General features: G+C 36.6%; 1 protein-coding gene across 2 annotated transcripts; it reads left to right on the top strand.

Moving 5' to 3' along the window:
• Positions 1-8,681: 8,681 nt before the first annotated feature.
• On the top strand, positions 8,682-53,913 carry GXYLT1 (glucoside xylosyltransferase 1). 2 transcript variants are annotated; one of them, XM_028123160.2, is made up of 8 exons: positions 8,682-8,951; positions 17,079-17,171; positions 26,688-26,859; positions 29,951-30,076; positions 32,715-32,966; positions 41,424-41,547; positions 41,859-42,031; positions 48,105-53,913. In XM_028123160.2, the coding sequence occupies exons 1-8, from the start codon at positions 8,731-8,733 to the stop codon at positions 48,264-48,266; spliced, it is 1,323 nt and encodes a 440-aa protein (XP_027978961.1). In that variant the 5' UTR covers positions 8,682-8,730; the 3' UTR covers positions 48,267-53,913. The 2 variants fall into 2 exon arrangements, with proteins under 2 accessions (XP_027978961.1, XP_027978962.1); XM_028123161.2 differs by lacking the exon at positions 17,079-17,171.
• The last annotated feature ends 8,615 nt before the right edge of the window (positions 53,914-62,528 follow it).

Here is a 62,528-nt window from a genome sequence, read left to right as displayed (position 1 = left end):
AATTTAGAGTGCTGACTGGTGTGTTTTGAATCCCTGTTATAGAACCTAAGTGAACTTGAGTAAATTACTCAGGGTCACGGTCCCATCTATTAAACAGGGATAATGGTAATCAAATCTAACTGATCGGGTTGTTGGGAGGATTAAATGTCAATCCACATAAAACTCTTAACAATTACATGGCGCACACTGGCTGCTCAGTAAATGAGCCTTTACTACTATCTTTATAGGTAAAATCCCATTACAAAAATATTCTTTGTAACAAAAATTGTTTCCACACCCTCTCGGATGACCAAAAGGAATTGTGTTCTGTAGGATACACTGAATTTTCTACATCGGATGTTTGCTCTGATCCCAGACCAGCCAGCTTTCTGTAATTAAAGAACCTAATGGTATGCACTATGAGACAGGACATATGAACTGAGTCGGCTGGTTTGAAATTTTGTTTTCCTGTCATTAATCACAATTCACTTGCTTTCATTTCACCCTACCTCAAATACACTTCCAAACCAGGAAACAGACCCAAATTGCATAAATACACCTAATGTTAAAATATGCAAAAAGATTCAGAGCCTGGGCTTAGGGTACATTTGTAGTTCTGTTTCATCAATTTACACAGTGGTTTTAGCAGTGGGTTCTTTTAACCAAATTTCATACAAAAAGAATTTGAATGTTTTTCAGAGTTTATTACCTTATTTTGATACAATTAAGAGCAAAGATATAATTTGAGGCATACCAGAATACATATTCTTAAAACCTTTTGTATTACACAGTAGAAATAGTTGACTTAAAGGTTTTATTTTTGTTACATGCTTTCCTAAAATTATAGTGATAGTAGACAAAGTGAAAACATTAAGAGAATCTCAGCTTTTCTAAGTTGATAGCATATTACCTTTCTTTTAGACCAAAATCCTTATTGCCTAAAAAGAATGTAGTTTCTGCATGTTTATGCTAAATGGTCTAGAAGTTCTAGTTTCCACTGAGGCCCTTATTTTACTTATTTTTTTGATCTGCACATTACCTCTTCTGGAACTGGACCGTCGATAGGAATTTCTATACTTTGAACATTAAGTAAAAACAGAAAAGGGAGTATATAAGGAAAAGGATAAGCATAAAATAATATTTTCACTTACTGGCACTGCCACCCCCCCACCCCCACCCTTCAACCACAGGCACCTTCAGTTGTGTGGAAGATGAACAGAAAAATTGAAGTGCAGAAAAGTCAGTGATCAGGATCAAGAGACACTGAAGGTTACCGAATACAGGATTTGATAATTTTGTGAAAGCAGAAGGAAAAGAATCCCCTCACTGGCTATTGAGGGTGATAGAAAATAAGCCCCAGTAATATCAAAGGCAAGGAAGGCTAGGAATGGGGGAAAAAATGAGGGATGGGGTAGGAAAAAAAAGCAGAAATTAGAAAATGGGGTATTGGAACACAATCTGGATGATTGTAGAGAAGAATCACTAGGAAGGCAGAGAACAAATTGTAGTATGTCTGTCTCTGAGAAGGTTTAAAAATCGTGCTGTGATACATCCTCCTCCTAATGACTCAGTCATAAAGTTTTGGCTGTGTTTACTAAGACAGCAATATGTGTAAGAACTTCAGAACAATTTTCTTCAAAACCAGTTCAAGAAGCTGTCATAGAGAAGTTTTACCTTGAATTATATGAACACTACTTTCCTGAATGCAGATCCCCGCTCTCCTAGATAATTTAAATGTTTTTAATGTGGCCTTTGTATTTAGCCAGTGTAGATATTCCTGTCTTTATGGAATGGGCCAGTTCTGGAGTATATGAAATGCCATAGTAAGACTAGGTACTTCTATGGAAAAATCAAGTAGAACTCTGAGAAGTTTCAGTGCACTGGGACGTGTTTAATGTTCTGAATCATTGTGTGTGTGTCTGTTTTCTGTGTGTTTTCTTCAGTAGGAGTTGTAGACAGTAGTAGCTATTTTACTATTGTTACACATTCAGTATTTTCCTGATCTAGATTGTCTTTATATCAGTACTCAATTCAGTGAACATTTATTGAGTGTATTTTGTGTGCTTGACACTGAGCTAGGGGTTGGAGCTCACATGTTAAGAGGAGAGATCTGTAAATAAGTAATTACAGTGCCATCTCACTGCAACAATAAAAACGTGTAAGATAACAGAAGTAGCAGAGGGAGTGTGTGCCAAACCCCCCACCCCCTTTTTTTCTAGGAAACTCAGCTTGGACTAAGTATCCACTGCAAGTCCACACTGAAAATGTTAGGATCTCATCTTGATAGTTGCAGCTGATAATGTTCAGTGTCAGTAGTAGTTTTACTAGCTCTCATTTCATTACTCCTGCTTGAATTTTCAAAGTTTAAGACTTTAAGCCATGTGAGATTTTTCTCTATACTAATTTTTAAAAATCAGCTGAATGAGGTCTGCTATTCCTTTTTGTGAAGATAATGAAGAAACATTACCCAGAATCCAAATGAGAAATTTTATTCAGACCTATTTCAGGAAAAGCTTTAATTCACATGAGAAAATTTGCCTTTTTGTTACAGACAATGCAGATAATTTATTGATTGCCCTCTGTTTCTGAGAGAAATCTCAGATTAAAATTAGGCTTACTTTTAATAATTATGTAGGACTTAATTGCCTGCCATGTCTATATTCTTATTCTTGATCTATATTTTTTCTAGATTCTGATCTTAATGTTTTTCCTTGTGTTCTTAAAAAGTTCCTCAAATCTCTTCTGTAAAGCTAAACAGTAATACTATTTAGTAATACTATTTTAGTATTATAAAGTATTATAGTATTATAAAATATTATAAAACTTTGGTAATACTAACTTTTAAAAAGTTAGAAAATTTCTTCATTTCAGTGTGTGAGGCTAAGCCCCAATGAGAACTTTTTGGGACAAGGTTGTAGTGAAATGGGTGCCTTCCTAAGTGGCAGGTCTTGAGCTTATGTCTAGGTTTAGATCTGCTGGCTTACCTGGAAGTAGGGAGTTTGGATGAAAGCTACCATCTCATCTTCATATTTCCATTAACTCAGCAAGAGAATTCAGAAACTAAACTGGGTACCAAGACTCATTAATTTAGAGTTTTTCATGTGTATTATTTTCACTATCCTCTTAATTTATAGTAATAGCAACAACGAAATGAGCCTGTGTTTACTTTTAGAGTCAGCAGAATTGAGGTTGGGATACTGTGTAAAACCAGTTTGGGAGAAGACTCCTAAGGGACAAAATGGCAGTGAAAGCATTTTTAAAAAAGGAAAGTAGGCTGAGTTCTCAAAAGAGCAAAATGATCTTGGCCCAAGAGGTAGTTCTTTAATAAAAGAAGATAAGAAAGCCTGTTTCCAGTACAGGATAAGATAAAGAACAGTTTAACTCAGAGGAGAAAAGAATTTTTTTTTTTTACTTTATTAAAAATATAGAAAAGTAAAAAGAAACCAAACATAACATAGGGTTGCCTAGTGATGTAATTTCTTTATAGAAAGGAATACGGGTAACAGTAAGAATTCTGATTTTATTTTTGAACTGAGAACTGGACTTCTGAAGTGTGATGGTATCAGAATTCTTAATTATTTTCAGCCTTCAGCCTTTGGGGACCTGGGTCAGGCAGAAGATCTGTTACTTACTCTTGTAATCATGACCTCGATTGATGGCAGGTTTTAGAGAACTTGCGCATGTGTGTTTTAATTCTAATTTTCCTCATGACTAAATTTCCCTGCAAATCTAGCTTTTACTGACAGTATTTTATTAAAAAAAAAGATTAAAATCTATTGTATTAATGGGAATGGAGGGTTCCTGAAGACTGAATGGGGGATAAGTACAAGGATGGTCCATAAGATATTCCTTACTCCCCTCCCTACTCCACCCCCCTATACTCTCCCTTCCTTGTGGATGGAAATACCAGCTAAATTTGGGGATCATATAGAAGCTAAGGTGTCCCCATTCATTGGTCTTACACTGCCACTTTTTCAAATCATGTGGCCTACAGCTGAGTTTTTTGAGAATGAAGAGAATCATTTTCTCTTTCATCCTATCCCTGACTCTACTTTTTCCTCACATTTACTGGTCTGAATGAACACGTAAACTGAAATACTTTTTGTTCAAACTGACAGTATTCTTTTTTTTTTTTTAAGATTTTATTTATTTATTTGACAGAGACACGGCGAGACAGGGAACACAAGCGGGGGGTGGGGGGCGGGTGGGAGAGGGAGAAGCAGGCTTCCGGCTGAGCAGGGAGCCCGTTGTGGGGCTCGATCCCAGGACCCTGGGATCATGACCTGAGCCGAAGGCAGACGCTTAATGACTGAGCCACCCAGTGCCCCCAAACCGACAGTATTCTTTTCCAACTTCTTCCTCCAGTCCAACAAGGTTTCTAGGAAATGGACTGTGGAAAATGAAGAGATTTCACTAGAAGCCAACCGGAAGAGAGAATGGTTTTCACTTTTAGTCTGAATCTCTGATTCTCTGTGCTCTGCAACTAATCTGACTTGTATTTCCCTGATTGTAAATTTTGTTTTAATCCCAAGACCAGTCTAAGAGGTTTTCACATAACATAGGTTTTTTTTTTTTTTCCTTTTTGCTTTTACTTTTAATTTGCATCACTCAGTTTAGCATTTATTTGTTCAGAGGTAGTATGGTAAAATGGAAGAAAAATGTGTTGGATCCTTAAAGATTTCCATTTGAATTATGGATCGTCAAAATTAGTGATGGGGTTAACAAACCTCTGAGTTTCAAGTTCCTTGTTTTTTAAAAGAAAATAACATCTACATCATATGTGTGTTACAAGGATTGAATCAGATTATGCATAGACCTTTATAAAGTGAAGTTATATTAAAAAATTTTGAACTTTACTCTGAAAAGATAAAGAATTTATCTTTTCCCCCAGAGGATTTCTTCTTCTTTTTTTTTAAAAAGAAGTCCTAAAAGGTAAACGGAAGTAGGAAGGAAATGCTGAGCAGACCCTAAATTTGTTACAGAGTGACTTAGAGAGGATTTATGAAAAAAAAACAACCATTAATGGAATGTCTGGTATATATTCAAAATGTACCAGGAGCTATAAGAATAATCAAGATTAATCTTTTGAATAGAAGATTCTTGAAATTTGGATTTTCCTGAATCAGAGTTTTCTAGATCACGGAGGAGGTCTTTATAATTTAACAACAAATATTGCTTCTTTTAAATTTCTTTTTGTCCACCTAGATTAACCTTTTTGACAGAATGAAGGGAAGATCAACATTGATTAAAAATTTATATATAGCCAGTCTGTCACTAGAGAATTATGAGGGTGGTCTAGACATGAAAAAGTAAACTTAGGAGTACATACATAGGGGCACCTGGGTGGCTCAGTCGTTAAGCGTCTGCCTTCGGCTCAGGTCATGACCCCAGGGTCATGGGATCGAGCCCTGCATTTGGGCTCCCTGCTTGGCGGGAAGCCTGCCTCTCCCTCTCCCACTCCCCCTGCTTGTGTTCCCTCTCTCGCTGTGTCTCTCTCTGTCAAATAAGTAAATAAAATCTTTTAAAAAAAAGAGTACATACATACACACAGTAAATGACAGAAGTACCTATTATGATATCAAAAATATTTAAATCATTTTCAATAATTATTAATTAATTTTAAGAATATAAAAATGTTCAGGGGCACCTGGCTGGCTCAGTCAGAAGAGCATCTGACTGTTAATCTCGGGGTCATGAGTTTGAGCCCCATGTTGGATGCAGAGATTACTTAAATATAGAAATCTTTTAAAAAAGTATAAAAAAAGAATATAAAAATGTGTGAATCCTGGAAATGATCATAAGGGCATGTACATGGCTCCTTATACTCCAAGATAATCAGGTAACACTGTGGGTAATACAAAAATCATTTCTAATTTTGGAATGCCTTATATACTTTTTCAACACAATTTTCTCTTTAATTACAGGATTAAAAGGAACTAAAGGGATGTGATATAGTCTAGAACCCTGATGTCAAGTAAATGAATCATTCTTCTGGATGTGCTTGTCCCATAAATTGTTGCAGAATGAAAACTGCCATTCCAGTATTTTAACATCCTGTGGAGCATTAAATTATTCTTTGTTTTTACTACATTTAGTTTCTTTGTTGAAATAGAGAACAATTGTGGTAGGCATCTCTTTAAACATCTTTGATCTATTTGAGTACTAGCTCTTACTCCAGTTTCTTGGTACCATGTCCTTTATTTTTCTCTCTCAAAATCTATTTTCCATTCTTATAAATGCTTTTGCGATCCATCTTTGTACCTCGTTAAGTTTATCTTTATTTCTCTTAAGAATTGTAAAGTGTAGTAGAAGGATTAATTTAATATTGTCATTATTTTTACTTGCCTGTCTTCCCTTTGAGGGCAGTACACTCTAGCCCCTTGTCTGGCATGTAGAATATATTTAATAAATGTTTATTGAATGAATAAGTGTATGTTTTCATTATACTTACACATCTTGATAGCATGCTAGTTTTCATTTTTTTGTCTGGTAAGTCAAGAAATTTAATCCTTATAGAAGAAACTGAGGCTTAAATTTATTTAGTAACTTTCCCATGGTCACAGAGCCAGCAGTTTTTGGTAGGGATTGTGTAGGGATTCCAAATGGAGAACTACTGCGAAATTACAAAGCATTTCCCCACTTTGTTTCTCATGGCCAAACTCTTCAAAGCTCCAAATGCAGGGCACCTGGGTGGTTCAGTGGGTTGGGGTGTCTGCCCTCTGCTCTGGTCATGATCTCGGGGTCCTGGGGTGGAGCCCCGCATCAATCCCTGCTCAGTGGGGAGCCTGCTTCTCCCTCTCCCTCTGTAACTCCCCCTGCTTGTGTTCTCTCTCTCTCAAATAAATGAAATCCTTAAAAAAATAAAAGAGCTCCAGATGCAATTTGAAGTTTAACAGCATGATTTTTCTTCATGAAGTGTGTGTGTGTGTGTGTGTGTGTGTATGTGTGTTTAAAACCTTCTTCCCCTCACTTTGTGGCACTGTAACTGCTTTCTGGTTCCAATCTTAATCTTTGTCTCAGTCTCCACAGTGGGGCCAAAACCTGCTCTGTAAAAGGCAAATGTGATCATGTTACTTCCTAATTTAAACCCTTCACTGGTCACCACTGTCTGCTAGATTAAGTTCAAACTCCTTGGTATACTAAACAAGGCACTCAAATATCTGTCCCCTTTAACTTCTAGTCTTATCACTCATCATACCCTCCCTTGCATTCACTTAGCTGGTGGTATCAAACTTCTTACAGTTCCCCAAACACAAGAATCTGTTTCATTGATCCCTCAGCCTGCAATTCCTTCCCTTACCCCACCGAAGAATCTGTGCCTCTTTTACTACCAAGTGTCTCTTGACGATGCCCTCAGTATAACTGATCACTCTTTTTTGTGTTTGCCCACACCTTTACAGGCTTCTCTCCTAATGTTTGTATCGTGGTATTGCACTTATTTACAAGTCCCACTTATTTACTTACTTATTGTCCTTCATTTACTTATTTACACTTATTTATTAGTCCCATTTATTTATGTACTTATTTACTGTCTCACCCCATGCCCAACTAGGTCTCTTTATACCCCAAAGTACTCACATAGTTCTTGGCTCATAGTGGTGCTTTATAAATGTTTAATAAATGAATGGAATGGAAATACGGCTGATGAAGAGGGAGAAGAAATGGAAAGCTAAAGAGAAAGCCCTTTAGGGAGAATATTATTCTTATGGACATGCAAATGATGAGTTGTAAAGGAGGTCAAAAAGATGTAATAGGGAGGACCTCAGCTGAACATGCCCTTAACAAGCTGGTTCGGAGGCAAGATATGCATACTCAACAGCATTACGAGGTAATTAAGTATCTGGATGAAAATGGCTCACACAGTATTATAGAAACTTAGAGGCTGGGGAAGTCCCTGCTGAGGAGGACAGAACTGAAAACTGGCCTAATCAAATGCCTTCCAGAGCGCCTGGGTGGCTCAGTTGGTTAAGCGACTGCCTTCGGCTCAGGTCGTGATCCTGGAGTCCCGGGATCGAGTCCCGCATCGGGCTCCCTGCTCAGCAGGGAGTCTGCTTCTCCCTCTGACCTTATTTCCTCTTGTGCTCTCTAGCTCTCATTCTCTCTCTCTCAAATAATAGATTAAAAAAAAAATGCCTTCCAGGTGCAAGGCGTTTTTCGTGCGTTAAGCAGTTTAATCTTTCAACCACCCTATGATGATATTATCACCGTTTTAGAGATGAAGAAACATGCTCAGAGAATTTAGGTTGCTCCACGTCACAAACTACCATGTGGAAGAACCATAACTTGAATTTGGGTCAGCTGTCTTCAACACCCCGTTCATTTCGCCACACCCCTCCTCTGCAGTGCGGAGCCACCGGGAGCTACCTGCGCCGCGTTCCTTTGGCCTTCCCTTCCGACCCCCCGGCGCGCCAAGTTCTCTCGCGGTCACTGCGCCTGCGCGTCCGGCAGCTGCCCGCATTCCGGGGAGGGGCCCGGCGGCGGAGGCGGTGTCAGGGCCCCGGGCAGGGTAGTCGGCTAGCAGGCGAAGGCGGTTGGGCGGGGTGAGGCGAGGCGAGGAGGGAGAGAGGGAGGAGAGGAGGTCGGGAGGGAGAAGAGGAAGGAGGGGCGGGCTCGAGGCCGCGGCGGAGGAGGAACTTGTTGCGGCCGCGGCTGCGCTGTGCGGCTCTCTACGCTCCAGTTCGCCGGGCGGGCGCGGTGCGGCGGCTGTGGCGGTGGCGGTGGCGGCGGCGGCTGAGGCGCGGGGCCGGGGCGATGCGGCGTTACCTGCGCATCGTGGTGCTGTGCCTGGCCTGCGGCTTCTGCTCGCTCCTTTACGCCTTCAGCCAGCTCGCCGTGTCCTTGGAGGAAGGAGCGGGCGGCCGTGGCGGGAAGCCGCAGGCCGCGGCGGCTTCCTGGCTCACGGGCGGCGGACGCGGCGGCTCAAGAGGGGTGGGCAGCGTGGGCCCCGCAGCGCATCCCGGCCCGTCAGACAGGTACGGGCCGTTCCCTGTCAGGGCACCGGGGCCGGGGCGAGGGGCGCGGCGGTCGCGGGGGCGCGGGGCTCGGCCTGGGCTTGGCTGCTCGCCGGTCCGCCCCGCGCCTCCCGCCGCCGGGCCCGCGCCTCCCGCTTCTTTGCCGCGGTCTCTGACCCCTTCTCTCGTTTCCCTCCTTCCCCTTCCATCCGCGCGTGAGCCTAAGTCGGAGAGCACCCCATGGTCTTTGTGTTTGTCTTCTGACGCATTCCTTATGCGCTCTTTAAAGCGTGTAGAAATTAATTTTCAACTTTTAATCGACATTTTTTTTTTTTTTTTCCCCTGACAGAATTCATTGAAAGTAAAAGGTGCCCCACAAAAGCTTTCTTGCTGTCTGGCTAGTGGGAATTCCCTCTTGTTTCCATGGAGTTCAAGTTGAGATATTTAAACATCAGGCTGGCGCCCCAGTTCAATTTTTTCCCCCTCTCCTGAATGGGGCATCTAATTTTTGTGTGTTAACGCTTAAATTTTCATTATTAATCTGTTAAATCTGGACAGAGCTTTTATGCGTATTTTGAATTTTTCTTTAGGAAACATCGGTTTGTTCTGAAAGTTACAGCAAGTTAAGAAAAATGAGCGATACTTAACATGCTAACGTGTTTTGTGGGATGGGATATCTTTCTTTTAAGAATCGGTGTTTAAAAAGTAACATAATGACTTAACGTGGATTTACACAGATCACTGCCAGGGTTGGAATCTACGTGAGATTTTAAAAAGAATGCGGCGCATTATGAATGCTTAACAGAATCAGAGCCTTTCCACTTCCTTGAAAAATAAGCTCCTATATTTGTGGGCACCTCCCTGGGAATGACTCGGAGTGCTCCCTTAGTAAGAGGCGAAGTCGGTTTTCGTATCAGCAAGTACGGGGTTGGTAAGAGAGGAGGGGCAGCTCAGCTGCAGGCTCTTGAACATTCTGAGAGTTGATGGTCGTTTTCAAAATGAAAGGGGGAGGACGTGTGGGCCTAGGAGCAGCATGGGAAAGCTGGACTGTCATGTTTTTACCCCCGGATTTGATTACAGTCAGGCGAATCCCTGACCGTAAATAAAAGCAGAACCACTTCCAGTCAGGTTTGTCAACTCTTCCCTGCCCTGGGAGAGGCGGTGACTGAAGACCTGAATGAGCTCTTGAATTATGAGGCTCAGGAAAAGCTGTGATTGTGAAGCATTTAAAATTATGGAAAAGAAAATTATTTTTGTAGTGGGTAGAATCGGAAGGAAGCAACATTTTAAAACATTGGATGAAATTGGACTATGATATAGTATTAGATTTCAGTTTGGTAGCGTGACATTCATCTTTAGTGCTTTGTCTCAGATACTTACACTTTATTTTGTGACAGATTTTTGTAAATTGTATTTGCTTGGCTAGCTGATTTGAACAGAATTACTTTATTTAGAATAAGCACCTCAGTATCTTTTTTTTTTTTTTTAAGTAATCTCTGTGTCCAACGTGGGGCTGGAACTCACAACCCCAAAATCAAGAGTCGTGTGTCTACTGACTGAGCCAGCCAGGTGCCCCAGCACTTCATCTTAATAAATGTTTTATAGAGCTATTACTGAAATTTTAAGTTTGATGTGTCCAGGTCAACTAAAAAGCTGTATATTTACAGGTCCTCTGAGCAGCATAACTTCTCATTTTAAATGAGGTATAACTCTAACTTTAAAATTGTTTTAGTCTTGGTAAAAATGTGAAGTACATTTCACTGCATGTGCTTGTATAACTTTGGGCAGAGGAACAACATGAAAAAGTTAGATTGTTACATTTTTACTCTACAGTTTGACAAGGTCAGGAGAATTCTTAAGACATCAGGAGTCTTAATTTTAGATATTACTTATAACATTTTTAAAGATTTCTCATAGAGTTTGGTCAACTTTTTTGGCTACCACAGGATATGGAGTAGATACCTGTCTTTAACCCCTCTTCGTATGTATAAATCATTTGACCAGGGTCCGGAAGGCATCAGTAATTGGACCCGGATTGTATCTTTTGATTCTTTAGGGCTCTTTCTGTGAGACTTCTTTGATGAGAATCTGGGCTACATAGTGTTTCATCAGTGGAAAAAGGTGTATAAGGCAAGCAACATCTTCCTTTTCTTGGTAGGACTAGATTTATCATTGCATTCTTTTTTGAAGCAGTCTTACCTGAAAAACTTTAACTATTATTTTTCGCATTCATTTAAAATACGGAATCTAGGTTATACCTTTTACTGTCAAATCTTATAGACAGTGTTTGTTGCATGGAATTCCATGACAATAAATTACTTGGAAAGATCCTTCCGAGTTCTCAGAGTAAAATTTCTAAAATGATAGGAACAATTTTTCAGTGAAATCTATTAATTAGTGTATCTTGTTTGAATCCATTATATTTTGGTATTTAGAAAATGCGCGGGTCTTAGAGTCAGACAAACCTGTTCTCTTCCTGTCTCTGCTGTGAAACCTTGACCACCTCTCTACTTCCGTTTTCTCACCTGTAAAATGTGGGCAACACTTAACCTTAGTTAATTGGTAAATAGAATCCTTAGTTGTCAGTGATTAAAATCCAATACAACTGACTTAAGCAAAACGTACTTACAGGCTTACATGGGTCGCTGGCAGGAGCAAAATTGAAAGGAAAATTCCCCGGGCGGCCCCAGCGACCCGAAGGACGAGGACTCCCTTACTCTCTTCCACCGTAGACCGGCTTTGTTCTTGGGATCTTTGCAGTGTTTCTTCTCTTATCTCAAATAAAAATTTCTAGGAAAAGGCTCTCATTGGACTTGTTTGCATCACATGTCCATCAGTGTTGTCAAGAATGGTGACCTCTGATTCTCTGGCTCTGTGTTACTTGCACATCCTTGTGGTGGACAGGATAGCATGATTGGTGTTGGGGATGAGTGGTGTCTTGAAGAGGAGAATGCTGGCTAGGCAGTGGCTCTTCCACATAGAGAAACCCTCTTAAGCTGCTCGACCTGGACAGACTGTTACTAAGTTATTCAATATAATATAAATACAGGACTTCTGTAGAAGGAGTTAGACTGTTTTGTGACTTTAGCTACTCAGAATGAATTCTCACATTTCACTAATGATTCTTGATGATTATCAAGATTTCGTCCTGTTGTAGCTGTATGGTGGTGTGAAGTGGGGAATCAGGAAACTACTGAGCTTTTGAGTGATAACCATTTCTGGACCCATCATGCTGTTTGTTGTGTCAAGTCATCTCACTGGTGAGGCCGTTGGGTTCTCATTTCTCCTGGATCTTGTGAACACTAGTAGGATGTACTGAGCATCTGTTAGGGCTTTGGAGACCCAGACTTCAGCTTTAACATATGTTTGGCTGTGTGAACTTTGAATACATTTACTCAAAAGTTAGATTAGAGGTAAGAGTATGACATTGGGTTGTGTGTGAGAATTGAAATGAAGTAGCTTGAATGATGACTGAATATGGTGTCTAGCACAGTAAAACTGTGGCTAATATGGTGATGGTTTCAATCATTTAAATTAAAAAATTTTTTAAGATTTACTTATTTAGGGTACCTGGGTGGCTTAGTCAGTTAAGCATCTACCTTCAGTTCAGGTAATGATCCCAGGGTCCTGGGATCGAGCCCTGCCTTGGGCTCCTCACTCAGCAGGCAATCTGGGGAGTCTGCTCGAGGATTCTCTCTCTCCCTCTGCCCCTCCCCCTGCTAGTGCTTCTCTCTCAAAAAATCTTAAGAAAATGATTTATTTATTTATTTGGGGGAGAGAGTGAGCATACAGCTGGGGGAAAGGGCAGAGAGAATATCCAAGCAGACTACCCTCTTGTGCACATCCGGGGACGCAGGGCTCGATCTCATTGAGATCAGGACCCAAGCTGAATCCCAGAGTCTGGTGCTTAACCGACTGAGCCACCCAGGGGCCCCTCAGTCATTTAAATTTTAATTAAAAAAAAAATTTTTTTTTTTTTTTTTCAGTTTCTGCCCTCTGGAAAAAATCCTGTCCTTAGTCCCCAGTCCAGACCTGCTTAAACCAGGTGCCTATTAGTGGGGTCTGGGAATCTATATTTTAGATACGTGCTCCAGGTTATTGTTACACAACCAAAGATTGAGAACCACTAATGTAGCTGAGAAAGGTTTGACCACTATTTTCACACTACTGTTTTTAGTAGAGAAATTTTTTCCCTCTTTCCTGAAGTCGTTTTTGAAGAGAGAAGTTCAGGCAGTGAATAGTGAAACAGATTACTTACTAAAGCCACCTTCATTTCTGCTTTGTTCATGCAAAGACATCTTATGTAAAACGAATACCCTACACTTGTATTTTAGTTCATTGAGGATCATACTTCACATGGTTGTAAAGTGCTTAGCACAAATCTGACTAAGTAATTACTTAATTAAAATTATTTTGTTCTATGTTGTTGGAGGGAAACTGATTAGGCTAGTAAAAAAGGAATGTGTACTTTTGATTTAGAAATCCTCTTTTAACACATTAAAGTTATTATCTGTGCCATACCTGTTGAAAATACTTGTCCCCACATATTAACTTACCTGTGTGTATACCATATGAAGTTTAAACTTTTTTATGTATTCAGTTTTTTCCTTTACCATTTTTATCTTTGTCATGCAGAGGAAAACTTTCTACTGGAGGGTCCCCCCCACTTTTTTTTAACATTTAAATCTTTAATACGGTTTCTTTTTTTTCTTTTTCCTGGAGGAGGGAGTTGGGTACGATGTGATGCTTAGTTTTGAAATAGATAAGTAATTGTTGCCTTTTGTATATAAGCAGTCGTTTTTGCCCTAAGTAGTAATGAAATTAGAGATTTAAGAAAAAGAAATGAAGAGCTGACAGAGCTAGAAATTAAGTTGTCTGGAGACAATTTTTAGTTGAAAATGAGTGACCCAGGTACTGATCTTCAAGTAAGGCTGATTTGTCAGTATCATGGGAATGGTCTCCTTTAATGTGGTTGAGAGTGTCTCTGTTTTTCTTGCCATAGTCACAGTGTAGGTATCTGTGCCTTGAGGTTGCACGGTGGCTCGCAGCACTTCATTCAGACTTCCACATTCTTTTGCGGGATATGCCTAGACCTATCCCTGACTGTAAGTTGTGCATGGTTTTCACTAAAGCCTCACGACTGTGGTAGATGTTTTGAGATGAAAAGTACATTTTCCAGGTTAATTTAAAAGTACAAAAGACCTTCTGTTACCAGATTTAAGTAAACTTCAAGTTTGGGAACTGTTATTGTGGAGAGTTTATATAGTTAAATGCTCTGCTTAATCCCGAGCATGAAGTATCTCAGTTCTTCAAGTACTGAAATTTTGGGGAATTTTGTTTCTGATAATTTTTAAAATTTTTAAAATAAATATAAATTCACAGGAAGTTTCAGAGACACCCTTCTATCATTCACTTGTTTCCTCCAATAGTAGGATTTTATATGAGCATAGTACAATATTGGAATATATATCAATACAACTGGAATATATATCAATATAGTGCAATATTAAAACCCCAGAAATTGACATTGTACAGCACATAGACTATTCAGATAGCCCAGTTTTACATGCTTTTCGTATGTGTCATGTAGTTTTATCACATGTGTAAATTCGTGCAACCACCTCCACAAACACAGCTGTGTTATCACCATAAGATCCCTTGTGCTACCCCTTGACCACTTTGTAGACAAGCCACCTAGAACTAGAAACATTATGCCATATGAAATTTGAGGATGAGTCATAGTAAAGTTTTATTTCAATTTATTCCACAGTGAAGAAGATTTGCATTTATGGACTTCATTGATTTTTGGATGTCACTGTTTACTGAAGACATACCCACTAAGCTCAACTTACAGTTTTGCCTCATTAAAATTATTTGATAGAATTACCTCTTTGAATGTAGTATATTTCTAATATTTCATTTCCAATAGTTTTTTTTCTTTTTTTTTTTTTTTTAAGATTTTACTTATTTGAGAGAGAGACGGAGCACAAGCCAGGGTCGGGTGGGAGTTGGGAGTGGAGTGGTGGGGAAGGGCAGAGGGAGAGGGAGAAGCAGACTCCTGGCTGCGCGGGGAGCCTGATACGGGGAGCCCGATACGGGGCTCCATCCCAGGGCTTGGATATCATGGCCTGAGCTAAAGGCAGTCGCTTAACCGACTGAGCCACCCGGTTGCCCCTCCAACAGTTTTAAGGAATAAAAGCAAAAGCAACTAATAACCGGAACTTGGATAACTACCTTTATTTTCTCAATATTTTTTAACTTTTTTTTTTTCTGGCCTGAAAGTACAGTTGCTGTCTGTCTCCAGATTAGTTTTTTTTTTCTAATCTTTGCTTGTAATAACAGTTAACTGGTACGTAATGAGTTTCTACTCTCAGTCTTTAAAACCATTTTTTCATAAGTGAGAGAATGTAAGTTTGGGAAATAAGAAACATTAAATTATGCCACCTCTTGCCAGCAGCACATCAGTGTTTTATGATTTTTTTTAAAATAATGGTATGTGTACTCACTAGTGCATATCTTTTACATTTCCATTAAAGAAGGACGGAAAAAAAAACATCCCTTCTAAAAAAAAACTGTTTTGACACTGAGTTATGGTTATGAAAACCTAAAACTTGACTTTTTCCCTGCAATTTCATTTGCATTAATTACTTAGTTTTTAGCAATTTCACTTGTAGATATATATGCAAGAGAATTGAAAACATATTTGGAGAGAAATTGTAAATGTTCATAGCGGCATTATAATAGCCAAAAGGTGGAAAACAACCGAAATGTCTATCAACTGATGAATAACTAAACAAAATGTGGTATATCCATGCATTTTTTGGTCGTTAAAAGGAATGAAGGGTACTTAGGTGTACTACAGTAGATGAACCTTGATATTCAAGGGTTAGACTGAAGGAAGTCAGACTTGAGAGACCACATATTGTATGATTTCATTTATGTGAAGTATTTGTAACAGGCAAATCTGTAGAGACAGAAGATAGATTTGTGGGTGCATGGGTGGCTCAGTTGGTTAAGCATCTGCCTTCAGCTCTTGTATCATGATCTCAGGTCCTGGGACCCATTTTAAAATGTGCCATCTGTGCCCCACCCTGTTCACAGAGATTCTGATTTAATAGTTCTCCTACGGGGCTCTCTGGGTGATTTCGCTGTGCAGCCTGGGTTTGAGATCCTCTGCCCTGGACTGTTGGCATGTGTGAGAGATATGATCAGAAATCTTTGCAAATATGAAATTTCATAGACCTTTTGCTCTAAGACAGTAACATATAATTGAATTTATAGCAAGAGAAAACAAAGTTACATGGTGAGGGGACATGAGGTGACCTAGTTTAGTGACACCCTGATTTCATACTTGCTTTAGTATCCAGGCCTCACTGCAGTGAATTTCAAACTAAACTATTGTTTTGAAAAGTAGTAACAATGAAAAGCATACTTTTTGTAAGGTGAGGTGTTATGGCTGTTGTTAACTGAGCTCCCACCTGCAATCTAAGAGGAAAGACTACACTTAATCCCTCCATTTTAGCTTGTGTAATACAGCGAAACGAAGATAATGTACATAATGAAACTGAGCCGTGGGTATCGGCGTGCTTGCTTGCTTGCTTTTTTTTTTCCAGTTTAAAACACCATACAACTAGCTTGGATTGAAGATTAATTTAAAAGCCTTCAAAGATCCTTTCTTCCTTTTCTGTCAGCATTTGTGGCATTTTAAATTTGCTCCAGAATAAGCAACTATTTTATTTGGCTGAAATGGATTTTATTCTAGGGGGATCTATGTAGTACACAAAGGAAAATTTTAGAAGTATTTCCATATTTTCTGTGTCATCTGAGGAGGGAATTTTAATATGTTTGGAGAGTTCCTGACTAGGAAATGGTTTTTCAGTCTGTACTATATTCTGCCTAACGGTTTTAAAGTCCTATTTAAAATAATGGTACCTCAAAAAATAAATAAAATAAAATAATGGTACCTTGAATAAGGGAGAAATTTCCAAAACTCAAGTTACCTTAGCTATATTGAATTCGCAAAATTGGATTTGCAGTTTTGTTGCTGTAAAATAGAACAGTAAGCTATTATGTTATTAAGTAAATTCCTTGTTAGTTTTAAACCTAAATACTCACATAGGACTCTTTATTTCTGTCTTACTCTGTTAGGTGTAAAGATTTCTCTCTGTGTTACTGGAATCCCTATTGGATGCTGCCCTCTGATGTTTGTGGAATGAACTGCTTTTGGGAAGCGGCTTTTAGGTAGGCACCTAAATTTAATTGGTAGATCAGTGTAGGTAAGATTAGATAGTACGTAGTAAAGTTTTGACTGTAATAGGACACAAAAATGTTTCTTTTCCTGTAATTTAATATTTTCTTACAAGCAAAGAACTCATTTTCTGATTGGGTTTCCTATTTATCCTACTTTGTAGTTGTAATAACCAATTTTTAGTATATACTGTGTATAAAATGCTCTAACTTGTTTTTAGGTGTTATTAAGGTTAACTATTGTTCTTAGGAGCATTTATGATATAATTTTAGGTAACTGGGTGATAAAGTATTAAACAGGTGATAAAGATAGACTTCCCTTGACATTTACAAACATATATATGGCATTTATCTACTTTAAAGCTGCTGAAAAAACATTTTGTAGGTGGATGGGGATAATTGAGGAAGGATATGTTGGTTATTATCAGAGAAATTGAATGTTGAGGAATGAGAGGATAAAAATAAGTGTTTAATGAAGGAGCAAGTATTGATATGACATTGTTTATTGAGCTTGTATGTTGCTCAGTAGTTTGGCTTTGTGCATGGCTCTGGGTAATGAAGGCCTTGGATTCTGCTCTCGCCTTCAGTGAAAGCAGTGTTGATAGGAATGGGCTATCAGACTGTCTCTGTGGCATAGTGGCAGGGGATACTGAGGCAGTAGCCTGAAATGCCTTCCTAAGAGTAAAATTGAGAGACACCTATTTTTACTGTTTTTATGATTAATTTAAATTTTAATTCTACTCATTCTATTTGCTAGGCACAGTGCCAGGTGCTTAGAACCAGACTCTGAGTCTAGTTAATGTGGCTCCATCCTTTTGGGGCTTGCATTCTGTAGGAACTTCACACTAGTAAACCTGAGATAAAGATAGAGGGTGACAAGTTAAAGCTGCGATGATGGGAGAAACAAGTGAGTCATCAGGTGGGATCATCCTAAGGCATCGGGGAAGGCTTCCTGGACTGCCTGAGGAACATGGAAATTAGGCTCAAGGACAGGAGGTAAAGTATTTTAGGTGGGAAGAATTACATTTTTTATATATATTAACAGTATATATTTTTATGTTCTTGTATTCCTGATACATTATACATTCCATGAACAACCAGGAAGGAATCATTGAAATCCATTATTTTAATTATATTTCATTGCTATGGAAAAGATTGGGTGATTGAAATTCCGATACGAGTCAATTAGATTATTCAAACTTCTAAAAACTAAGATAATATTATCCTTCAGCTTGTTCATAAATTTGGAGAATTGGAGCTCTGTATTTTTCATTCTTACAAAAGTTTGCTAATGAATAGAGTATTGACAGCTACCACTTTGCTATCTCCAGCCTTGTGACGTAAATCTACTCACTCTGAAGGCTGGGTAAGCTTGAAAACTGTATACCCTGATTTATACAACCCAGGTCCTTTTGTAAGTTACAACATGAGTAATAATCTTCCCTCCCCCTCTGCTGAGTGCAAGAGTACCCCAGGGAAGGGAAGTTGATCTAGTCTGAATCCTGGAGCCTCTGCTTATTATTTCTGTTTTGGCTTCTCCAACTCATTATTTTCCTAATGCTTCCAAGTATTCCTTGGAAGGAATTACATGTGGATGGATACATAATGGTATAAACCCTTGTGCTAGTTACTTTCCTAAATTTGAGATTTTAAAAGTTGCACTTCTCTGTTACACTCTCTACTTGTAATATTAAATCCATAGTATATATCTGTAATGGTTTTGTTATATGTATCAAATCATTCTGTAAAATCTCTCAAACTTAGTTTCTTACTTAGAACGTAGGATCCCTCGCATTTACTCTGTTTGAACATGGAGACAAGCCAGGATGCCATACAATTGCCATATCGTTCTCACCCTGCATTGCAGTATTAACTCCAAGTAGCACCTCAGTTTTGCCTACCTCTAAGAGCTTGTCTGACCACCTGGTAAAGCTTCTTTGAAATTCCCAGTTACTACCAACCTTAGGTCCGCATTTTGCCAGGCACCAGTGGGCCCTTAGCTGGCACTGTTTTCTTCCCAGGCCTACCCTGCTTTCCCATTTGGAATTCTTTATACTTTGTGACTTTTATTTTGATCAAAGCTTATCTGGGGGATTATTTCCTCCCAATTAATTTACACAGTGAACATAAAATTACATAAAAAAGAAAAACTGCTTTTGATGTGCATAGGCTTTTAGTAATTCGTATCTGCATTTACTAAGTCATTTCCTGACCAACCGAATCCCTCCCAGCAGCTTGTCAGAATGCTCACACCTCTCCTGTCTTTTCTGTTCTTGAAACAAAACCAAACAAAATTTCTACCAACAGCTTGCACTCAGCCCTTTTTTTCTTTAAGCATTCATTGTTTACTCTGTTTCTCTTCACCAGCAAGACTTCTTTTAAGAGTATATACTTACTTCACACCCTTAAACAACAACGAAAGACCTCCCCGCCTCAACCTGCCTGAGCAGCACTGGCTATCTGACTAAGCCCCCTCCCCTACCGTGAAGTCACCTCTGACCTCTGAATTGTTCTTCTGGGGCCCAGTCTTACTTTTTTTGGTCCCTTTGACACTGGTTACCGCTTCCTCTTTCTTTCAGCTCTGTCAGTCTCTGGCTCTTAAGACCAGGGTCTCAGCTACTTGATCTCTCTCCTTCTGGACTCCTCTCCTTGTCCTGACTCCTTCATGTTAATGTTCCTTAGGACCCTGCTGTCTTCTCTCCCCACTCCCTGGATAGTCACAAGATATTTATTTATTTATTTATTTATTTATTTATTTAGATTTTACTTATTTGAGAGAGAGGGAGACAATGGGCACAAGCAGGGGGAGCAGGAGCGGGAGAGGGAGAAGCAGGCTTCCTGCCCAGCAGGGAGCCCGACATAGGACTCAGTCCCAGGACCCTGGGATCATGACCTGAGCCAAAGGCAGCCACTTAACTGACTGAACCACCCAGGTACCCCAGATAATCTTTTTAACTGATACCTCTACTCCAGAGCTCTTTTCTGAGCTCAAGAACTGTGTTTCCAGCTGCATTTTGGTCATTTTTTTAACTTGCTGATTCAGATGCCTCAGACTCTGTTGTTTAAACCTGAGTTCATGGTTAAACCTGATCTGGCTTCTCACACCTTCCCTCATGTGTGTTTTGTATCCTGGTTTATGATTGACTTTCTTTATGTCAGTCCACGGTGACTCTTCTACCCAGCTCCTTTCACACTGTTGCTCCTGATAGTCTCTTCTTCCTATTCCCTTAATTATTGTGCTCATCACTTCTTATCCAAGGATTTCCCTTCCCTACCCACTGCTTCTCCCTTCTCAGTATCCTCTTTGTCACTGTACTTACACATCTGTTGTGGTTGTGAATCTTCCAGACTGTTGGCTTTGCAGAGAGATACCATGTGTTGTTCATCATTCAAGCCCCATGCCGAGCAAGGTGCTTGGCAACCAGTAAATAATGATTTTTCCCCCAACACTTTGACTATTTTTGATGTTTGTATAGTGAGCTTCCTTAACAATCTTTTTTTTTTCTATTTAAGCAGTTACCATGCTTTCCCATTAAATCTTTTGAAATTCTGTCTTTTTGCAATCGACTGTAAATTGTATGAGGTCAGGATTATGGCTTTCTTGCTTATCCCCAGGGTCTAGCATATGAAAGAAGTTCAAATATTCATTAAAGAGAATGAATTATATTACTAAATTGTGTTTTAAAAATTATATGGATTTAAGTCTGCACCAGCACTGTGTGAATATACAGGTGTCATCATGACCTTAGCATTATTGGGAGTTATAATTTAGCATTTATTAGAGTAAAATGATAATTACTGATTTATATTTTGTTGATTATTTGCTGAATATATTTCCATCATTGTTGAGCTGCTTTTGTTTTATATATTTTCTGTATTGATATTTACCTCTTGAGTTTTTAATGCTTGTTTTATGATCTCTTAGGATAATATATTCTGTTTTTGCCATTGATTATAAATATCTTCCTGGTTTTATTTTTTTGTTTTAGTTATTTCATTAAGCAATCTCTCTCTCTCTCTCTTTTTTTAAGTAAGCTCTAGGCCCAACATGGGCCTTGAACTTATAACCCCAAGATCAAGAGTTGCACGTTCTGCCTACTGAACCAGCCAGGTGCCTCTAAGCAGTCTCTTAATTTTAATATTATTATTTAAAAATTCTCTTTTAATGTACTAAATTTTTTGCAACTTGAGCTTTTAAAGTATTTAATCTTTATGATGGGAACCTGAAGATTTTTCAACTGTTATATTTTGTTTCAAAAGTGATTATATACAACTCTTTATTTTTTATTTTTTTTATTTTTTAAGATTTCATTCATTTGACAGAGAGAGAGAGTACAAGCAGGGGGAGTCGCAGGGAGAGGGAGAAGCAGGCTCCCCGAGCAGGGAGCCCGATGAGGGGCTCAGTCCCAGGACCCTGGGATCATGCCCCGAGCCGAAGGCAGACGCTCAACTGATTGAGCCACCCAGGCGCCCCTATACAACTCTTCAAAGTAGCTTTTTACCTAGTATGATAATTCAACACTTTTTTTTTATAGTAAAATATTTTGTTTTTAAGCTATACATTAAGCTATACATTTTAAGCTATACATTAAGTAAATTGCCATTAATGTTTCTGAACATAGTTTTCCATTTTGTTTAACTGCAAGTTTTTAAAGATGGTTCATAGCAGTTACTTTTTAGTTGAGGTGATTGTTATCAGAAATTTAATTTGGTTTGGCTTTGCATACTTCATTTATAATGCTAATTGTTGGCCTAAATATTATTAAACATTGTTTTCTTTTATAGAGAGAACACTAGGCTGACAGAACACCCTGAAAGCTTTTTGTACTGTCTAAAAAAAAGAAGACACATTATTATGATTCCTTCATAGCAGAAATGTTATTTAAAATAAATCTATTCCTAAGTTTTAGAAATCTATTAACAGTGTTTGTATTAGAATTTATCATCTAAAATACTCTAAGTATTAACTTTTTTTTTTCTGATTTCCCCTCTGAACTTTTTGCTTTGGTAAGTTTCAAATCTGCAGAGGTTACAGGAATAGTATAGTGAGCACACTCACTACCTGCTGTTCACTAGGTATTGACCTGTTATTAACATTTTGCCACTTGCCGTTTTTGGCTGAATCATCTGAGAGCTGCATTCATTATGATGTACGCCTAAATATTCAGCACGTATCACCTCATAACAGAAGCATTCCCCAATATAATCATCATAAAACTGTCACTTCTAGTTATTTAACACTGGCAGAATATATATTCATATTTCCTTATTTTTCTTTTAATGAACTTTACAACCCCCCCCCCCCCCCCGCATTCATCTGTGAGATCTATTTATAGTCTCCTTCCTTGTAGAACAGTTCCCCGGACTTTTTTTGGGGGGGTGGTCGTGGTATCTTTCATGACATGATATTTTTGTTTTTGCTGAATGTTCCTTTATTTGGATTTGCCTGTCTTTCCGTTATTAGATTCCGGATTTGGGGCAGGAATACTGCATAGGTGATACTGTGCTCTTCTTTGGGCATGCTCTCAGGAAGCCTCTGTCATAAGTTTAACATTGGTTAACTTTGATCATGTGGTTAAGGTGGTGGTGTCACATTTCTACATGTAACAGTACCTTTATCCCCTTTGTAATGTGTGGGGATAACACCTTGATACTCTGTGGTTGTAGTAATCATTATTCTTGTTCAAATCATCGGTTACAGTGGTGATTGCAGAATAGTGATTTTTGTAATTCTGACTTTCCTTCTACATTATTGGCTGATATTTGTGTTTAAAGAAGGGTTTCCCCCTTCCCCCAGCCCCTTTATTTAGTATCTTTTTAGACTTATGGATTCATTATCTTTTATGTGTTATCATTCATTACTGTCATAATTCCTGTTGATGCTCAGATTATGCCATATTTAGCCATGGAAGCACTCAGATATTATCTTTGAATTATCTGTAGAATTTCTTCTTTTTTTTTTTTAAGATTTTTTTTTAAGATTTTTTTTTTATTTATTTATTTGAGAGAGAGAGAATGAGAGATAGAGAGCACGAGAGGGAAGAGGGTCAGAGGGAGAAGCAGACTCCCCGTCAAGCGGGGAGCCCGATGTGGGACTCGATCCCGGGACTCCGGGATCATGACCTGAGCCGAAGGCAGTCACTTAACCAACTGAGCCACCCAGGCGCCCTGTAGAATTTCTTCTAATCATACATCTGTAGAAAAATAGGTTTGACTTAAAAATGACCTTTTGGATAATATTTCTTTAAATCCATAGGGACCTCTTATTCACGCTGTGATTAAAATATAGCACATTTTTACAGACCAGATTATATCATCCAAGATTTATATCATTTTGGGATCAAAATTACTTGAATGGCTGCTTCCCGGTATCTTATTAGAAGGTTTTAGTTATTCCTTCCTCTAGTGGTGGAAGATTACTTTAGAATTTTTTAGGTTGCAATTATTTCCTGTTCTTGGGGTCTAGGGACAGGGTGGTAAGCAGTGACATCTTTAAAGTACGGTTTATGGTGTTAAGAGTCTGTACTGTATATAATGTTTTACTAAAAAGGGACATATATCCAAAAGGTAGTTGACAGTACTCCTTCCACAGAAATTGGTGGAAGGAGTGCTGGCGATGTGACTAAAACAAGTCTTGCTAAAATGCTTGGGAGGAGTCAGATCTGGTATTGATTTTAGAGGGATTTTTTTTTTTAACCGGAAATAACATTTCACTTTTATTAAGAAGGTTTTATTATACTTGTCTTTGTGTGGAGAATTCTGTGCAAAACAGCACATGACTATTGTGGCTTACTTTTTAAATCTCTGGGCTTTAGCTTCGAGGCAGGATCTAGTTATGATCAGTTAAGCAATCCAAGCCCATTCATTGCCAATTCTAAAGTCTTGGTGTGGAGGCACTTACCTGAAAGATGAGATAATTTAGAGCTTTGTGAAATTGTTGTGTGTCTTGATTGCCTTGTCTTTCTTTAACTTTTATCACTGTGGCTTCCACTGCTTTGAGATGAACCGGGTATACATTACCTTGCTGTATGTACAGAGGGCGTAGATAGTGTCCCCTCACATAGGGTTTCAGTGTTATAAACTGAGGGGCTTAACAGAAAAGAAGGAAACAGAGGGTGCTGCCAAGGGAGGAGGTACTACTTCTTTCTAATTGCTGTCAATGGAAAAGAACAGAGCTTTAAAAAGACTTAAGCTATTGCTAACACCATCTATGTGAAGGAAGTGGCACAGCAGGTGGGTGGGGAAAGGATAAACTGGTAATTCTGAAACAAATGATGTTTGCACAGTTGGATAGACATGTGCAAAATTAGGCAATTGTTTCCTACTTCAAACTATTCGTAAAATTTAATACCTGGCAGATTAATATAAATTTTAAAAACAAAGTATTGTATTTTAATGGCAATCTTAACCTTAATGAAGAATGAAATATCACCACCATTTCTGATATAGTAAATAATGCTTCTTGCAAGAATACCACTTATGTGACTTCTTCGTTTAATACCATTAACAAAGTGGTGTAATAATATGTACCTTTATGAATCGTCTGGGGGAGGTTTCTTAAAAACAGTTCAATTGTTTTAAAGAACCTCGTTTATAGAATCTTTGGCCCTTTAGCCTGAACAAAGGGTTAGTTACCAGGGTATTGAGTTTAAGTTTTATCCTCCCAGTAGAAGGATCAGGGAGGAAATGACCCATGTGTTTTCTAGAAGATAAGTATTTGGGGTCAGGAGCTTTTCAGCTCCCCTGCTGAAGGCTGACCATTACCAGTACTCACATAAGTGAGAAATGTCCCTTGTAAGAGAAGTGAACCCGTTTTCAAGGCCTTAGGAGCCCGGTCAGACCAGAAAAGCATCAGTTTCAGACAGCTATCTTAATACTTTATATCTCTAGGCTCTTAGCAAAACAGACTTGTTAATAGGAAGGGATAGATCCACAATAAAAGCGGGAGCATGATTTTTTTATCCTATTAATATAAAATAATTACACATGTTTAATGTTAAAACATTGAGATGTATGAATTTGGCATTCAGGTATGTTTTATATAGTCAGTTGTTTGTATTTAATGTTATTCCTTAGTATGATTTTGTTTTCTGATCTCCTGGTCAGTTGAGGGATGACCCATGAGCAAGAACAATATTTTCCTCAGAAAATAGTTCTGTTTCACCTTAACACATGTACACGTGAATACTCAAGATTACAAAGTCCTATGTTAAGGAATATAACTACAGTTGATTTTAACTTTCAAATTTAAGAAAAATGATTAATCACTCATTCCCGCTATTGCAAATCTCAGTAATGTATACATACAACTGTTAATGTTAAATAATGTAATTTCTAACCCTTATACATTTTACAGAAAGGATCTCTGTAAGCAAGAACTGAATTAAAGTCAGATTTTATGTTTTTAGCTTAGAATGTTTGTACTTTATAATACCTTAATGTGTTACTAGTTTTATGTTGTCTTCCATTCTTCTGTTCCTTTAGCTGTTGGTTCCAAAATGATTATGCCATAATTACAGGTGAGATCTGAATTTAATATTACAAATAGGTTATTTTATTTAATAACAGTATAGTCACACATAAATAATTCTGTTCTTTATATGCTAGTGGATTATTATTAGTTCACTATTAAGATGCAAGAGTTTTGAAAGGGTCCTTAGGCCCAGTGTTGTGCACTGCTGCTCTATCTTAGAAGTAGGATCTGACATAGCCTAAGCCAATAACTTGCGTTTAGGGAATCTTTCCTTCCAAAATCCATACTGATGTTTAATTAGTATGTTTTAGACCACCTCAGACATTTTTACCTCTCACTGATTACTTGGTAGATGGAACTGAATGTTTATAGGTGAAAAAAGTTATGTGAAGGAAACTTTTTCCTATAATTAGTATGGTTGAAGATTGGGTATCATACTGAAATATTTATGGATGAATTTATGGCTGGGTTTGCTTCACAATGATCTGTTGGTTAGAGAAGGGGATGTGGAGAGGGATTTTAGGTGAAGAAAGAATACCTTTGAATGGATGTTTATAGCCGTTGGGGGATGGGTACATGGGGATTTATTCTATTCTCTCTACTTCATATATTTTTGAGATTTTTTTTAAATAAAAAAGCTAAAAAATAATTGAATGGAAGACCTTCAATCGGTGATGCTCCTTTTGTCATTTGGGGGGTTCCTTGAGAGAATTAAGCCCTAATGCATCTAGTCTGAGTAATGAATTAACTTTTCTCCTGTGTAGAATGGTGCTACTTGTGTGCTATTCTTGGGAGAATTGAGACAGTAGTAATTTTTTTTTTTTGGTTCCTAGTGAGGAACATTGGCCAAGAAAGGTTGGTTGAGGATACAGAAATATATAATTGACTCAACATTGTACTATTGTGTAATTTGATATTTCTTTGCTTTTTAAGTAGAAATTTTGAACTTCAGTTTTTGGACGTGGTCAAAATATTGTGTTGTTAACATGTTACCCTGTACTAAAACTGTTGGAAAATGTGGTTTTCTTTTCTATTAGGTATAGTCTGAATGTGCAGCCCATTCAGAGAATGCACCTTGCTGTGGTTGCCTGTGGTGAAAGACTGGAAGAAACTGTAACCATGTTGAAGTCAGCTATCATTTTCAGCATCAGACCTCTTCAGTTCCATATTTTTGCTGAAGATCAACTACATGATAGTTTTAAAGGCATAGTAAGTATTTGAGACTTTGTTAAGACAGTAGAGGTGAATATTTAATGGTATACTATCACAGAATGTTGATTTATTCCTTCATTGAACAAAACTGTTTACTCAGTAACTAACTGCTCTCCTAGAGTTGGGCTGCCACTTCCATTTAAGAGTCCAGATCTAGGGTGTAAGAGGAGGGTTTGTTTTTGAAAAGAAGTAAGTCACTTAAAGTCCTTTGCCAAGCATGGAGGTTTTATTTCACTGGCTATAGCTCCAGGATGATTTGACCGGAAAATCCTGTGACTTAATTTTATTCCCATCCTTGGCTTGGGAGTGCCTCAACAAAGTGTGCACAAAGATTTTTATTCTGTTTTCAGGGGTGGGAGCTCTTAATTGACAATATGGAAGGAAGTGGCTTTTTGTTTTGATAAGAAAGTTCTTTATTTTGGTTTTGTATTAGTTACAATCAGTTTGGCTATATTGGCAGAAAACCCAAACTAACAGTGGCTTAAACAAGATAGAAGTTTATTTCTCTCTCGCATAAGAGTAGGCAGTCTGTGGTATATGGTGGCTCCATGTCTTCAGGGACTCTGGCTTCTGTCTTGTGGCTGAGCCATTTTAACATAAGACTTCTCCTTCATGGTCCAAGATGGCTACTCACTCTTCAGCCCTCACACCCATATTTTAACCAACACAAGGGAGAAAGGAGTGAGGAAGGCAATCCCTTCCTACCCTCTATGGATATTTTCCAGAAGTTGCATATGATATTCTTGCCCCTATCTCATTGGCCTGAACTTAGTCATGTAACCTTACTGTTACAGCTGTTTGTGAGGGTTAAAAATACACTCTTTAATCAGGACTGCCATGTAACCTCCCTAACAATAAAAAAATTATTACTATGCAAGAAGAGTAGAACAGATAGATATGAGGGAAGAATATACAAGAAAAAGAAAATTCACCTGAAATCTCACTACCTTGTGTTCTGAGACAGTGGTAAAGATGATAATAGTGATTACCCCTCTCCCCACTATCTCTGTTTATCTATGTACACTAAGTTAACTTTTCAAACTGATTTGGTTTTTATGCTTGGCCTAACTATGTAGAAAAATACGTATTTGGTGTTTTCTCAAGTTAAAGTAGTTCAAAATATTGAGAGTGAAAAATACTACTTGTGACCTCAAGTCTTTTAGTTTTCAAACAAAATCTTTGATTCCAAGAGGTATAAAGCTTTACGTACTGTTCTAAAATATCTCTAGTGTCTGTATTTTTTTTTTTTTAAAGATTTTATTTTTAAGCAATCGCTACACCCAACGTGGGCCTCATACTTAAACCCCGAGATCAAGAGTCGCATGCTCTACTGACTAAGCCAGCCAAGCACCTCTGGTGTCTGTATTTGTGATATGTGCTTTTGTAATCTTGATCTCTTTGCCTGGATTGTTTTCTAAAATACTAACTGAGGAATACTCTTGTCTTAACAGTTCAGAGAATAGCAATAGATTGCTACGGAATGTGGAAACCTTTGGAAGTATAATAAAAAAATGAAATTATTGTTTCATCTTATATGCAGCTTCAGTGTTTAGTTCAAATCTGACAGTGATTGCTTGTGTAATATATACTGTATTAAAAAAAAAGATTTATTTATTTAATTATTTGATGGGGGGGGGTGTGGGGCAGAGAGAGAATCCTCAAGCAGACTCTCCGCTGAGTGCAGAGGCTGTTGAGGGGCTCAGTCCCACAACCCATGAGATCATGACCCAAGCTGAAACCAAGAGTCAGATGCCCAAGTGACTGAGCCACCCAGGCGCCCCAATATATACTGTATTTTTAAACTTGGTTTTTAACTATTACAGTCAGTTCTGAGAATGTTTGGTTTTGCTTTTGATGAAAGTATCAAATACTAGTAGAACATGCTTTGACTGCAAAAAAGACTAAATATTAGAATTAAGAAAAAAGTGACTAAGCTTTCCTTTTGAAGTTGATATTGAAAGTATCTTTAAGTGATTTATAACTCGTGCAGGGAAAGTAAAATGCTAGTGTTTTAAACTAATTAACAGAGACATCAAAGCAGAATGTTGGAGTTAAAGATACTCCCTTAAACTATGTTGGAAGGCATTAATGTTTTTAAAAATTACTTGAACACAGTCATAATTAAAAAAAGAGCATCTTCAGCCTATTACATAAGCTACTTAGTTTTTCTCCTCCATGTATGGTTTTTAATAAATTATTATTTTTTAATTTTGACATTTTTAATTTATTTTTAATTTTTAACTTTTAATTAATTAATTTAGTGATTGTGAACCAGTGGGGAGGGCCAAAGGGAGAGTGAGAGAGAATCTAAAGCAGGCTCTACATTCAGCACGGAGCCCAACATGGGGCTCAATCTCATGACCCTGAGATCATGACCTGAGCCAAAATTAAGAGTCGGACGCTTAACTGACTGAGCCATCCAGGTGCCCCATCCTCCTATATATTGTGAATGCTCTGTAGGAAACCTGTCTTAAACTGAATTTGAAAGAATTTAGTGTCTTGAAATGCATGAAAAGTAAACCTGTTCATTATAGATTTTCAGATCTTTGCTTTTTGTGATGAATTTTTCAAAAATTGGCATTGATATGTGTTTATCAGTATTTTATTATCAGGAATATCCATGCATATTAAAAATACATAGATAGACAAATATTTTCTAACCAGTTTCATATTGGTCTGACTCTGAGTGTAGACATTTTCTCTTATACATACTTTGGTAATAAAATTAGTGCTTAATTTTTTTGAGTTTAATTTGTTTAGGGATTTATAGGATTTCTACATCAGGTAAAGATGAGGTAGATGAACAACGCGCAAGGCTTTCAGCTTTCTAATTTTGTGGTGGTTAACTTTCATTGTGCCTCTGATCTTTATGGTGGAATCTTTCTAGAATATTACTACGATTGTAAGATTTTGAATGAAAACAAATGGTGGGAAAGAAGAATCTGACTTTCTCTTAACTATGTACAGCATAACATATAGTATCTTTAATTTATAGCTTTTTAAAATACTCTATTGGTTTATGATTTTAGAGAGAAAATTAAAAGTGAAATAATCTAAACTAAGGTTTTTTTTTTATATATTTTTTTAGCTTGATAGCTGGTCATTTCTGCAGACATTTAATTATTCATTATACCCAATAACTTTTCCAAGTGAGAATGCAGCGGAGTGGAAAAAGCTTTTTAAACCATGTGCTTCCCAGAGATTATTCTTGCCAGTAAGTTTTTTCTCTAGTGTTTTTTTTTCTTCTAATTTTGCTTTTACACACGAGTTAATGAAGAGTTACATGTAAATGAGTTAAATAAACATACACGTGTAGATTTTCCCTTTGAACATTAGGAAAAATCTTCCGATAGAACAAATAAAAGCTACAAAAGAAAACATCTGTTTAAAATGAAAAATGTAAGTAATTTCTGTGGAAATACTATTTCTTACATTTTAATTTATTCAGATGCTGCAAACTTTTATTTCTAAGAAGGCATAGAGGTCATCAGATCTTACTGGAGCCACGTCTGTTTCCAGCAGAAATTTAGTGGCAGTATCACCTTCTTGTTACTCACTGCATTTATACTTTGGGAAGTGAAGTAGATTGTATCATTACATAGCCATTTCTGTCTTATACCAAGCCACCTTACCCTTTCCAGATTCTATTTTAACACAGACACAAATTTAAAGCATGTGAACTCAAAGGGAAATGGGAACCATTTGTTCAGTGGAGCTATTCTTTGGTGGTGGTCTCTGGTGATAAACCCTGATCATTTTTTTTTTTTTAATATTTTATTTATTTGACAGCACAGGCAGGGGAAGCTGCAGGCAGAGGGAGAGGGAGAAGCAGACTCCCCGCTGAACAGGGAGCCCAGTGTGGGGCTTGATCCCAGAACGCTGGGATCTTGACTTGAACCAAAGGCAGATGCTTAACCAACTGAGCCACCCAGGCACCCCAGATCATTTTTTTTTAATCTAAAAATATTCAGAAGCAAGGTTACCTCTTCATTTTGAGTTGATTTCATCCACATCTGTAGTAGTAGAAATACTGAATTTAAGAAGGTCACAAGTTTGTGGAAAGTGTATGAATTATGGGGGAAGAAACTTCAGTTACTTGTTATTCTTAAGTGGAGCAAAGCACTTCTTACCATATTAAGATATAATTTACTGAATCCAGGTCATCAATAAGATTTAAAGTTATAATTTTGATCACTGAGTCTGCCTAACGAGTAACTTTGTTACTGGTCAAAATTAAAAAATTTGGATCTTAGGATCTTTCTCAGAAGTCTCTGCTTCCATTGTAAGAGGCACACAAATAAGGGGTTAAGATAGGGGAAAAAAAACCCCAAAAAGTTTTAGATATTTCATGTAGACTTTACAAGTTTAGAACAAAATTTTTATGTTGAATCATTGTTGTATCACATTTAATAAATTGAGTGCTTATTTTCTGCCGAGAATCTGTACTGAAGTTCTGGTATATAGGAATGAATAGAACAGATGGTTTCTTATTTTTATAGAGCTTATTGTCTGATGTGGGAGGCAGGGATTAAACAAATACAATATGACGTTCAATAAACAAGTATATTACTGAAAAAAACAATACATGATGATAGAAGGCTAAGGTTACAACCATTTCCCTTTCATTTTGTTCTGCATTATTAACAAGTTTAATCATTGGTGTTGTGATAATGAAGTTTCCCAGATCATTTAGTGATGCAATCTGGTTAAATTCCTAAACGGAATTTGAAACAAATAAAATACTTGAAACCTGTCAAATTGTCCTCATATTTCACTGTTAGTTCTGCATCTTTTTAACTAGATTTAAGTAAATTGATGCTTTATTTTTCTAAGTGGTAATTTTTTAATTACTGAGTTTTTCTTCTTTGAAATAGATTACCTACTCAGGCTCTGAGTCAAACCACTTTTTCCCCCCCAGCTTGATATTAAATCAGCTGGTGGGGGAAATGGGGTGATTGCAGCCTTGTAGCTGCTCATTAAGGTGATGGCTTAACCTTACCAGAAGGAGGAGGCAACAGTTTTGAAAAGGAGCGGAACAAGGACCAAACTCTTCTCTTTATATTCTTAACTAAAAAGATTTAGGTTAATCTAATAATTGAGTTCTAATACACTGATACATGCAGTAAATTTAAATTTGCAGGAATTGGATTCTAAATTTTGTCGGTAAGACAGATATAAAAAGTTTTCCTTGAAAAATCCCTGTAGAAGACACATTCAGCATCTCTCAGAAAGTAATAATATAGCCAGTCCTTCTTTCAAGACACCTCTTGTCTTCACCCTTGCTAAGTATATGCACATTTACTTTGATTTGTTGGGAGACAGTGAGCACGAAAATAAAAGAGCATGGATTCCAGAGCTAGGTGGTCTGGGTTCCAGTTTTGGCTCAATCATTTACTAGTTGAGACCAAAATGGTACAGTGGTGCCAGCCATTAGTGTTACAGGCCAAGGGAACAAATTCAGAAGATCTTCATTTTATTGGTTTATTTCTGTATTTATTTTAGGAAATTAAGATTCAGGATATAAATTCAGCTAAGTTAATGTTATTTTCCATTACTAAAAACATGTCCCTAATCTTTGAGAATATTGCTTTTATTTTATTTTATTTTTCCAATTGTTAGTATTTTTTTGTTCTGATTTGTTTTTATAGCTTTTGTTCTCTGAAAGTTAATATAAAGATTAGCATAGTATCTCTATATATACTATTGTAAAAAAATGACAGTTTAGGCAAGATTACTTTAAAAAATTAACATAATTAACTTGTCTCATAGGTATTTCTTTTACAACTAAAGCCTTTTTTATGTTTTATATTAAATAGAATTATAATTAATGTTTCAAATATCTCTTCTCATAGTTAATCCTGAAAGAAGTTGACTCACTATTATACGTCGACACTGATATCCTTTTTTTACGGCCCGTTGATGATATTTGGTCTTTACTAAAGAAATTTAATTCCACACAAATTGCTGCAATGGCGCCAGAACATGAAGAGCCACGAATAGGATGGTATAATCGCTTTGCCAGGCATCCATATTATGGAAAAACTGGAGTAAACTCTGGAGTTATGTTGATGAACATGACTAGAATGAGAAGGAAATATTTCAAGGTAAGTCACTGATACAGGTAGTTGGTTAACAGTTCTCTCTTTTCCTTCCACAAATTGTTTGGTTTCCAATTTAGTTTTGTTTTATTAAGAACTAGATTAAACTACTCAGAATTTTCCCACTTATTTAGAATAATTGAAGAAAAGTGTGTCCTTAGTATTCTGTTTATTGGACCATTGTGGTAGATCAAGCCAGGTGTCCTTACAATGAAGTAAAATAATGCATTAAGTAGTGAACGTCATCTTTCTAGATTGTTATTCTAGGTAATAGTTGTCATTTTGTAGTTGTGTAACTGTAGAACATCTTGGGGGTGATACAGAGATGTGAAGAGCTTAAGACTCTGGACCCTGTTGGCCAGGTTTAAAACTCTAAGACCTTGAGTGAGTTTTGAACATCTCTGGGCTTTAGTTTTCTCAGATGTGAGATGAGGATGGTAGGTAACATTACTTACATCATAGGACTTTTATAAAGATTGAATTAGAACAGTGGCTAACACATTATAAATGTGAGCTGTTTGGGGCTATTGGAAGTTAACATTAAAAAAAGAAAATTCTTGGGGTGCCTGGGTGGCTCATTCGGTTAAGCATCTGCCTTCAGCTCGGGTCATGATCTCGGGGTCTTGGGATTGAGCCCTGTGTTGGGCTCCCTGCTCAGTGGGGAGCCTGCTTCTCCCTTACCCTCTGCCCCTCCCTCCCACTGTGTGCCTTCTCCCTCTCTCCCGCTCTCAGATAAAAAAAATCTTGCATGTTTCTTATCTCTCAAATTGTGGAGTCAGTGGAAGAATCAGGCTATTTAGATTCTCTGTGCATTCTGAATAGAGGAGTATGTTGTATGGTTTACCAATTTTATGTTGATGAGTTTTATGTCATTGTAGTTTGTGGGCACTGGAGTCAAACTGTCTTTATGTTTAACCTTGCCACCTGTGCATTTATTTAACCACTAGCTGGTTAACTTTAAATGTCAATTCTCTCAACTGAAAAATAGATAATAAATGGACTTATGTAGGTTGTCAGTTTAAAGGAGATCCTTTTAGAATACTTAGTGCATCTCTTCAACAAATGGTGCTGGGAAAACTGGACCATTTTCTTACAGTATACACAAAAATAAACTCAAAATGGATTAAAGATCTAAATGGGAGACCTGAAACCATAAAAATCCTAGAAGAGAGCACAGGCAGTAATTTCTAACATCAGCTGTAGCAACATTTTTCTAGATAAGTCTCTTGAGGCAAGGAAGACAAAAGCAAATATAAAATAAACTATTGGGACTACATCAAAATAAAAACCTTTAGCACAGCAAAGGAAACCATCAACAAAACTAAAAGACCATCTACTGAATGGGAGAAGGTATTTGCAAATGACATACATAATAAAGGGTTAGTATCCAAAATATATAAAGAGCTTTAACAACTCAACACCCAAAAAATAAATAATTCAAATAAAAAATGGGCAGAAGACATCTGCAGATATTATTCCAAAGACATCCAGATGGCTAATACACACACGAAAAGATGCTCAGCATCACTCATTCTAAGGGAAATACAGATCAAAACTACAAAGATACCACTTCATACCTGTCAGAATGACTAAAATCAAAAACACAAGAAACACCAAGTGTTGGTGAGGATGTGGAAAAAAAGGAAGCTTTATCCAGTGTTGGTGGGAATACAAACTGGTGCAGCCGCTATGGAAAACAGTATGAGGTTGTTAAAAAAATTAAAAATAGAATTACAGTGTGATACAGTAACTCCACTATTGGGTATTTTCCCAAAGAATACAAAAACACTAATTCAAAAAAATATATGAACCCCTATGTTTATTGCAGCGTTATTTACAATAGCCATAAAATTATGGAAGCAAGCAACCCAAGTGTCCATTGATAAATGAATGGATAAAGAAGATGCGTGTGTGTGTGTGTGTGTGTGTGTGTGTGTGTGTGTGTATACATACACACACACACACACACACAATGGAATATTAACCATAAAAAGGAATGAAATCTTGCCGTTTGCAATAACATGGGTGAATCTAGAGAGTATAATGCTAAGTGAAATAAGTCAGAGAAAGACAAATACCATGTGATTTCACTCTTTATGGAATTTAAGAAAGAAAACAAATAAAAAAAGACAAACCAAGAGACAGACTCTTGACTATAGAAAACAAACTGATGATTACCAGAGGGGTGGTTGGAGGGGAGATTTGTGGAATAGGTGATGGGGATTAAAGAGCACACTTATGATGAGCACTGAGTAATGTATGGAATTGTTGAATCACTATATTGAATGCTTGAAACTAACATAACATTGTATGATAATTATACTGGAATTAAAATGAAAAATAAAAATATAATGCTTAGTGCAGAGCATGGCACATAGTAAGCACTTAAATGTTAGCTAAATACAGTGACTTCTGAAATACCCATATAGACGTGCTGTTTATCCCTTTCCATCTGGTTGGGGCTGTATTAAACATTAAGGAATATTATGTCTTTTATGAATCAAGAAAATACGTATATGTGTATGTATGCATATATGTCAGATTTTTTTTTTTTTAAGATTTTATTTATTTGAGAGAGAGAATGAGAGATAGAGAGCACGAGAGGGAAGAGGGTCAGAGGGAGAAGCTGACTCCCTGCTGAGAAGGGAGCCTGATGCGGGACTCGATCCCGGGACTCCAGGATCATGACCTGAGCCGAAGGCAGTCGTTTAACCAACTGAGCCACCCAGGCGCCCCATGTCAGATGTTTTTCTTATGGCTTCTGGTAGACCAGACTTCACACCATTATTTATTACTCCTTTTTGTGTGTCGTATTTAAATTTTGGCCTCATTTAGAGTTGTTTCCTTGATTCATCTTTGGTGTATGCAGCAGAACTGCTTGCAGCCATGCCCATGCTTTGACATTTCAGTCTTAGTACTGTTTGTACCCATCATTCTTTTTCTGTAGATCTAGTAAACTTAGTTTTTTTGCTGTTGTTTTTAGCCTTCTCATTTTCTGAACCTTTTCGAAACCTTGATTTCATTTCAATTTTGTCTCCCACAATTGAATGCTTTAACGAGGCTAGTGTAACCTGTGCTCTTGCTTAACAGTGAACATTTCTTCAGCTACCTAATTTGTTAATATAGCTTAAGTTTTAAAATTTCATGTACCATAAAGTTGTACTCAATAAAACAGGCATAATACCATGAGTTCGTCCTATTCTGATTGTTAGCTTATGCACAGTAATATTATACCAGAAGATGGTGCTATAAGATTACCTGCTAAGGAATAATATGACTTCTCAGTAACTCTTCATTTGAAATTCATAGAATTATGAGAAGCTTACTATTGCAAAGAGCCTTAGAGATAATTTAGTAAACACCATTATTTTTTAAACATATCAAAATTAACAACTCTCCAGTTCCAATCTATGATTGTCTTTTACTTATTTAAATGTCACTCCTAAATACTTTCAACGTCCCCCCCACCCCTTTTTTCTGTCGTGGCATGTTCTAAAATCAACTAGAGCTGTAGATACAGGAGTTGAAATCATTTCTAAACTTTCAAACTTTGTTTTCTTTTCTTTTCTTTTTTTTTTTTTTAAAGATTTTATTTATTTGACAGAGACAGCGAGAGCAGGAACACAAGCAGGGGGAGTGGGAGAGGGAGAAGCAGGCTTCCTGCTGAGCAGGGAGCCCGATGTGGGGGACCCTGGGATCATGACCTGAGCCGAAGGCAGACGCTTAACAACTGAGCCATCCAGGCGCCCCTCAAACTTTGTTTTCATCTGTGTGTAATAGCCTTAATGAAGAAGACTATGAGATGCATGATTATATATTAATTACATTAATACATTAATTCAGTAGGTGCAGTTTACTTCAACCTACCATCCCTGTGTTGCCCAGTGGGAACAACACAGATTTGCTTTGTTTTCAAATATTACTATATTTATGATTGCTAATATGTTTCTATAAAATTTATTTTTGATTCCTTTTTTCATATGTTTGTCTTTGTTTTTCCTGATTGTTTTCCAGACTGTATTTGTAGCAAACATTGCCTTGTTTTTTCCTACTAATTCCACAGTTTCTGGCTCTAGTGATATAACTAATTACTTATACTTTCTAAATTGTTCCGTACACATCTGTGAATGTTGCTCCATGGTAGTTATTGCATGAAAAGCTGTAAGACTACCCATTTAAGATAATGGCCATATTTTAAATTCTTAATTTGCTTTGCTGTCACCCAGTCCCTACCATTCATGACTGTTCATTTCCAAACTAATGTATTATATGCATTAAAAATTAAAATAGTAAAAATTCTGCTTTTTTGTTTCTCATTATGCTTGGTAGATAATGATAAAGTGGTTAAGCTATTGCTTTGTATTTTGTGTTACGATTATATTTGCAGTATTGAATCCCTATTTGGATATTTCTTAGCCTTTTTCTATTTATTAGGGAAAACCAAAGAATATAAATAAGGCATCTTTAAAAATTTTTTTTGTTGTTTTTATTTACTTTTTAAGTATACTCAACGTGGGGCTCAAACCCACAACCCTGAGATCAAGAGTCACATGCTCTACTGACTAAGCCAGCCAGGTGCCCCCAAATAAGGCATCTTGAGAATCCTTCTCTTGTATATTTGCTGTACTCTGTTCACATCCTGCCATATATTACTTTGTAAAGTAATCTTTGTCTGTTTTCTCCACCTACTGAGGGCAGGATGTGTGTTTTGTACAACTTTGTATTGGGAATATTTAGAATGGGGTATGAGGGGCGCCTGGGTGGCTCAGTTGTTAAGCATCTGCCTTTGGCTCAGATCATGATCCCAGGATCCTGGGATCGAGCCCTGCATCTGACTCCCTGCTCAGTGGGAGGCCTGCTTCTCCCTCTCCCACTCCCCCCTGATTGTGTTCCCTCTCTTGCTGTCTCTCTCTCTGTCAAATAAATAAAATCTTTAAAAAAAAAAATAGAATGGGGTATGACATAAAGTAGCAACTTAGTAGGTAATTCCTGACAGAGGATAGATGAAAGTTTTAGAAACTGGGCCATTAGTGAGTTATTAAAAAATATTGGAAAGAACATTTCCACATCCATGAAGTAGACATGATGGTTATTTTTACATGTTTGTAAAATGTATGTGATGGAGAACTTTTATTCTATTTTTTATATATATATATATATATATATATATATATATATATATATATATATAGCTTATGAGAACAGAGTATCTGAACATCTTACTAACAAGGGTAGAACTCTTTTCAAAGATTAGTGCAGAAACTGATCTTTGGGAATTGATGAGTTCCCAGTTTCTAGCACTGTTGGAACATGCTATGAATAGCCAGCTATCAGTCTTATATTTGTATATAAGATAGACTCATAATGATAAGTATTTTCAAAAGCATACATTATTCTGAAACGAAATTAATTGATCTTAATATGTGCACATTTTGGTGGTAGGTTAGCTAAAATTAGTAAATTAGAACTACATTTTTCTTTTTAAAAATTACAAAACGAGGGGCACCTGGCTGACTCAGAGGATCATGTGACTCTTGATGTTGGAGTTGTGAGTTCAAGTTCCATGTTGGGTATAGAGATTACTTAAAATAAGTGAATAAACTTAAAAAAATTCATAAATTGCAAAATGAAATCAGGCTTATAAAAATTGAAATAATTCATTGTATGTAGAATAAAAAGTCTCCCCTTATATAGCATTCTTCCCAGTTTCATTTCTTTGCCCAATGATGTTATAAACTTTGCTATATATTTTTCAGACCTATTAAAAAATGTGTTTTGAAACAGATATACATGTACATAAGCACTTACATCTTTTTTATGCCTTTTATACATCTTCAGTTTGCCTTTTTTACTTAGTAAATATGTAATTGACTCATTTTTATGTCAGTACATAGTCTGTCACATTTTTAATGTGTAAATGAGATAGCAGAGAATGGATGATTTGGTTTTATTGTTTGTGTGTACTAGTATGAGCATGTAGTTATATGGCTGGAAATATCTCATATTTTAGCTTATACTTTCCTGACTATACTACTAGTGTGGAAAATTATATTTTCATTTAATTTTTGGCCATTTGTTTCCTCCTTTGTGAATGGCTGTTTGTCCATACCCCTTGACCATTTCTCTACTTTACAATTTTTTTCTATAACCTGAACTCCTTTTATATGTCATGCCTCTTTTTTTAATAAAATTTTTATTTAAATTGAATTTAGTTAACATATAGTGTATTATTAGTTTCGGGGTAGAATTTAGTGATTCATCAGTTGCATGTAACACCTAGTGCTCACTACATCAAGTGCCCTCCTTATTGCCCATCACCCAGTTACTCCATCCCCCCATCCCCCTCCCCTCCAGCAACCCTCAGTTTTTTCCCTATAGTTAAGAGTCTCTTATGGTTTGTCTCCTCTCTTTTTTTTTCCCCTCCCGTATGTTCATCTGTTTTGTTTCTTAAATCATATGGTATTTGTTTTTCTCTGACTGACTTATTTCGCTAGCATAATACCCTCTAGTTCCATCCAAAGTTTTTACACATGGCAAGATTTCATTCTTTTTGATGGCTGAGTAATATTCCTGTGTGTGTGTGTGTGTGTGTGTGTGTGTGTGTGTGTGCGTGTGTGTGCGCGCGCGCGCCACATCTTCTTTACCCATTCATCTGTCGTTGGACATCTGGGCTCTTTCCATAGTTTGGCTGTTGTGGACATTGCTGCTGTAAACATTGGGGTGCATGTGCCCCTTTGAATCACTTTTTGTATCCTTCGGGTAAATACCTAGTAGTGCAATTGCTGGATCATAGGGTAGTTCTATTTTTAACTTTTTGAGGAACCTCCATACTGTTTTCCAGAGTGGCTGCATCAGTTTGCATTTCCACCAGCAGTGTAAGAGGGTTCCCCTTTCTTCACATCCTTGCCAACATCTGTTTTTTTTTCCCTAAGACTGCAACTGGACCTTGTAATTTGATCTTTCATTGATTTTTTTCTTTGAATAGGTATATATCTTTATATATATATATTTATATATTTATATGTATTATATTTGAATGGAAAGAATCCAATGAAGATTTGAACATGGCCTGGTACAAGGTGCCCACCAGCCCTGTCTATTGAATGAGTTGCTAGTCTTTGTTCTTGTACAATTAAGAGTTTCCTTTTCAGATGCTAAGAATATTTAGTTAACTTGCTAAATGACTTATTTCGGAGTTGTCCTTTCAATAAAGTATTTTCTTATTTTTTCCTTAAGTAAGACTTCTTTCAGTCATTTTCCAGATTGTTTTGGGGGAATTTCTGATTATTTTATAATTATTGTGTTTACTGTGTTCTGAAAACTTCACACAAGGGTAATACAGTTAGAGCAGATAATATTTAGTTTAAATATATATCTTTTCCCCTTAGGAATTCTGGCTTTTCTTTGTCTTTCTTAGAGGATAGATTGTTTTTACACCCATTGCGTTTATTATATATCCTAGACTAGATTATCACAATGTCTTTCAAACTGTGTATGGAGGATCAGTTTTGTTTTTTAAATGTACAATTTTTCGTGAGCCAATACTTTTGTAAAAATGATGTAAGTTACTAGAAAAGTATTAGATTAAATAGACCTCTAAAATTCTGTTGAGTTGCTATAAAGGTTTCTAAATGTTACTCTTAATTTCTGTACTTAATATTGTGAAGGACTTTAAAAATTCACTGTTGTGCACATTGAAAACTGTACTTTGAGGAATATTGGGCTAAGTCTGAAGAGTTTAAGAGTCAAATGAATTGAAAAGTCTTAGTATTCAGCTCCACTGCTTCTCACCCACATTCACAAGATCTAGAGCTCTCCGTCAACTCTTGTTTCCTTGGGTATTTGACTTTGTGTTTTTTAAAAAAATGAGCTATGGGCAACTTTATAGAAGCTGAAAAGGCCCCTGATGAAATTCACTGTTTTTGATTTACCAGTTTCAAATTGATCTCTTTGAAATGTCAATTATAAAAGATTTACAAATCAGTCTGAGTGATAGTGATCCTGGTAACAATAATAGCTAACACTGAGATGTGTCATGTGTCAGGTACTCTCTAAGTACTTTTTATTTATATGTTAATAGGTTGAGCCCATAATAACTGTGATATAGACCTAGGTACTGTGTCTAGGCATATGACATAGGTACTAAAACTATCTGCATTTTAGGATGAGGACACAGTCATTGTACTTTAAACTATCACCTACTTTCTCTTTCCCAGTCTTTCCTGACTTACTAGTTTTATCACTTCTATGTTGTAGCTTCAGATACCTTCTTTTATTATCTTTACTGTTCCCAAATAGACAGCCCTACTCACATTTAGGTTTACGTTAGTCACTTGGTTTTATAACAGAAGAAGTTTGCATTTCTTGGTGCTCTGTGATGCTAAGGGAAGAATGGGGAACTATCATTGTGCTGCCATATTAAACATGGAAGCCTGAGGATATTCTTAATGTATTTACCAACAGAATGACATGACAACTGTACGGCTGCGATGGGGAGATATACTTATGCCATTGCTTAAAAAATACAAACTTAACATCACATGGGGGGATCAAGATCTGTTGAATATCATCTTTTTTCATAATCCAGGTAATCATTTAAATTTCTTTTATTCTTTGCATTTGTAAAAAAAATCATAGATAATATTTAGTCAAAAATGAAATGCAGTTATTTGATTTTGGCTTATATTAATGATTATCACTATGTTTAAGACTGGGTAAAACTTTTTTTTAAACTTTTCTTAATATTGTTTTTGTAGGAAAGGATCTAAATGCCAAACATTTTTCACTGTTTTAAATCTTCTCCTGTAAGAGCTGTGTTTTTAAACTAAAAGCTTTGCAGAATGTTGATTCTATGGAATTGGGGTTATTTGCTTCATTGTTTTATTTTTCTTCACATAGAAAGCCTTTTTGTTTTTCCGTGTCAATGGAATTATCGACCAGATCATTGTATATATGGAAGCAATTGCCAGGAAGCAGAAGAAGAAGGAATCTTTATTCTTCATGGGAACAGAGGTGTTTACCATGATGATAAGCAACCAGCATTTAGAGCCATTTATGAAGCACTGAGAAATGTAAGAATGTGTTTTTTTTTTAACTATCTATGTTGAAATTCTTACAAACTTAGAGAATTTGCAAGAATATACAAAGAATTCCCATATCCTTTACTCATGTTCATTAGTTATTAACATCTTACCTTATTTGCTTTACCATTGGTTCTCTTTCAGTATAGACAGGTTTTGTTCTGAACCATCTGAATGTAGGTTGCACACATCATGCTCTTTTGCTCCTTAAAGATTGTAATGTGTTTTCACTAAGAACAGGGACATTCTCTTATTAACCACACAGTACAGGTATCAAACTCAGGAAATTTCATATTGATACAGTTCTTTCATGTGTATTCTCTTTCGATATAGAACAGTTTCTCAGTTTTTGTCTTTTATGACATTGGCGTTTTTGGAGAATAGAGCCTCTTTACCTTTTGTTCGTATTGGAATGTTCCTCATATTGCCTTGTCTGATGTTTCCTTATGATTAGGTTCGGTGTATGCCCTCCTGGTCAAAGTACTGTGTAAGTAGTGTGAGCTGCTCAGGTGTCACCTTCACAGTCACCTTTGTCTACCTGCCTTTCCTTGGCGATGCTGCTTTTGATCACTCACTCAAAATGTTCAGTTTCTCCACTGTGTAGTTGTCTTTCCTCTTGTAAGCAGTCTGTGGGGAGACTCTTTAAAACCATGTCAGTACCTCCTCATCAAAATTTCCATGCCACATTGAGCATCCATTGTTGGTTCTTGTTTAAACCAGTCTTTACTATGGTTGCTGCAGACTGAGGATTGTCAGCCCTAGTTGTCCTTCTCCGTGCAACTTTGGCACTCAGCATTCTCCTGTAAGGAAGAACCATCCCCTTTTACCCATTTATTGACCGATACATTATTAGTAAGAAATCATTGATAGGTGTTTTTTTTCGATGATTTATAATGTATTATTTGTGTTGATGCCTAAGTTGTTTCCAATTTGGCCATTGGAGTCCCTTTTGCCAAACTCGTGTGCCCATCTGACATATTCCCTTCATTATTTTGGGTTATTTTGGTTGACTTCAGTTTCATGTGTTGTGGTCTGAAAATATGCATGGAATGATCTCGATCTTTTTATACTTGTTGAGGTCTGATTTGTGACCCAGTATGTGATCTATTCTGGAGAATGTTCAACATGCACTCGAAAAGTGCACCCATTTATTTAAAAAGTCTGTCTTTAACCCAAAGATTTGAGATACTGACTTTATCACATACTGAAGTTCCATTTGTAATTTCCGAATTTTCTCTTTTGTTCCACTGGTTTGTCTAATGCTGCACTGTTTTAGTTATAAAGGCATTGTACTGTGTTTCAGTATCTGGGGGGTTACTTCCTCTTCAGAGCCTGTTCTTAGTGTTTTCCTAGCTATTGCATATTTATTTTTCCACAAATATTAACTCATTTAACTCAAAAAACAAACATTAACTCATTAACTCAAAAAACTATTTTTATTGGGAGCGAATTAGTTTCTTATATTAGGAACTGCTGACGTTTTGATGGTGTTGAGACATCTTAATCAAGAGCAAGGACTATCTTTCCATTTGTTCTTTCAGGAATGTTTCATAGATTTCTTCATTCAGATTTTGAACATATCTTAAGTTGATGCTTAGGTATTTTATCTTTTGTTGCCTTTGTAAATGGGGTTTCCTTTTTTAAACATCTGCTTTATATTGAATTTGAGAAAACTGTACTGCCCCTTTCCCACCCTTGCCCCAGATATCTTCTTCTTCTTTTTTTCTTGTTCTTGCAGTCCTCTTTTATGTGATTAAGGTGGGTTGACAGGGAGAGATGACTGTACTTTACATGTCTCTAGTTTGAATCATAAACCAGGTCTCCATGAATATGTTGGGGACCAAAACTTGGGGCAAGTCCAGATGAAGATTGGATTTATGATTTTGCTTAATGAGCTATATCCTCCTGTCTATGCAGTTAATTCACTGATACTTGGGGAGAAGTATATGTGACCACTTATGTCTCATGCAGATGTACTCTTTGTTCTGCTAGACTGTGCCTAATCTTACGGGGACGTGAAGACAGAACATAAGTAAATAATAGGAGTGCTAGTTTGGTTTAAGTGTGGGGGTCAGGAGAAGAGCTGATTGCCTCTGTTTTTTAGACTCTTATTCTTTTTATTGCTAATAACTGGTCTAGTACAGCCTCATAAATAGGAATGAGGATGAAAATACTTAACTGTAATCCATTATGACAGAGACTGTACTGGAACCGTAAGACAGTATAAGAACTTTGTTTGCCTTGAAGAGCCTGAGGAAGCCTTGTTCCTCACTCACAGGAGGCCTTTGAAGTGGGCCTTGAATGAGGAAGAGTTTTCCAGGAGCAGGGTCTGTCTGGGCAGAGTAGTGCCTGAGAAAAAGGCTCAGGGGTTTTAACACAAAAAAAACACTTTTTTCATGAAAAGTCCATGGAGAGGTCAGGTGTGGAGCTGTTCAGTTGGAGTGGAGTGCTCGGTGATGGTAGGCAGTGGCTGGGTTGGGATCAGTGTGGTGATGATATGCTGCATCAAGGTGATGATCTGCAATGATAAGGAATTGAAGTTTTTTCCTGGAAATCAGTGTTTCTCAAACTTGGTGGTAGGCAAAGTGCTAATGGCATTGTAGGCTACCATTTTGTATGTTATTTGCTAAGTTTCTTCTCCTGTAAACTAGACAGATAAAGTTTCTGTATAATCAGTTTATCATGATATAGCTATGCTCACTGAAGAATTCTAAAATTTAGTGTTGATGTTCATTTAATGTAGCAGACCTTATATGCCTCCAGAAATCAATTTTGTATATTAATGCTTTATCATGTGTTGTCAAAAGGTGATAAAAATGAAGAAAAGTACTTTTGGGGTTCTGAGACTGCAGAATAGAAAAGAAATGCATTCTTATAAAAATATGATTTCTTTGTTTCCTTTGAGCACTAAGAAAATCTCCATTATTAAGGAATTAAATTTCACTAATTTTATTTGATCTTTTCTTTGATCTTTGGTAAATATATACCTTTAAAAAGCTGAGTAATGGTTTTAAGCTGACTAATTACACTTGATTTAAAAAATAAATCTTTTAAAATGACTTCAAATACTGAATTGATTATTTGTATTTGTTTTGAATCTGTATTAACTATAGCTGTATCTTTCCATTTTTCAACTTAATGAAGATAATCAGTCTTTTATGGTGCTCTTGGTTAGTGTTTTTATCTTCCCTTATCTATAATTCAATGAGAAGTGTAATTTTTAAAAGCAATGTATTCAGACAAGGGTATTTATGCAAGTTTCAGACAGAAGCTTAGTCATTGCCATTGAATGCAATGAACAATATGAATTATAAAGGATATGAACCATCTTTAAAATGTAAATGCATGTCTGTGTCTTCCAGCAAATCAGGTTTTACAGTCCATACATATTTGTTAAATATTAGTTGTTGAGTGAATAAAAATATTAAGATTAAAATGGGAACAGAACATTTTATTGCTCTGTAAGGTATTTTCTGCTTCATGTATTTCATTCTGAATTACATTTCTTGGTGGTTCTGTGTTAACTTTGAATTACTTCACATCCTGCTTATATTTGCATAACTGTCTCCACAAGGGAGTCGTCCTGAGTGTTTCCCTTCTGTGCTATGGTCGTCCACCTTGTCTATGGGGGATACCTTCCAAGCCCCCCAGTGGATGTCTGAAACTACAGATAGTACTGAACCCTATATATACTGTTTTTTTCCTATACATACATATCTCTGATAAAGTTTAATTTATAAATTAGACACATAAGAGATTAAGAACAATAATAATGAAGTAGAACAATTATATAACAATATATTGTAATAAAGGCAGAGAAGGAAGAGTGAAAATGAGTCAGGCATAGCATACAGTGTGGAAAATGGAAAAAGGTCTCCAGTCAGGGGAGGCCACATGTGGGCTCTGGGAAGGGGAACACCTAGATGCAAGTTATGTCCTGCACAGCTCTGCAGTGCTACAGATTATGTGAATGGCAGAATGTGCCATGACTTCAGGCTCTATTTATATGGGTGGCAATTTTGGTAATTCATCATCTTTTCTCTAAAAGGTCAAATTAGTTGTGTTATATGTGGACTAAAAGAGCTCTAATTCACGAGGCACTGTTTTTATTTTAGAAAAATCTTCTTCAAAATACTTAGGGAAGAAAAAAAATTTTTTTTTAATTACTCATTTACTTAAGTAATCTCTACACCCAACATGGGGCTTGAACTCATGACCCCAAGATCAGGAGTCGCACGCTTCTCTTACTGAGCCAGCCAGGCGCCCCATGAAAAAAAATTTTTTTAACCACAAACACTGGGATTTAAATAACATGAAAATGAATGAACTGAATATCAGGTACTTCATATTTCTGGAAATTAACTTTTAAACACCTTTGTAATGTCATTTTATTTTCCTTTTAAAAATTTTTTTTTTTATTTTTCATTATGTTCAGTTAGCCAACATATAGTACATTATAAGTTTTTGTTGTAGTGTTCAACGATTCATGAGTTGCATATAACACCCAGTGCTCATCCCAACACGTGCCCTCCTTAATACCATTACCTGGTCACCCATGTTGTCATTTTATTTTCATTGCTTAGAAAAACGTCATAGTTTGGTCTTCCCGTTATTATTAGCCTCTCAACCACAGTCGTCTAAGGATGTTTTTTGTATGCATTGAGATGTTACTTGATAAAGGTGATAAACCTTGATAAAGGCTGCTCTTTTTCAACATGGCTGCTCTTCTTAACCCCAAATAAATTTTAGGCGTATCCATATACAGCACTTTCAAACAAACAAACAAAAGACCAATCCAGCTTTTATTAGTTTCTCCCAGTTACATGCCAGTTAGTACTGTTTTCAGTGCATTCTTCCTAGTTAAGCATCCTCTCCTCTTTTCGTTTTTAATCTTCTAAACAGTGTTTATCTTCAGTGCACGTGATTGGGTTTAAAAATCATCCCAAGAGTGATGGTTTCATGCAGTTAGTGCTCATATTTTCTTTCTGAAGAGATACTGAGGTTCATCATCTCTTTACATCTCTACATTGATAAAAGCCATGTTACAAATTATCCTTTAAGTTTATCCTGTTCTCCAAAGATTGGCTATGGCTTCCCATAGACTCACTAATTGCGATTCAAGTGGCACTTGCTTTCCTCTTCCTCAGTGTCATGGTAGTGAACCTTGGGGATCACCTTAGGTCATTTGAGCCCTCTGAGATGTCAGGTTCTGCATTTCCTTCAGGAGCTTGCATTTTTCACTGACTCTAAACTTTCACATAAAATATTCCATTTTTAAACCCCATCTATCTTTCTAATTGAAAATATGCCTAGTGGCAAATGCCAAATCAAAAAATATAGCTGGTTGAAAACACTAAAATCACAAGTTATAATACCTGCTACTACAGTGTTTTTCAAAATGTATTCCTTGGGATATTGTATATTTTACAGTAAAAAAGGACTCTGGTCAAAATATATTTTGGAACTGGTGGGCCAAACAACATTCAACACATGTATTTTTCATTTTACTGTTTACAGTTTTTCATGTGCCGGTGTGAGTTCCCATGAAGAGTGTGTGATGTGGAGCGGCTCCCAAATGCATTTACCCATGGGGCTGCTTTGTATAGTTAGGGCTCTTTGGGAAACCCTGAACTGTGCTGTCATTTTGCATTCATTCCTCCCACTGCATGCCTCTCTCAATTCTTTGTAGTCTAGCCTCAACACTATTATCGGAGTGAGTTTTGGCTTTCCTTAGTGTCTCTCAGATACATACCTTCAGAACTTTTGGTCATCATCTCACAGCAGTCGCTGTCTCTAGGCCTTCTCTGCTCTTGCACACGTTCTTGTCTTGGCTTGAAATGCCGTGCCTCCATTACCTCTTCTCTGAAAAACTCCCTGATGCCCTCAGTGATTTACTGTGACTAATGTGAGATCATACATCCATTTAATTCATTGAAAATATTTGTTGAGCATATGTACTTTTTGTGAGACTAAGTGGAAGTTATCAATATTAAATTGAGGAAGTTTAGAGGATAATTGAATTTTCATATATATATATCTTTGTCTTTTTATTTTCTTTCTCTAGTGTTCTTTTAAAGATGACAACATCCGTTCCTTATTAAAACCTTTAGAACTGGAACTACAAAAGACAATCCATACGTACTGTGGAAAAATTTACAAAATATTTATCAAACAGCTAACAAAAAGCATACAAGATCGTTATGATAGACCACCAAAGGAAAGGTGATCCTTGGTGACCGTTAAATCAAATGAATTAAAACAACAAAATATCAGAGGACATGTATGAAGGAATGGTCTTGGATGAAGTGTTCAGGAAGGAATTATTCATCTTCAGAATAATTGTTTCTCCTGAAGAAGTTAAATGAGTATATATATTCATGTAATGAAGAATAAGTTAAAGTCTTGGACTCCAGCAAGACATTTTTGATCTCTGATGTTTTGTAATGTTATTTGCTGTCAATCCAGTATTGATGAAAATATTGAATGGTTTGTAGCCTACAGACTTTGGTTGACTCTTCTCAAGTGAGTAGGAACAGTAGGGGTGTATGGATGGAGAAAATGTACCTCATACACAGTGAAAACACTCAAACTGTGAGTATAGCAATAATTTTATGTCAGCACTAACCTCACTTTAAATGTGTGACAGAAAGTTTACAGGAACAGAACAGGTTCTGTTTCTAAAGCAATGTGATGTAACTGATGTAATCATTGACAATCGATGTGTGCCTTTATACATTTCATCTCTGTTTTAAAATACTCCTGTGACAATCATGTTTAAAATTAGATTATAAGTAAGCTGCATGTTTAAAATGGAGCTATATAAGAAAGTGGGAAAACCATAAAAATGTTGGAGTTTTAGTCTGTGTGTGTTTGTGAAGTGTAGTATTTTCATTTGTTTATGTTAACCTGTGTTGCCAAAACTCAAATCTGAGATTGTTAAAAAGATATTTTTGGAAATTTTCATCACTTTAAATGAAAATTTTCAGCTTTACTGGGCATTCTGGACAAAAAGTATGCTGATCATAAAGTGAGAACCTAACTAGTATACTTACGTGATTGTGGAAAATGTGATGGACCAAAAGGCATAAGCTATATACTTCCTGTGAACAGTAATTTTAGTTACAATGAAGCAGAAAAAAGTGGTCGATTTAAACTTTTTTCTTCTACCTCAGAATGGCTTTACAAGATACTTTTGAAGAAGCAAATGTAGAGAGCCTTACTTTAAGTCAGTTGGACAACGTTCATGGATGATTTGGATTAAGAAGATTGTTATATCTGAGTATAGAAAAAGTAGTTTTGATTGGGTTAATGTGCATATCTTCTTTTTTTGAACATCACTTAAGACTTTTTTTTAATCTCGAAGATAAGAAAAAGATTACTTCTCAGTGTTCTTGACTGCTCTCTAACATGACTAGAGAGTCTGAGTACTTACCATGTACCGTGCTGTGGCATGTATCTCATCTTATTAAGTGCTATATGGTTATTCTTCTTTTTCCTTTTTTGATATCTTAATGCTTAGGTAGAGAAGGAAAAATGAAGAAAAAAAAACATGTGAAAAAAGTGATCAGCTTTATAAAGATAGAGTGTCCTCTGTGAAGACATGGCATATGCAAGAAGACATGGTCAGTGCAGTTGTCCCCTGTCTTTTGCAGTTCAATCAGGGCAAACTGAGAGAGGAAGGTGTAAAGAAAGGCAAATTAGAAGTTGATAACCAGCCCAGCACTCTTTGAACAGATGCGTTTAGAGCACACAATCTGTATGTCCTTGGCAGAATGCCACGGTGAATATAAGCACTTGTGAACTGTGCTGATAATTGAGTTTACTGAGTAGAGAATTAGAATCCTAGAATTTTGAAGTTTGGAGGGTATATATAAGATCATTTCTAATGGTCCCCAAAAGAGAACTTTGCCTGTCTAGATTAGACTCTCGTGGGGAGCTTGTTGAGCATGGATCCCCGGGCTTCCCCTTTAGACTTCTTGGACACTGTGTCTAGGATAGGGGCTGCAAATGTTTTTTTAATGAAGAGATTTTAAAACTACATAAAAGTAGAGAGAACAGTACAGTGGTACTCATCGCCCAGATTAAACCTTAAATATCTTACCATATTTGTGTCATGTATTCCTTTTCCCTTTGCTGAAATATCTTAAAGAAAATGCCGGATAGCCTGTTATTTCACTGCAATGAGTGCTTTGGTAACTACAGTGACATCATACCTCCTTTGACTTCATTTACTATCCATTCCTAAGCAAATTTCCTTAATTGTCTCCAATGGTAGATTAGAGTGCAAAAATAAGTCATCTTATGATTCTATTTTTAATAAGCATCTCAAATAATTTTGATGTCAGCTAGTTTGGGAAATACTGGGAGTCGTTTTGCCAAGCTGAAGGTTGAAGTTAGGATACCATAATTCTTGGCACAGATTATAAATGTGATTCTGAAATATTAGAGGAATTGGGGTTATTGGCAAGATATGAATTGATATTATTAGTAAGTTTCTTAGGTTTAATTTCCTCAGTGAACAGGGAATCGCAGCCCCATGGGCTCTAATAAAGTGGGTTGGGGCTATGTAGTGTGTGGTCATAATTTAATCCAACTGGACTATATATCTCTGGTTTTATGTTGTGGCTTATTTACACTGTCACACACTCCACATTGTGGATCAGTTAGAAGGTTTTCGTCTGGTTTTATTCAGACCTGACCTAATTGGGCATTTTACCATAAATTGGGATATGGTGAAAACTTTCTACTTAGGGACTATATTTACCTAAAATTTAGGATATCACAGAAAGTCCATAACAATAGTAAAATGAGTTTTCTGAATTTATCTTTAGCTAAGGTAACTTTTTCTATGAGAATTCTTAAGAAATGCAGTTCTCAGCATTAGTGAGGTTAAATTTATAGAACGACTTAGAGAATATATTTCTTTTCATAAAACAGTATATCTATGCAGTTTATATAAATTACATTATATATTCTTTGAGTCTTTGTATTAGAACAATTCTGACCTCAGAACTATCTCTGGGCTACAGTATTACCAAAGTGGAATGACTTTAAAATGTAGTCATACTTCATTTGTATGAAATAGCCATCTTAAAAGAACTTGGAAATCTTAAGGAAATATATATTGTGATTTACATTTTAAAGCAATACATAACTTTTTTTCCCCCTGTGAAGAATAGCTCATAATGTATAAGGTAACCCAGTTATCTTTTGGACACTTTAGAACCTGAAATAATATTACCGCTTAACTCATTGCTCTTTCATCTCGCCTCCTGTCAGATGTTACTGGTATAATGGCAAAAAACCAATCTGTATATTATATCTGGATTCTTTCCTTGGATGGGGACCTCAGGCATATCCTTTCACCTTCTCTGTGCCTTAGGTTGTAAACAATCGATATGCTCTTCCAACCTCATGAGTCTCAGAAGTCATAAGTCAGAAAGTTGTGACTCCACAGAGATAATGGATCTGAATGCATTCTACATGGCTAATACATGCCACACACGAGCATTAGTGTTGAAGTTCTGTTTTGCCTCCTATACAGATCATTCTGTTTCCTTAGGGTGAATGTTTTCTGACATGTATTATATCTCCAGTAAGAATTTGCTTATATTATGTAAGGAGGAGATTTTAAGGAAGAGAAAGCAGAGAAGAAAGGAGTGATTATAAATGAATGCTCAAAAAAAAAAAAAGAAGGAAAAGAGAGAAAGTGAGAAAGGTGAGGAAAGAGAAGAGGGTAAAAGTGAGAATGGCAAAAGGCAGAGTAAGAGAAAAGATGGAATGAGAGTGGGAAAATCGAGAAGTGGAGGTGGAGAGAAATGCTGTGGAAACTGTCACTTTTTGAGTTGTAGGCCCCCCACCCTGTGCCCCTGTCTGCCTGCCTTCTGTTTTTAGTTCGTGAGGCCCTCCGGGGTCAGGAAGGGTACTGGCTTTCATGGAGGCGGGCAGCACAACTACTTTGGTTTGATGTGTCAATACTAGAGTCCTGTTCCAGTCACTCTACTCACTAATTTAGTGATAATGATTCAACATTGTATTTCTTGACTGGATCCCAGTCAGTTGTTGGATTATACAAGACTAACCACATGGATAGTGGGTGGAGGGGACGGCTCAGTTAGGTTGGAAGGGGCCCCAGGAATCTGTTACAACAGTTTTCCAGATGATACTGATAGGAAGCCAGATTTGGGAATCACTGCCCTCCCCATGGCAGTAAATCATATCTATTGATTCCTCAGTACGCATACTTTCAGTGGAACCGTTATAAATGGATTTAAGAGACGAGGAGACAGGAGAAACACATTGAAGGGAAAAGCCTGAAAAGATACTTTTCAGAAGTTTGTATTGTAAGTAATAAATACCTTAATAGTAATCAGAACCTCTTTGAACCATTTTAGAAAGATCATGGATCTGTTGTTGTTTTTTTAAATACCTTTTTTGGTCCTTAGAGTAAATAGAGAAGGATAGTAGTGGTGCAATATGTCAGGTATGGGGCCAGTTATCCATTTATTAAATGTACTTTCAAGTGTCTTAAAACAACAATTGCCTTATTGCATTTTAATATTTAATAGAAGTAGATTAATGATTTGTAACAGTTATCCTTTTTACATTGCCAAAGCAACCCTTTTTTGCCTCTTAAAGTCTGGCTAAGTTGTTCCAGTGTTCGCTGTTTCCTAATTTACTGAACCGGAAACCAGATTTCTAAAACTAAGTTATATAAACTTAAGTCTAAGAGGTGGCACAGGAATGTTCTGTTTTTTTTTTTTTTAAATAAAAATGAATATGATGTTAATTCAAATGTCTAGGAATTAGAGAACCATGAGAAGAATATGGAATAGCATGTTGGACTAGGCAATTTAAAATTGATGAAAATAAATGTCAAATTTACTTTTAAATGGAGAACAATGTATTGTCACCTCATTTCTACCAATAATTCCAAATGTCTAACGGGATTATTTCTTTAGAATTTTCTTTAAACTCTGTTTTTAAACAAAAAAGTGCCTTTCAAAAAATGGGGAAAAAAAAGAAAGGAAAATTTCTCTTAACTACCAATACTGTGAATGCTATTTGGAGAGTCTGTGGTCAGGCATCTTAATATCAGACTTAAGAACTGATGTGGAGCCTTTGCTTATGTTTGGTTTATATATACAATCTGAATTTGTGAGCATATTCACACACATAATACCATAGCAACTCCTTGTAAAACATGAAGAGAACGCAAGTGTTATATTCCATTTAAAAAGTAAAGCGACTTTGACTATGTATGGCAAATAGCTGTTTTCAACTTTGTATAAAATCTCTTCAGGGAATATTGGAATGTTATGCAAAAGTATAATTCAGGGCTTGTATACCCATAGAGTATGTCATCCATTCAAGACTTAGCAGAACCCACATGCATAATATGCATTGTCACCAGTATTTGAGAGCTGGACCAGTGGTTTTTGATGGATGTTATAACAGAAGATCTGTGAAGGAGATCGTGGTTTGCACCTGTTCCCAAAATAAACTGGAAAAGTTGCAGGTGTTTCAATTTTTCACAGGCATTTTACCTTAATATATTAATATTTTCAGTAGTAATGGTTCTAAAGCTGCAGGAAGGCATGTTGGCATACTGTGACATGTAGAAATTACTACCTTTAAACTGCTTTTTACCTTAAAATATTATGATTTTAGGATAATTTGGATATCTTCCTCCAAGTATTTTGTGTATCTTAAAATTTATTAAAGGGGAATAAGATTCTAGATTTGGGTGTAACCTGAGAATAATGGAAATTGCTTTGTTCTGTATTGGGGGAGTTCAAGTCATCTTTTTCTTGAGAAACTGTATTGCTGTTGCTAAATAAATATGTACTCCATAAATGTTTAATTTCCTCAAATAGCGTGTCTGAATTATTCTAGCCATCAAAAACAATTTTGGAATCTTTAGGGTTGGGATGCTTGATAACCAGGAGCCTAGGCAGTGGGCAGTTTCTGGAGTGGGTATTTCTGCAGCCGAACAATGTCATCAGGAAATTAAGTACTGTCTATTTTTCCATTACCATTCTCACCATGTGAGCTTGGTCTCACCACATGGCCCCAGAGTGACCACTAACATCCAGATTACAGTCACAACCAGAGGCAGAAATACGTCTTTGTTGTAAGAGGAAGGTTCTACTTGTTCTCATAGCCATAATAGTATCCGTGCCTAAAACAGTCACTTCGCAAAGGCAATAGAACTCACAGTTTACTCAGACCATGACGATTTGCCCCAAACTTAAAGATGGCTTCTCCTTGAAGAATGGCTGCTCAGAGGAAAGGGAACAGTTGGTGAGGTAGAAGGGTTGGGAGCTTGGGAGATAGCTACTGGGTAGGCGACAGGCCATACATTATTTATGGGCCCAAGTATTTCTTATAATTTCCAGGGGGATCACATTTCAGATTAGAGACAAGCACCTTTTCTGTGCCAAGGTGTAATTTTGTTTGAAAGTTCTCTGTATTGTTATGACCTCACAGTTTGCAGTTTTACAGATTTTATTATTTATACAATATAAAGGGTTTTAAAAGATTGAGGTGATGACTGCTTTCAAGAAGCAGTTCTTTTAAATTCATGATGAAAAATATATTAATAAATACTTATTTATTCAAAGATTCAATTAAATCTTTTATGAGTTACAAAATGTCCCCATTGAAAAAAAAATTCAAATAATACAGAAAAATATGTGAAGTAATGCTATCCCTATTAAGATACCAACAGCATTTTTCACAGAACTAGAACACATAATCCTAAAATTTGTGTGGAACCACAAAAGACTCCAAATACTCTAAAGTAATCTCGAGAAAGAAGAACAAGTTGGAGGTACCACAATCTCAGATTTCAAGACATAGGACAAAGTTGTAGTAATCAAAACAGTATGGCGCTGGCACAAAAATAGACACATAGATCCACAGGACAGAACAGAGAGCCCAGAAATAAACCCACATTTATATGTTCAGTTTATGACAGAGGAGGCAAGAATATATAATGGGGAAAACACAGTCTCTTCAACAAATGGTGTTGGGAAAATGACCAATTTCTTACACCATACACAAAAATAAAACGGATTAAAGACCTAAATGTGAGGCATGAAACCATAAAACTTCCAGAAGAAAGCATAGACAGTAATCTCTTTGACATCAGCTATAGAAACATTTTTCTAGATACGTCTCCTCAGGCAAGGGGAACAAAAGCAAAATTAAACTACTGGGACTATACCAAAATAAAAAACTTTTGCACAGCAAAGGAAACCATCACAAAACAAAAAGGCAACCTGATGAAGATAATTTGCAAGTGGTATATCCGATAAGGAGTTGATGTCCAAAATATAAAAAGAACTTAAGTAACTCAACACCAAAAAACCAAATAATCCAGTTAAATAATAGGAAGAGGAGCAGAATAGACCTTTCTTCCAAAGACCTACAGATCAAAACAGACATATGAAAAGATGCTCAACATCACTAATCATGAAAATGGAAGTTAAGACCATAATGAAATGTCACCATACATTGTTAGAATGGCTAAAATAAAAAACACAAGAAATAAGTGTTGAGGATGTGGAGAAAAAGGAACCCTTGTACACTGTTGGTGGGAATGCAAACTGTTGCAGCCACTGTGAAAAATAGTATGGAGGTCCCTCAAAAATTTAAAAATAGAATTACCATATGATTCAGTAATCCCACCGCTTGGGTATTTACCAAAAAAAAAAAAAAAAGATGAAAACACTTAATTTGAAAAGATCCCCTATATTTATTGCAGCATTATTTACAATAGCTAAGATATGGAAGCAACCCAGCATGTCCATCTATAGAAATGGATAAGTTGTGGTATGTAGAGATACATAGATTATAAATACATGGAAGAAATATGTATACATATACACACAATGGAATATTGCTCAGCTACGAAAAAGAATGTGATCTTGCCATTTGCAGCAACATGGATAGAACAAGATATAATACTAAGTGAAATAAATCAGAAAAATACCATATGATTTCACTCATGTAGAATTTAAGGAATAACAAATGAACAAAAATAGAAAAACCCATACTCTTAAATACAGATAACAAACGTGGTTGCCAGAGGGGAGGTGGGTGGGGGGATGGGTGAAATTGATAAAGGGAATTAAAAGTATACATACAGTGGTGAGCACTGAGTAGTATAGAATTGTTGAATCACTATATTGTACACCTGAAGCTAATATAACACTGTTAATTATACTTAAAGTATATGAAATCTTTTGCTGTGCACACATATATATATAAGACACACAATAAAGTTATGGTTGGATCCTACTTTGCACATTTACACAACTTGACTTTTTTCCACATAATATTTTTCCTTGTCAATACATTAGATACACCTCATTCTTTATAACTGCATATTTTATAGTAATGTACTTATGTAGAGATTAGCACACAGACTTCTGAAATATAAATGTGTTACATAATGAGTTTTCATAGTAAATAACCACTTTGCCCATTTTGCTAGTTAAGTGTAATTTAATTTACTCTAAGGGGCATTAAATTGTGGACAAAAAGCTAGTGTACCTCAGGCATCAAAGTAAATGTCAGATTGTTTTATTTTTTATTAAGATCTTTGAATTTTATTTAGATTATGAAAACATGAAGATAACCTCTATATCATTTTATAGAAAAAATATAGTCTTGGAAAACAATAAGCTATTTTCTCTTTTTTTTCATCTATCTCCATCCCTTATTTCTCCCAGCCTCCTACCCACCTCCCTCCAGTAGCCATCAGTTTGTTCTTTATAGTTAATACTCTGTTGCTTGGTTTGTCTCTCTTTTTTTTTTTCCTTTGCTCATTTGTTTTGTTTCTTAAATTCCACATATGAGTGAGACCAAAAGGTATTTGCCTACCCTGACTGACTTATTTCACTCAGCATTATACTTTCTAGCTCTATCCATGTTGTTGCAAAATATAATTTTATTTTTTTAATTAAAAGTCTGAAAAATTCTGTATAGTTTATTCAATACATACTAGTAAAATAAGTAAGGCTATTTTTGCGAGACTGGCAAGTCTGAATATTGTTACTTTAGGTTTTTTCTTCTACCTTTACATTATTTTTTTTTTAAGTGTTTTGAGTGGGGTGCCTGCGTGGCTCTGTTGGTTAAGCGTCTGCCTTTGGCGCAGGTCATGAACCCAGGGTTGTGAGATCAAGTCCCGTGTTGGGCTCCTTGCTCGGTGGGGAGCCTGCTTCTCCTTCTGCCTGCCCCTCTCCCTGCTTGTGCTCTCTGTCTCTGCCAAATAAATAAAATCTTTAAAAATTTTTTTTGAGTAGATTTAAAAGAATTTGTGAAAATTAGCAAAAACTGACCTGTTCTTTGCCTGTACTTTAGCATTTAAAATCTATTAATAGGGCCACTTAACTGGTTAAAGAGTTTTTTTAATCTTTTAGAACAGTGTGAACAGAAATATGATGCAATCACATGTATAATTTTAAGTTTTCTAGTAACCACAAAAGTAGTAAAAAGCCCTTGGAAATAATTTTTAAAATTATTGTATTTATTTTTTAAAGATTTTAAGTAATCTCTACACCAAATGTGGGGCTCGAACTCACAACCCTGAGATCAAGAGTTGTGTGCTATACTAAGCTAGCCATTTAATAATATGTTTTACTTAACCCCACATATCCAAAATATTATCATCTGGACATGTAGTCAGTATGAAAATGTTAGGGAGATAACACTTTTTTTTTTCTTACTAAGTAGCATGTATTTTTCACATACACCACATCTCCATTTGAACTTGCTCCGTCTCAAGTGTTTAATGGCCACTAGTGGCTGGTGGCTACCATGTTGGATAGTGCAATTCTAGAATGTAAACTCTGAAGGCAAGAACCATTTCTGTTATTACTGTAGTATCTTGGTCACCTAGTACTGTGACTGATCATGGTAGACACTCAAATTTGGTGAATGAATATTAATTCAGAGATGTTTTATAAAATTGTGGATTTTTTTTTGTAAAATTGGAAGAATTTGAATTCTGGCCATTTTATTTATAAAGATATTCAATAAAATTCTATTCTAGAAAAAGGTACACCCTCATTAATAGTGAAAGAAAATCAGACTAGAAGGGGTGCATTTTTTTAATGTAATATAAGTTTTTTTTGGTAGTTTGTTTTGTTTTTGAATGAGAGGAAACTCAATGCTGGCAAGATTATAGTGAATTTGGGAGTCTTTCTCTTTCTTTCTTTTCTTTCTTTCTTTCTTTTCTTTCTTTCTTCCTTCGTTCCTTCCTTCGTTCGTTCGTTCGTTCGTTCGTTCGTTCCTTCCTTCCTTCCTTCCTTCAAGATTTCATTTATTTATTTGACAGAGAGAGAGAGAGCACAAGCAGGGGGAGCAGCAGAGGGAGAGGGAGAAGCAGACTCCCGCTGAGCAGGGAGCCCGATGCGGAACTCGATCCCAGAACCCTGGGATCATGACCTGAGCCGAAGGCAGACACTTAACAAACTGAGCCACCCAGGCGCCCCAGAAGTAACATTTTCACTGAAACACTTTCTTCATTTGGCCTCCGTTTCATCATACTCTGTGTTCCTCTTTCCTCATTCAACACTTTTTTTCAGTGTCCTTTCTGGCACTCCATTTCTTCCCACTCTCTTAACATATCTAGAATATATCAGACCTTCTCAGTGATCTCATTCAGTTGATGTCTTTAAAAACATCAACTATCTCCCCAATTTATATCATCAATCAAAGTGTCTCTCAAATTCCAGACTGTTTTCTACTGCACATTCCTACTTGATATCTCTGCTAAAATATCTAGTATCCATTCCAAACTTAACATATCCAAAACAGAATAGAATCCTTGATTTTTTTTCTTAAACCTACCCTATTTAGAATCTTCTTTACTTAGGTGATGATAAATCTATCCTTCCAGTTGCTCAGGCTAAAATCTTGGGAGCCATTCTTTACTTCTCTCGTGTTCATCCACGGTCCACACACAAGCCATTAAAAATACTAGTGTATCAACCTTCAAATTAAATCGAGAATCCAACCACTGCACCTCGCTTTCTAATCTGCTTGTGTGGGCCGTCATTTTCTGTTACTTAAATTAGTGTAACAGACTCCTAAATGGAGACCCTGATCCCAACAATATACAGCTACAATTTTCAACATAGCAGCTAGACTACTCCTTTTAAAAGGTGAAATCATAACATGTCATATCTCTGTTCAACCCTCAGTGACCCACCACCTCACTCAGTAAAGTCCTTAAATGTCTACAAGACCTTACAGGTTCTGCCAGTCATCTGTCCTCTCCCATTATTTCTCTAATTTCTTTTAATACTCTTCCCTTGCTCATTCTTCTTCAGCTACATTGGCATGCCTGACACACTCTTGACTAGGAGGTTTTGCACCATATTTTCCTTTCTCTGAAGATCTCCCAAACATTTCGCTGGACAAGTCCCTCATCTCCTTCAAGTCTTTGGTTAAATATCAATTCCTGATGAAGCCTACTAGATGCATAAGAGATGGCTGCAAATTTTCTGACACTCCTATTGAGGAGAGAGTCTATTTCCCATCCTCTTGAATTAAGGATGGTCTATGACTGCTTAGACCAGTAGAGTATGGCAGGTTTGCTTTGGGACTAGCAACTTCTTGGACTCTTAGAAACCGGAGTGTCCTTGTCAGAAGTCTGACTACCCTGCTGTAGAAACCCTCTGGAGACATCCTGAGACCCCATGGGAAAGGTGAGGGTCCCAGCTGAGACCAACCTTACAGCCATCTCTGCCAAGTCCAGGCATGTGACTGATGTCATCTTAAACCCCCTTGGACCAGTGAAGCCATATCGGATTCTCCAGCCCAATCCTGCCAACAGTTGAAAGCCACTGAGTGACTCCAGTTGACACCAGGTAGAACAGAAGCCCTGCCCAAATTTCTGATCCATGAAACCCTGTGATATAATAAAATGGTTGTCACTTAAAGCCACTAAAGTTTTGGAATAGTTTGTCATACAATAATAGACAACAAGAACACTTGTACTGACTATCTACCTATATAAAGGTGCGATTTGTACCTGTCTCTACCTTGGTACTTTCAATTCTCTTTACTTTGCTTTATTTTTTCCCCTCCATAATGCTTATCAGCTTCTACATGTAATGTAATATATTTACTATGTTTATTATTTATTATCATTCTTTGTCAACAATCCCTCTCCCCATTCACCAGAATATAAACAGGGATTTTTTTCCCTATTTTACTCACTGATACAGGCCTGGGATGTAGAAGTGCTCAATAAATTCTTATTGACTGAATAAGAAGTAATCCACACTTTATCACAGTATATAGAGGATCTCAACAGAGCTGTCCAAGAATGAGCAAGATATTAATTTTGGGAGGGGTCCTTTCAGCCTCTTGGACATGAATGCTTGTTTCCTTCCCCAGATTAGGGAAGGCTAATTGAATATAATAATAAAAAATAAATAAATAATAAATAATAAATAAAGCCTGAATTAAAAAAAAGAATGAGCATGATATTTAACAACTGGCATGATAACCATGTGGTCAGACTACAGAAGAAAAAAAAAAAAAACCAGCCTAGAAGAAACTATATCCTAAGGAACAAATTTCACTCAAGTGCTTCATACTATGGAGCACCTTATTAAGGTCATGAATTCATTAAGGTAAATCTCAAAAATGAAATAAAAGAGTTGAATGAGATTAAAAAAGAGGCCTAATTGGGGTGCCTGGGTGGTTCAGTCAGTTAAGCCTCTGACTCTTGATTTTGGTTCAGGTCCTGATCTCAGTGTTGTGAGATCAAGCCCCGTTGTCAAGTCCTGTGTTGGGCTCCGTGCTAGGCGTGAAGCCTGCTTAAGATTCTCTCTCTCCTTCTGCCCCTATCTACGCCCTCTCTCTCCTCTCTCTCTCTCAAAAAAAGAGGCTTAAGGAACAAGTTGAGGATCAAAAGGATGCCATTAAAAATCTGATAAATAAATAAGAGCAGAAGACATTCGAGAATTAGCTTGCTGATATAAAGTTTTAGCACAGTGAGTCAGATGTCACTGAAAAAAAAATCATCACAATTAGAAAAATGCCAATAGCACCACAGACTAGAAATCATGCATGAACACATGGAAGAGAAAAAAAGAAAGTATTTAAAGATACAAGAAAATTTCCTTGGAATGAAAACTGTCGTAAAATAATCAGCAGATTGAAAGAGCACATCTTATTCCAGAAAATTTTGTTTCTGAATACTAACAACTAGATATATTCTGGTTAAGTTGTTAAATTGCAAAAACAAAGACAGAGTTCTTCATATGATGTTAGGAAGCACAGATCATGCTCCCAGAAAAAAAAAAAAGCTATTTTTAGACTTCTGTATAGCAACATTCAATAGACTGAGAAAATGTCTACCAATGAATGAAGTAAAAGTGACCCAAACATTTTACAAGCAGACAAAATCTCACTCAAATATAAAGGCAAACATGCATGAACTCAAAAAATTGTAAACCCTTGAGTCGTTCTTGAAAAATCTACTTAGAAATGAAAGCAGTCAATTAACTAATGAATCAACATAAAGACCTCAGCAGTGGAGACACAATGATTAAAAGAAATTATGATGAACAGTGAATCTGTTCAATATGAAACTAATTGGAAATAGTGGGGATATTATGATTACATACCAGAATCCAACATAATACACTTTGACCATAATAATGTAATCCACAAAAATTGGGAGGTGGAAACCAAGGAGGTTGTAGGGAGTGTTAGCAGCCTTTACTAACGAGGAGTTTAAAATGTATCATGAGACCAATCTCATTTTAAATTATTTCAAGTTTTAATCACAGAATTAGGTTAATCTTAATCCTTCATGCAAGGTGTGCTCTAAGTTTTTGTCCATTTGTAGTCTTTCATTCCTTCCTTCATAACATGCATAGTATAGCCCTACTTTATAAAAAGTATTTCTAGCTATCCTTCTCCCTGTATGTATGTAGAGAAAAATCTGTGAAATGATGTCCACCTGATGTTGATCATAGGTATTTCTGAGGGATGGAATTTGAGATGATGAAAACTTTAACTTATTTTTGCTGAGAAGCATAAGAGAAGCTAAAAAGCCGGGGGTGGGGGGGATTTAAATAGCTCTGCCTCTCAGTAACTAATTTTGAGCAAGTTCCTTAGGAACCATTTTTCAGTTTCCTCCTCTGTAAAATGGGTGCAGTAATACTCCTACTTCGTAAAGCCATTGTGAGAATTAAATGAGTTAATGTCCAGAAAATACTTAAAATATGTTTGGCATATAGTGAGATCTCAATAAATGTTAACTTCTTTGTCTCCTTTATTTTTATTTTTTTTAGATTTTATTTATTTGACAGAGAGAGACACAGCGAGAGAGGGAACACAGCGGGGAAGTGGGAGAGGGAGAAGCAGGCCTCCCGCCGAGCAGGGAGCCCGACAGCCCGACGTGGGGCTCGATCCCAGGACCCCAGGATCATGACCTGAGCCAAAGGCAGACGCTTAA

Source organism: Eumetopias jubatus, unplaced genomic scaffold (genome assembly GCF_037043125.1).
Source record: "Eumetopias jubatus isolate StellerSeaLion01/CBP00866 unplaced genomic scaffold, mEumJub1_p1.0 scaffold_8, whole genome shotgun sequence".
NCBI lineage: Eukaryota > Metazoa > Chordata > Mammalia > Carnivora > Otariidae > Eumetopias > Eumetopias jubatus.
Note: the sequence above shows the minus strand (reverse complement) of the source record. Positions and strands in the feature narration are given on the sequence as shown.

What these genes read in the sequence shown, in the direction of transcription:
- GXYLT1 (XM_028123160.2), top strand. Translation starts at nt 8,731, where the DNA reads ATGCGGCGTTACCTGCGCATCGTGGTGCTGTGCCTGGCCTGCGGCTTC. An exon ending in TTTTGGGAAGCGGCTTTTAG is followed by an intron (nt 17,172 to 26,687) that starts GTAGGCACCTAA and finishes CTTTTCTATTAG; the next exon opens with GTATAGTCTGAATGTGCAGC. An exon ending in CCCAGAGATTATTCTTGCCA is followed by an intron (nt 30,077 to 32,714) that starts GTAAGTTTTTTC and finishes CTCTTCTCATAG; the next exon opens with TTAATCCTGAAAGAAGTTGA.